Genomic DNA, 72,089 nt, shown 5'->3' with positions numbered 1-72,089 from the left:
ATGTTTTTTTTTTTCGTCAATGTCAAAACAAACCCATGTACAACTCATTTGCTTTTTGCAGGTCTACAAAAAAGTGTGAAGTCATTAGAGAACTCATTTATTAGTACTGAAATTCATAGCATTAAAAGCAAACAACAAAAACTTGTGTTATGTGGCAAATGCATTCACCTGAGTCTGTGTTCAGTTCTTAAATATGTTAAAAAGGTCTTTTAAATCTGTGACAATGACTCTTTCCCACAGTGGTGATGCTGATAGGAGACAAGTGGCCTCAAGACTGCCATATCTGCTCTGGGTGCTTCAAGGATTTCACCAACTTCCCTAAAGATTCCCCTAATGACCCATAACTGAGTTCTGCCCAAATCCTACCTTTTGGTTTCCCTCCTCTTTGGCTGTTACTAAAACTTTTTCAGTGGAGAAACATGTCAGAATTTCAAGATCCTGGGTCATATAAATATGAGAATTCAGTGAAACACAACAATAAAACCCGACATTTAAAATGTCTGTTATGTTTTCTCTTCTGTAATCAGACACTGACAATGAATTAGCAAAGTAATTTTAAAGTTTCTGATAATGAAGGGAACATAGGCTACACTGCAGGCTGCAAGTAGGAATCATAAATTGCTTTTAAAAAGAATATTTGAAATAAATACAAAGATCAAAGCAGAATGGGGTAGCTGTGATGAACCAGATGCACACAGATGGAAAATATGAAAGGGAGCAGAAAATTGAGACAAAAGGAAAATAAAACACAAGCAAAAAAAACTCCTCATAATGCAAATATAAGTACAAGGAACCTATATTTTGCCTTTTATAGTTCTTCTAAAGTGCAGTTTTATGAAAGTCAAAATACAACAAGTTGATATTGCATTAATTTTAAACATCCTCTGAATAAAAGTCACAATTACCTATCGGACCAATTCATCCACTCATACTAAGAAACACAGGTAACACACTGTTGTTGCACTTAACATTTTAGTTCAATGTTCTCAAAAACATGTGACTGTGTTTGTTACCTGTTTTTAAAAACTTTTTCCTTAGGAAGGCTTCTGGTGAAAGGTGTCCATGTTCCAAGTCACTTCAATGTTTATTTCAATGTGAATTGGGTTGACCTTTATGCCAGGTTTATTAGCAAACTGTAACAGTAAATTTGGCTTGCATTTAATGGAAATGTTGATCGAAATTGACCCCTAAATGAGTTACCAGAAACACATCCATACGGAATATTGGTCCTGTTTGCTTGTTTGGTCAAGAAACATAAATGCTACATAACTACATAAACTATTAGGCTAGTCAGTCCCATGAAAGTTAAGTTTGGAGTGCAGTGCCCATAAATCAAAAGCCACAGTCTACAGACCTTTACACATCCTTCATAAAATATTGATATATAACAGATTATGAGACATTCCACAATCTGTAAGGCAGGCTAAAAAATGTTAAATGCATAATTTCCTACAAATTGCTTGTCAGACTTTAGTTGAGACTATTTGAAATATCTACAATCAGTTGTGTTTCATTTTGTGTGCTTGGTGTAATCCCTTTAAAATTATGTACATGGTAGTTCTATGGAATAAATTTATGTCCTGGGTTGTTTTGGTTTTTTTACTTTTTTTTTTTATTATTTCTGTATTAATAGAGAATGATTTTAGTTAAGACTCTGTGAAATGTAAAAGCAAAAGAGCAAACTTCTACCACAGGTTTCTGATCTGCATTCCAATTAGCAGATATACACAAGTAAGTCAGATACATGACAAAATTGTGTTGTTTTAATCTTGGAGAGAGATGGAGAGTCTAATTTCTGCTCTAGAGAAATGCATTTTAAGGGCCTTTCTTTCATGATTATTCATTATATATGTGACTGAAGAGACAATATAAGTATTTTCACAAGTAGAAAAGCTCAGGAATAAATAAAAAGCACTAATAAATACCCCTGGAAAAAAAGAACAAAGCTTCAGTTCTTCTAGATTGTTGCCAAAACCAGTTATGCTGAAAACCTTTATTTGCTGGTAACTCACTTTCTCTGAGAAGAAACATACGCAAGTAGGAATAATTTTTGTGTCTTTGCAACTTTAAGACCCCAAGGTAACAATCATTTCCGTGGCATTAAATACATGTTTGAAACAGAGCTTCTCACCAAACACTGCAAGACACATTTCCTGCACAAGATGATGTGGTAGTGTAACTCTTTGTACAAAGCAAAGACTTTGACTTTCAACCTGGTACACATTCAGAACATAGTCCTCAAAATTATACTCTTTTACGAAAACTTCTTTAAAATTTGGTGAAAACACATTTGACACAGTTTTAAGTAATATTATAGAATAAGGTGGTTATGCTGCTTACCTTGTTTTGTACCAAAGCAATCATATGCATACGTAAAACTGAAGGTGTTTGTTTCCGGTAAACTTTCAGTTTTCTGTCATGACAGTGCGTCATCAAATGTCTGACTGAACCTTCTTCCTTTTGGGAAAGAACAAATACAAAGGCTAATCGCTGTTACAGGAAAAATTATCTGTTGGGTTCCCTGCATAGGATATCATCCTGACCTTTTGGTTTTTTTACAAAAAACAGGAATTGAAGTGTCTCATAGGAATGACAGCCAAAGGTAAAAAAAAGAAAAAGAAGAAGTATTTGTTTGCCCATCAGAAATGAATCCTATGATTCTCAGAAGTACATTTACAGTGCTGCAGAACATCTACCACCTGAAACAACTGGAAGTTTAAGTTGAGATATTCAATAATCCTAAAATTCATTCCACGTTTTCAAAGTCAGCTTCTAAAACTAAAGCTTGAGTTGAAAGCACAATGACCACTACCAACTTTGCTGATCTGTTTATTTAAAACCATAAAATTATATTAAAATAGGACTCCTTTACCAGAGCAGAGGTTCGTCTAGCAAAGTAGCCTGTTTCCAACAGTAGCTGATGACAAGTATTTTTAAAAAAAAGTTAAGCAATCATACATCAGCACCAGGTGGACTAGTTCACCATCTCCTAATGATATGCAGCTTATGTCACTGCTGATATACTCTTCTTTACCAGCTTCTGTTAACATAATCTGTTGATTTCTGAACTCATGTTCCTGCATCTATGACACACTGTGACAAGCAGTCCTGCAGCATGACTGCTTCTAGTAAGAATACCTTTCTCTTGGGTTTGGAGTTTCCATTTCCTTCTTTCACGTTACCCCATAGTTTTTCTGTTGAAAGACAGTCATTCCGTATTTAACCTCTTCATTCCACTGCATCACATTCTTCCATACTCATCTTTTTTCCAGTCTAAACATATCAACAAAATATATTTCCTTTTTGCCTACATGGAAGCTGTTTTGTATCTCACCGTCCTTTTTGCTCTTGTGCCAATTTTGCTGCACCTTTTTTTAAAGATGACAGAAAGAGACTTGCACCGGGATACAGAATATTGGCACCTTGGATTAAAATATCTGGGTTTTTTTTTTTTCTCTTCTGTCTCCAAAACATCTCTAAAGCCTTCTTGCTTTGTTGGTCACTACACAATATTGAACTGATGTTTGATTAGTCATATTCACTGTACTGCCAACACCTCTGAACACTAACTGTTCAGAGCCTGTAAGTGTGTACATAAACTTTACTTAAGATTTCTCAACAAGTTTTAAGTACCATATGCTGCCACAAGCAGATCAGTAAGTTTTTAAAAAGGAACTGCACTTCAGATGAATTGCACGTTCCTGTTCTGTCAGTTACAAAATAGGAACAATGCAGAAATGATAACCTTTGCAACATACCATCTTCTTTAAGAAAACAGAACATCACTTCCCTGTTGTCTCCTCAAACACTGTCATTTAGACAAACAACAACAAAAAGAAAAAAACCCAGAAAAAATAGCTAATAAAGTATATAACATGCTTAAGTCAGGACAATATTCTCAGTACAAGCTTGCCATTCTTTATACACTTAAGACTAGATGCCACAAGATCAGAAAAGTTCTTTTCTGTTGACCCTTTCATTTTCCTTCAAGTTCTTTTGCTACCAAGCTATTGTTTCTCTCTTGCTTTTTGGTACCACTCCCTTCCCCTATTGCCTATTTTATTGTAGTAGAAGCACATTTACTGAGCAAGCCAGATGTACATGTTGGACTGACACCAACATTTTATAGTTAAGTCCTACTTCCACAAAATTCCATGGAGCAAGCTGCATGGAGCAAGAGGATAAAAAACAGAAATCGTCCCTACTCCAGCATCCCCACCTGCTCCCCCCCAAAAAAGACAAAAAAATTCAAAAGACTACAACTGGGAACATACTTCATGGTTGTATGTAATGCATCCAAAACTCAGACAGACAAAAAACTTCTTAGACAATGATTTCTCAGCTGAAACTTCAAGCTGAGGGTACAGATAGCATAGCATCTGTCAAAGCAATTTTCTCCAAGTCTGAATTAGAAAGAGTGCAAACTTTATGGACATGAAAAGCTCAGCTGCAAGTTAAGCCAATCTCTGAGAAAAACAATGCTCCAGTCAGAGGTCTGCAAAAAAAACCAAAACAAAACAAAAAACCAAACAAACCAGTCAAGGCTTTAGATAGAGTTACTGGCTGTAGAGGAACAGACATTGAACAGAATAGGTCCTGCTGGCCTTATGTATCACAGTCTGTCTACAATAGTCATTTGGCCAATGTTTTCCACAAAGCATAGTGTTTCCTGCCATACACTTATGTTGTTGATGACCATAAGGAATTGCCCATAGCGTTGAGCTGATATAATGATTAGATCTTTCCATGGATTCAAACTAAAACTCAAGTAAGGCCCAAATAATGCAGCAGCTTCTTATTGACCTCTGCTGCAGGGCTGAACTTTATGTAGGTGTCCTGGTTTGAGCCAGGATAGAGTGAATTCCCGTGAGGAACCAGGAAAGGGCACAGCCTGAAGAGCTGACCCAGGCTGGCCAGCAGGTATTCGATGCCATCCTAACGTCATGCCCAGGGTACAGGTGGAGGCTGGCCGCTCTCTTCCGGGGGCGCGGGCTCTCGGTCGCCGGTCCGGAGCGGTCGCTCAGGTCGGGTCCCGGGTGGTGGGCAGCTGCGTCACTCACCAGTTTTCTTTGTAATATCCCCTCGTCTTTGTTATGGTTGTTCCTCTTCAATTTTTGAACAGTTTTTAAACTGTTCTTATTTCACCTTACGCGGGCTCTTTTACTTTTTTTCCTCCCTCTCCGATCCCCTCCGCATTCCGTTGGGAGGGGGATGGGGAGGAGTCGCGGGTTTTTTCCCCCTTTGCTCCGGCTGGGCAAAACCACTACAGTAGGCATTAGACTAAACCTACACCTGTACACAAGTCAGATTCATGCTCTAGTCCTAAGAAATTAAGAACAAAGGAGTCACATTTGTGTTCTTTCCGTGAAGCACTTAGCAATTGAAACATAAACCCTCAGACATTCACAACTCAGCTAACCAAAATGGCAAAAAAGTGGGATAATATTGTTTTGCAAACCTATAGAGGCTTCTAGGTCAAACCTCTTGCTATGTACAAAGGATTGTTTATTAGTTACAGAGATTATCAGGTTGTTATATCAGTCTAACACTTCTGACATTACTGTTTCAACTCATACAGCTTTCAGGAGGTAAAACCCAAACCCTACATTTGTATTGAGCTGTATGGCAAGGTTTGAGTAGGGAGTGTGCTACAGGGGAGGCTCCTATTAGAAAATGCCAGAAGTTTCCCTCATATCCAGTAGAGACAGGCCAGCTCTAAGATGGGCCCACCATCAGCCAAGGCTGAGCCCATCAGTGATGGTTGCAGCACCTCTGTGATAACATGTACAAGAAGGGGAAAAAACTGTTGTGTCACAGCAACTAGAAGACAGGAGTGAAAATATGCAAGAGCAACAACTCTGCAGACCCCAAGGTCAGAGCAGGAGGAAGAGGAGGTTCTGCAGACGCCAGAGCAGCCTGTGGTGCAGCCCATGGTAAGGAAAGCCCTGTCCCTGCAGCCATAGAGTCCATGGGGGAGCAGAGACCCACCTGCAGCCCAGTGTCATGGTTTTGCCCAGCCAGCAATGAAGCATAATGACAGTCTCTTGTTCACTGCTCCCGATACCTCTACCTCCTTCCATCTCAGCAGCTCAGGGGCGCAGGGAATGGGGGATGTGGTCAGTCTCTCACAGATGGGCTCTGCTGCTTCTCTCTTCTCAGAGAAGGACGACTCCTTACATTCTTCCCCTGTTCCAAAGCATGGTCCCTTCCATGGGGCATAGTCCTTAATGAACTTCTTAGGTGTGAGTTCTTCCCAACACCTATGGCTTCTGCAAATACAGGGTGTCTCACACAGGACACAGCCTCCCCTGGGCATAGTCACTGCCCCTGGCATGGAGTCTTTTATGAAGTGCAAACAGATCTGTGCTTCACCACTCCTCTCCACAGGATTCAGGGGAGTCTCTGCTCCAACACACTTCCTCTTCTCTTCCCTCACTGACCTTGGGGTCTATATGGTTGCGGCCAACTCCTTGCACCAGCACCAGCCGGAAAAGAAGGACAGAACAAGAGACAGGAAGAACCCTCCTCTTCTGGCTTCTTCTTCATAAAAACTCACTGTGGAGGTGCATAATTGGATCAGCCCCAGAAGTGGGTCTGACTCAGAGCTGGGGAGAGTTTTGAGCAACTTCTTTCAGAAGCCATCTTTACAGCCCTTTCCCCCTTACCAGAAATGGCTCCACACAAAACCATGACACCCAGGAAGGACCCCACACCAGAGCAAGTGGATGCCCAAAGGAGGCTGTGACCCCATGAAGAGCCGTCACTGGAGTAGGTTTGCTGACCACATGGAAAGGACCCATGGTGAAGCAATTTTTGAGGAACTAGAGCCCATGGGAAGAACCTATGTTGGAAACTTTATAGAGGACCTGTGTGAGGAACCTCAAGCTGGGGCAGAGAAGAGTATGAAGAGGAAGAAGTGACAAAGAAAACATGTTATGAGCTGATTGCAAACCCCATTCCCTGTCCCCTTGTGCTGCTCAGAGGAATAAGGTATTCTCTACCTTGTGAGTAGGAGTGAAGTTGAGGGAGGAGTGATGTTGAGCCTGGAAAAAAGGGAGAGGTGAAGGGAACATTGTTCACTGTTGGTTAGTGCCACATTCCAATCTAGAGCTGGAGTGGAGCTGAAGCTTGGTGTCTAGAATTGCTTGCCTGGAATATGAAGTTTCTTCCTCTTTTAAAATAATTTCATTTCTGTCTTGGTATACACAGTGTCACTTTAACTAGCCAAATTTTTCATATGTTTCCCCAACGAGGAAGGCAGACTGATAGAAGCTTTCTCCTTCTTACTTCATCAATAAAATGCTGTCTCTTTGATATGCAGTTGACAACGTCTGAAAAGTCACAGGACTCTTGTTCCTTTCTTTGGACTACTCTTGAACTAGAACTTAAGTTAGAGAAGGATTTAAGATCTGGACACAACTGTGAAGTGAAAGCCATTTTTATATCCCTCGAAAATGATGAAAGAATAAGAGAGTCCTGGAAAAGATGATGACTCTTAGACTTTGCACAGGAACTGGAAGGAACAGAAGCTTAGGATGAAGTTCCTCCTGGCTTAAAGCTCTTCTAATCTTTCAGATAATGCTAGCAATAGAAAAACTGCATATTATTATGCACTAGGTAGATCTAAAGCATGAGATGACTACATTTGATGTCTGGCTGATGGCAACCACTTAATCTTCCAGTTGCAGCACTGAAATCTCTGGATTACAAATGGCTTAAATTTAGAGAAGTTGTGGATTTATAGAGGCCAAAGCTGTGATCTCCTCGGTCACACACTCCAAGGTACCCATCAGTTACAGCCTCAGGCACTTGTCCTTAACTCCTCAAGCCTAAGAATCTCAGAATTGGTCATGCAGGTACCAGCACATATGGAACAGTACAAAAGCAGGCATATTTGGTGTTGTCAGCTCCCATACCTCTTTGATTATTTTGAAGTTTAATTAAATATTTGCCTTACAGTCTCTAGACTCTGTATTTTCTGTAGAATGCTACAGTTACACCAGAATCTAGACTTTCTTTTAAAAATGAAGTAATTTTAGCTTCTGTTTTGAAGCTGGAGCTTGGCAAAATAAGTTGTGTGTCCTTTGCAGGTTCAAAATGCAGGAGGTAAATCAAAAGGCCCAGGCTTGGGTTAGCTTATCTTTACAGAGAGGGATAAACTCAGTACTTTTTGTGGTCAACATATGTTTTTAATACACTAGATTTGTCTGGGCTTGAGTTCACTGGTTCTTCCTTGTTGAAAAGACTCATAAACATCCTCAGGGAAACAGATCTCTTATAAAACTTCATAGAATGCATTCTATTTGGAACAAGATTCTAGACACACTGTCTACAAACAGCTCTATAGGAAACTCTTTTATTTAAATTATCTCATTGATAATATAATTCAATTTCACAATGCAGTATTGTCTTCTTATTATTCTGCCAGTATTATCTCACAAGCAGTACAGTCATAAAATACTACTTAAAGGGTAGCAGAGAGCTAACAGGATAGGGGCCCTTTTATCTTTGAGTCAACTTCAACCAGTACTTCAGCAGATGAAAATAATGATGGATTTGTGTTTATAGAGTGAGTCAAAAGCAAAGCACAGAGGAATTGCCTGATGTCACTGTGGGGAAGTATACTGAATACAAGAAATCTTCTCAGTGCAATTCTATGCAAATCAGTGTTGGTTTTGTAACCATTACTATGTTATTTGATAGTCTCAGCAGAAATGTCAAGCGCAGGAGACTTAGGCATCTGTTTAGGGTCTACCTGTTCTAGCCCTTAAGTTATTAACAGTCAACACCATTGATGGAATCTTTCAAGAAAATATGTAAAATGACAAGGAAGTCAGAAGAGAATCACACTAAATGGCAACTGTATATTTGAAATATAAGTATAAATTAATCTAAATAAGGTAGTATCATTTGCCAATTTTCATGCTGGCATAAACTCCTACATTCCTACAGCACTCAAATCCAGAATCTTCCCATTGAACTGAAGACTATGTCAGCTAATCTACCTGTAACAGAGATTCTTCAGAATAGCATGTTAAACATATTAAAGTCTGGTAAAGTCAGGTATATGTCAGCAGAGGGCATAAAGAAAGTTAGAAAGTATTTAGTTGTAACCTAATTTAAAATACCTTCAAATAATCCATTGTTTAGGTATACTTTTATTTCACTATAACATTTGCCTTTTGTTATCACTTGAAATGGCTACTTATAGGCTTAAGAAAACTAATTTTATAAATATTAAATATAAATGTTGTTAAGTGGAAGAAATACTCTTTAAATAGAGGTCTATGGTTACTTTCTTTTAGCTGTCACCTTCCCATAACCTTTGTTATATGGATTTTCACAGAAAAGCATATGGGAAGGTGATAAAATAAAGGCAAGTATTTGCAGACTTGCCATTCTCAAGAAAGCCCAGTATGACCTCTTGGTGCAGTTTTGAACGTTACATTAAAGTGCTAAATTAAATACATTTGAAAATTAAGAGTCAATACATGTAAATTAAGTTATCCCACATGCAGTTAGTCTAACCTTGTCTATGCAACTCAAAGTGTGATTGCAGGTCTAATTCAAAGGACTTACACATCTGACTTTAATTTATTGATCCTACTTTGAGAAGAATCTTAGAAAAATATAAGAGACTTTAAATAGAATAAATCTATTTCTCAATTACTTTAGCAAACAATTCTAGGTCTAATTTGGCTGTAGAGGGACAGAAACTTCTAAAGTCATGGTCACTCCCTTCAGTAAGACGTGCATATCTTTTTTAAAACTGTAATTTTTATCCTTGTAGATGGTAAAGATAAGACAATAAGAACCCATAAAATCCAAGCATGGTAAGACTGCAGGATTGTATCTTTGATTTTGACTGTCCTAACTAGCTATAACTGGGATCTGTTCCCACACAGTAATGGAAACACTTAGATTCCACTGCCACAAAATGCTGAGATATGCCACAAAATGTGTTCACCTTGTGATATCACCGAGGCCATTAGAAATATCAGCATTAGTTTTGTAGAGAGCTCATCATGAACCTTTAGGCATTGGACTAGGGTCTAGCCCAGCAGTCTTCAAAGTGTATGTGTGTGTAGTGAGGCCAGGGGAGGTTACAAGCCAGTGTGTGCACAAGACAATCAACTGAGGTCCAGGAATATATGTCTTTTACTATTATAAATAAAATATTTTAAAACAGTGTTTGTTTCACCTTTATCCTATCTTTCTTTTTAATATATATTTTTGCATATGTTTCATAAGGCACAAAATACACAAGTACAGTAGCACATGTATGCATGTTATAATTAAATATCTATTAGAGGTGCATGCTCAAAAACATTTTTACTGACAGAGATGTATGATAAAAAATGTCTGCAGACCACTGGTGTAGCCCTAGTATAGTAATGGTATCAATGAATGAAAGTAGAGGCTGTGCCATTTGCTATAATTAAATACTTTTATCAGAATAAACTGATTCCCCAAGGACATGTGACAAAACACAGGAACTGGAAAAGAATAAGTAAATTTGTAGAGTGCTACTCTCTTTGTCCCCATCTCTTGCTGCTTCCTTTCATTTTTCCATTTTCCTTCTGCCACCACTGTTTCTGGCACTTATCCACCTATTAATTTCTCAACTCCCATTTTTTCTTTCAAAATGTTTTCTTTTTTAAAGCCAAAAGCTCATAACTCCTTTGTCTTTCTCATTTTTCCTTGTTCTCATTTTGCTTAGTCCTGTTATAATCTCTCCGTACTCCCAGCATCTCCCTCTTTCCCGTCTCATGCTGTTTTTTTCCCCCTTCCTCTATCTAACCACAAGACTCTTTTATCTGATTTGCAAACCCACATTTGGGCTTTCCCATTGCCTATTTCCTCCCTCCTTGCCCCTGCTAACCTTACCTTTTTTTTATTTTTTCCCCAGTGGGACTTTGTATTTTCCACATCCTCTTTCCTGTTATTTTCTTTTACCATAACAAGATGGAAGAGAAATACTTGGAAGTGAGTAGAAACATGCCTTTGTAGTGTTCTGTTTCATTTCGCCTTCCGGCTGCCCTTTCCCTTGGCAACACATCTCCCCTTATGAAAGCAGGAATAGCTGACCGTTCATTTGCTGTCAAGTCCCTTCCTGTCTGAGGTCCTCTACACCACTGAAATGCTGAATACAGCATGCAGCTGGTGCAACCTCATCCACTTCTGGCAGCAGGTTGGGAGATTTCTGAGAGGACATACTGGCTTGTGAAGCACTGAGACTAGAGTAGTGATAACTAGAAAGACACAAGGGTGAGAAAAGGGAGCAGGTAAGTACTTTCAAGGAGAAAAGTGCCCATGTGCATCTGAGAGCTGCAGCTAAAGACTGGGACCATCTAAACTCAAAGACAAGTGCCAGAGTGCTACACTCCCAGGGGCCAGAGCACATAAATTCCAGTACTGTTAGAGCAGCCATGATTACAATAAGCAGTCTGGCACCAAGTGACTTAGTGGCCAAAAGCCTTTGAAGTCAGAGAGTATTTGTTTAGTTTCCCTGCTGATGCAGTTTTCAATAAGTCATTACCCTAGGTGTTTCAACAGACACAATGGCATAAAAAACTATCAGTTACAGTGAAGTATGAGCCAAAAAAAGAGATAATGTAGATACCAAGGCACTTTGGTTTTTGGTGGTTTTTTTTTGTTTGTTTGTTTGTTTTTAAAAAATCTTAGAGAAAGCCCCACAGTTAAAAAAAATTGTGTCTACGGGAATTATCAATATATTGCACATCTAGGTCAAAAAACATCGCATCAAGGTATTATAGTATATTTCAGATTACTGACAAGCTAAAGATGAATCTTTAAAATAGTCCTCAAAATACATGCTGATATGTGGTTTCAATGCTTTAAATGTGTTGAAAAAAAAAAAGCAAAGTGTTTTGGTGAGAATGTCTTCCTATTCTGACATTTTTCCTACTAAAAACATTTCTTTTCCCTGAGTGATTCTATTGCAGAAACAATATCAGCATTTGCACTCCATAAATGTAATCTCCTTTTCTAAGCTAATGGTCTCAAATTCAATAAAAGTCTACATAAGTATTGATCCATAATGTATAAAAAGTCCTGAATTCTGTATTTATACACTTTGTGTCTTCTCTCGATTAGATTATTTGAAATCATGTCCATGTATTTTCAGTAACGCAGTTTCTTTGTGCACTCTTATTTACTGCTTCTCTAACTGGACACAGCAGAGGAGAACTAAAATGATTAAGAAGAGGGAGCACTTGCTTTACAAAGAAAAGCAGAGTGAAATCTAATAGGGTTAAGATAGGTAAGACAATGACACAGCTGTGCACCAAATCCCTCAAACAGGAAATGGAGGACTCTCATTTAGCAGTGAAATTATTCAGAGGTAGACTTAGAGAAAAGAGTGTACATCTTTTAGAGTGGGTAATGAAAATCTTGGCTTTATAGTCATGGAACAGCAGTATCAAGAAGTTAAAAAACTTTGTCAAGTTTCATACAAAAGATAAATAGATATTAAGGGGCATAGGTTTGGATGTATCCTTTAACATTTCTAGTTCTGCAATTTAGGATGCTAGTGGAGTATGAGAAGATCTGACGTCTGAGAGGACACAGGTCTGCAAGCTCTTCTTAAATAGCATTTCCAACTATTACTGTTGCAGGCAGAGTAGTGGGACAGATGGGAAAACTTATCTGACACACTAGGGCACTTTTTAAGAGACTTTACTGCAAGGAAAGTGTTTATGGTGCATTAGTTGTTAATCTGTTGGCATGTTCTGACCCATGTGTAAGTGTGATACAACTAAAGGAAAGAAGCATAAGTAATTCTGCATTTATTGTGGGTAACATCACAGGATTATTAAAGAAAAATTCTTTTAGGAAGTTTCATGGAAGCCTAATGGAGTGGTTATCATCATAACCAAATAGCTTAATTAGACCCATGTAACAGAAAAAAACCCCAATGAACCCTAAAAAGTAAACACAGAAAAGCACTGCAGCCAATTAAATAATTCACTATGAGTAATAATAAAATCCTTGGTTATCACAAATGATCAGAAGACTGACTGCCATGAAACTATACAACTACACAAGACCTATATATCTAAGTCTTCTGTGCACTGACAGTGATATATGGAAATGTGGATATTTGAAAATATTGATCAAATACTTAAACTGACACCTACACGTTAGTGATTCCTGGTTACTTATAAACAAAAGAACAACAAAACTACTATTAGACATATGTTCTCATGAGTAGTCAAGTTGTCACGTAACATACACAGAAAAAGAGAGATGACTCAGCCCAGAAAAGATGCTGAACATTGACAAAGCAATAATCAGAAATGAGTGACAATACTTTGTTCACACGTAACCATTCTTGCTCATTTGATTGCTTTTTGGAGCAGCTGTTTCCCAAATGTGTATGTAAAGATGCCTGTTTGTGCAAATTTCTGTAGAAAGAAAGCATAAATGTCACAAAATCAGTGTCACAGGCAAATACAATGTGATTTTGATATTCATGAACGCCTTACATAAAATGCATCTCCTTACCGTTACCAAGTGAATAATGTATTAGCCCAGTCTGAAATGATCATGGCTTAGATTTAACATTTATCTTCTCAGCATTATTTTGGAGGTGCCTCCAGAACTGCATATTCAGATTTACCAGTCCTCATGGTTTTATCATGCCTTATAATATCTTACATCTCTAAAGAGCTCTAGCTACTGACAAGTGAGTCTTAATTTCCTTGGAACAGAAACCTTTAGCCTTGGTGACAACAGAGAAGTACATAAACCACAGCCTACCTATCACCTCAACTTTTAGAATTACACTGGTACTTTTTGTTTAGGAATCATAAACAATGGAATGACAGGTTATCTATTACACACCTACTATGATGGGCAAACTGAGAGAATGCTGGGTTCCTTGACTATAGCAGAGCAGGACCTCATAGGTTTTTTTCCAAACTCTATTCTTTGCCTGTTCTCCTGGTCTGGCTCCAAGTATATGGTCTGTATTATACACTTGAGTGTCCACAAAACCTCTGAGGGGAGATGGTGGCTTTTATTCAACCTTGTTGCTAACTATGATACTGTAACACAATTCCGGTAAGTAAACCATGTAATACTTTGCCCTTCTCTGTACAGCATGCTACAAACGAGTTGGCCAAATCCTGAAGAAAGAAGCAAACTGTATTTAGCACCACCACTTGCCAACTTGTACAGCAGAAAGGCCTGAAAACTACAAGGACTTTTATCAGCACTTAGATTTCATTATCCAAATCTTTTGTGAATGGGATTCAAATGAAGAGAACACCACCATTAACACAACAAAACTGCACCATCCTGGAAGGCCATTTCAAATCAGGGAGCAGAACAGTTGTATCCCTGTTACCAGCATTGCACTCCATGTACAAAATGGACTCAGCAAACATTTTATTCAAGATTCATGGCAAAATCACAACCTAGTTTGTGTGCCTTCAAATCAGCATTGCTCTGACAAAGTTGGTGATTTTGAGTCCACACTCTCCTTAGGATGGTTTACAATCATTTTACATTTAAAGTGTACTTAGACTATGATCTTTAAAAGCAGATGACTAGCCTCAACCAAGGACCTTTGGAATGCCCAAGATGCTTGAGAAAAAATCTTTGTGTCTTTAACGTATTAGATGAGTTACTGGCCCAATGACTCAAAATGCTGTTCTAGCTTAAGATATATTTGGATCTTTGGCATAATTCTTCTTTTAGAACAATACAGTAAATCCACTGTTTACCTGACACCAGAAGAAAATTTTAGGCAAAAATAAGAAAAGGGCTTTCTGATTTTGGAACAAAAAAATACTGTCCCAGTACAAGAGCTAAATTCTATTAATCACATGGACAGACACTATGCTCCAAGAGGAGACAGGGCATAGTTACCTACTTATGATGGATGATAGTGTTTAGCATGATAGGAAGGCAGATTGACTATCTCATCTTCAATTATCTCTCTTCCATGTCTTCTGAATGTTAGAAAATGCTGAATGTTAGAAAACTATTTGCCTCTGCAAGCAAAAAAAAAAAAAAAACCAAACAAACCTAAAATGAAGCATTAAAACTATAACCATTTGTATGATGCCTAACCAACCACAGAAAATCCTGTAGGAAAAAAAACCCCAATTTTGAGGTTCTCTAATTTTTTTAAATACATTACTAGATTAAGATATCTTACTAAAATTTCTAGGGAAGAGCTGATGCTAAGATACTTTTTTTAGGGTTGGGTCCTTCCTCACTGGCAGAGGAACCAGTTTTTAAGAACATTTCCTTTACACTATCCTCTTGCCTAGGGCACTTTTTTTTCCATTTTAACAGAACTATGGTAAAATTTTACTTCTTTACCTAGAAAGAATAAATAGGTCCTACCTGAGAATACAGAAAAAAATTATTTTTTTTTAAAAGGAGAAAAACCTCATAAAATGTAGAATTTATCATCATATCATACAATGGAACATCTTCACAGGGAAGCATTACTTCTTCCTATGACTGTTTTACAACTAAGATTTGCTCAATGCAACTTGGTTGAGAAGTTCAATATGTTAAAGAGTTCTAATTCTGTAATGTCAATCTGGTGCTACTTAAGCTTAACTGGTTTTCAGGTTAACTTTTAACAACTGGAAAGAGTCAAAAGTTATATAAATTGTTTCAGTGAAGGGTAGCAAGTCTAAGCAGTTAGTAGGTCATGAAAAACTTTTGTTTTCCCCAGTAAGAATATAATCAACTTTTTTGTTTTGTTTTACAAACACTGTTCGCATGAAGTAGAAAAACCTCTCAACTAATTTTACTAAAACAACCCAATCTCAACTCTACTGCCTGTCAAGCGTATATTATAAAAATAGTGAATGGCAGTTACCACCTTTGAGAACATTTAAGACATTTTTCATGCACTTTTTTTCTTTCCAGGGCAGTATGCTACACTTAACATCTAGGTTTTTCTTCCTTTTGAAGCAGGATAGCAATGTGGTCTCTGATGACACTGTCTGCGGTATAAATGTCACTTACTAGAGTCAAGTCTCAGCAAGGGCACATCAAATGGTGATCATTTCAGGATTAAGAGATAAAAAGCTTTTTCTTTAAGTGACTCTTTGCTGCCTTCTAATGCTGAAAAATCAGCTACCAAAAGTAGAGAGCTCTAAATGAAGACAGTTGTTGTAACAACAGCATCCACTTCTGAGCTGGCATGTGGAAAAAAAAAAACAAACCCATGCTGTAAGGATTTGCATGCTATTCATCACAAAATCACAAAATGGCCATTCCCCAAGGCTGTGCTGAGTTCTGAGGATCTGCAACAATAGCACATCAACAGTTCATTCCAGTGTTTGACCAGTTTTCACAGGAAGGAAAAAAAAGGTTGTTTTCTGTTATTCAAATCACATTTCCCATGTTTCAAGGCATGGTCACAGTCTCTTGCCCTCCCAACAGGCAGTGCTAGGGAAACTCTGCCTTTTCCCATTCTCTCCCTCCCTCAGATATTCAGACACATGGCTGATATCCTCACAGATCTTTTCTTCTCCAGGCTGAAGTCACAGCTCTCTTGGCCTCCCTTCCTATGACAGATGCTCCAGTTCTTCAGCCACAGCTGTGACCCTGCCCTGAACTTTGTTAACCAGTACATCCATATCTTCCTTACCCTAGCATGCCCAAAACTGAACCCAGCACACCAGATGTGCCTCCCCTCACAGTGCTGAGGGGAAGGATCACCTTGACCTGCTAGCAAGTCTCTGTCTAATGCAGCCCAGGATGCTGGTGGTCTTTGCTGTAAGGGTGCATTGCTGGCTGATAGTCAGCTTGTCTTCCAGGGTTCCCAATTTCTTTTCTGTAAAGCTGCTTTGAAGTGATTAGCCCCTTACTTACAGAGGATGCTTTCTCCTCTAGTTCTCAAGCGTCATTTTTCTTATTTTTGTTTAAAAGATATTTAAAATGCCTATTGTATAGTGAGAAAAAAAAGTAACTATAGGACCTGGAACATTGCCCAGTGAGAGGTACTCTGCTGAAAAGCATCATTTAATTAAAAGACCCCAAAAGTAAACAGGCGTTTTTTTTTTCTCCCCCCACTAAAGTAAGCTTACAAAGGAAAGCAAGTTTGAAATCAGTCAATAGGAGTAACCTAACATAGAGTAGAATTTGTCGCTGCCACAAGACAGTAAAGAGAAGGGAGTTTTTTTGGGTTTTTTTTAAAATATCTTTAATGTGTAGCTTGGAATATGAGACAGCAAAATATGTCTGAAAAGACTCCATCTTTAGAATGTAATGTCATATTTTACATAAAGTTGTTTTTGAAATTGATTTGCCAGTGTTTCCAGAACTGAAAAAGACACTTTACTGACAAATGTCTGTCTCAAAGGGAAAAAAAATGGAATGAGATCACAGGGTTCGCAAAATACTTTTATTTTTCCCTGAAATACTAGCATTATCTTGTTAATGAATGATGAATCAACTGTTGTTTATCATGAGACAATTGCATTTATAACACAAAACAACAGCCCATTATCAATTGCACCAAAATTATGGTTTAAGGACAAGACAATCACCATGTCACATGTCCTTCTCCTAGCTGCAATAGCTCAGAGATGCTTTATGTCCATAACATGTCTGTTGCCATCACACAATTCTCAAAGCAACCTAGGTTGTGCCGAAACCGATTTTAAGTCCTTCAGTAAGCAACTCATCTAAAAAAAAAAAAAAAAATCTAGGTGTGAAATACAAATCAGAAAAAACTGGCAATAATTAACCACAAGTAGTCGGAAAGAGACCAGAACTCTTACTCATCAGTGTAACTGAGCACAGCTGCATCTACTGCAGATAAACAGTCAGTCATGCCTCTTGTTCTGCTTCAACACAATACAGCAAAAAAAGGAGCAAAACTGCTATGCCACTTTTGCAGTCTTGTCCACTTCAGAGTGCCATAACATTGCTTAACATGATCAGATAGTTGCCTGCAGTCTGCAGTATTATCAGCCAATCTATATCACTTATTAGTTACAGTTCTACGTTCTCTATTTAAGAATTTCTGATGAGGGACTTTCAAAACAGAACTCATTTATCACAAAGAAAGCACGGAAACAATGGTAACGATTTCCACGTAGATCAGAGAGACTGTCTGGAAGGTAGTAAGAACGTTAAATCAAAGTGTGTATATAGTATGATGCAAACAAGCTGAGTTACATATCTATTTAAGCACACTTAATCTTGGATTAGTGTGAAAATCTTTAATCTTACTGTGCCTGAATAATAATCTGAACACACTGAAGTTCTGAACACACTGAAACATACTTGATCAAAAAGGGAAACAAACCTAGTTGCTCAAGAACAAATTTAAATTTCTTTCTGTTCAATTAATAAACAAAAGAACACAAGACAGGAAGTCATTGGTGATTTTAAAGAAAGACAAATTTGAACTCACAACAGAAGAATGTTTACAAGAAGCTCTGCAGTAGAAAAACTGTATGCTGAATGGCAGAATGAAGTAAGATGAGGCTTGGGGATAAGAGGGTGGTCATAACAATAGTCGCTGATAAAGTGCTGACAATTGTTATAAGGGGTTACTGCTTTAGTTCTCAGATTTCCTAAAGTAGATGGGGCGTTGCTTATTTTTTTGATATTGCGATCAAATATTGCTCTTTAAAAAAAAAAATGAAAGGAAAAACAGCAAGGAAGTGGAATATTGTTTACTTTTAATCAACACATCTTAACCAAAGTTTTCACAACACTTGAAGCTACATTTAAGTATACAATAGTCTCAAATCACAAAAAACCCAAGCAGAACAATTAAACTACATAAGGCCTTGAAATTAGAAGCACAGTGTGTATTCCTGGAATATTAACCTTGTTAACAAAGAGTCTACATATAACTAAGTTTACTTTTCATAGTTTTATTTACTCAAAATGCATTCAAGGGAAAGGCAACTTACAAAGTTTATTTTACTGAGTTAGTAGAAAAATGTCAACATTCTCTTCTTGCCCCTATCCCCATCTTATCCAGGTGCAATTAGTAAAATTTCCATACAATACTCAAAATACAATAAGCTTTTACACCAAACATTCAAAAGTAAGCTGGATCAGACAACTGCTAACTTGTAAATTGCTTATTACAAAGTTGGATAAATTTCCCAATTATTTCTAATGAAATATTGCATCTCTACACATGTTTAAAACTATACTGTCCACAAAGCCTTCTGGGATTTAAAAAGTTTTACTGCTTTCAAAGTACTTTAATGGCCTCAGTAGCAATTATGTGTATGATATTAATGTTACAATAATGTTAACTTCTGGCATTTCTCTTCCATTGTGTCCACCAGAAGAAAAGGGGAAGTCACTAATGCAAAAATTGCACAATTAGTCCTGGCTAAGAGGCTGGTGCTGACAAGGTTTTGGTTTTTATGACAATGGAACCTTCTTTGGGGACTGTAATCGGATAGGGCAGAATGGAATATACCTCTCTCACAAGGGCACTGGAATATTTGGGAATAGGCTGGACAACTTCATTAAGAGGGCTTTAAACTGAAGGACATGGGGGGGTGGGTTGTGAAATGTCAAAGAACAAGCCATACCATCTAACTGGGAAACAGGGCAGAGCAGGGAATGCATGATGAGGGCTCCTCAGCTGCACACCAAGATGAGATGCATAAGGCTTACCAATCCAAGGGAGTGTATAATCAGGGAGGATCCTCTTGCACCCATGCAGGGAAAGCTGTGTGTTTGAGTCAGCCCCTGCACTAGTACTGAAAAAGAGGGAGGCTCTGGGTTGGGGATGTGAAAGCTGGAGACAACCTTGGCTGCAGCGACCATGAGATGGTAGAGCTCAAGATCCTGTGTGGAAGAAGCAGGGCACCAAGCAGGACTGTGACTCTAGAGTTCAGATGAACTGACTTTGGCCTCTTCAAAGACCTGCTTGGAGGGATGTCATAGGCTAGGATCCTAGATGGTAGAAAGTGTGAAGAGAGCTGGTCAATCTTCAAGTGCCACTTCCTCCAAGTCCAGGATCAGTGTGTCCCCACAAGTAGAAAAGTGGGAAAAGGAGGGAGGAGGTCTCCACAGATGAACAAAGAACTGCTGGGATAACTCAGGCACAAAGCAGCCATCTGTGAGAGGCGGAAACAGGGGCTGGCTTTTTGGGAAGAGTATAGGAACATTGCCAGGGCATGCAGGGGTGTAACCAGGAAGGTTAAAGCCATTTTAGAATTTAACCTGACTAGGAAAGTTAAGAAAAGAAGAAGGGGTGTTTCAGGTACATCAGGAGCAAAAGGAAGATTAGGGGGAATGTGGGCCCACTACTGAACACAGAGGGTACCTTGGTGACTGAGGATGCAGAGAAAGCTAAACTACTGAATGCCTTCTTTGCTTCAGTCTTTATGGCCAAGGCTGGCCCTCAGGAAGACCAGTTTGGCAAGGATAGTAGGACTGACTGGACAACAAAAGATTTGCCCTGGGTGGATGAGGAAGAGGTTAAAGACTTGTTGGGCAAGCTTAACACTCCTAAGTCAATGGAACCTAATGGGATGCATCCAAAAGTGTTGAGGGAGCTGGCTGATGTGGTTGCTAAGCCTCTCTCCATCATTTCTGTACCTTTATGGAGGACAGGCGAGATGCCTGAGGACTGGAGAAAGGCCAATGTCACTCCAATCTTCAAAAAGGGCAGGAAGGACGACCCAGGAAACTACAGGCCGGTCAGCCTCACCTCCATCCCTGGAAAGGTGATGGAACAACTCATCCCGAATGTCGTCACTGAACATATGAAGGAAAAGATGATTATCAGGATGAGTAAACAAGGGGAAATCCTGTTTGACCAACCTGATAGTCTTCTATGAGAGCACAATCAGCTGGCTAGATGAGGGGAGAGCAGCAGATGTCACCTACCTTGACTTCATCAAGGCTTTTAACACTGTGTCCCATGACATCGTGATCAGAAAGCTCAGGCAGCGTGGCTTAGATGAATGGACAGTGAGGTGGATTGAGAGCTGGCTCAACAACAGAACCCAGAGTTGGAGGCCTGTGGCCAGTGGAGTTCCACAGGGATCGGTTCTGGGGCCAGTCTTGTTCAACATCTTCATCAACAACCTCGATAAGGGAATAGAGTGTACCCTCAGCAAGCTGTCTGATGACACCAAACTGGGAGGACTGGCTGATTCCCCAGAAGGCTGTGCTGCCATTCAGCGGGATCTTGACCAGCTTGAGAGTTGGGCAGACAGGAACCTCATGAGGTTCAGCAAGGACAAGTGCAGAGTCCTGCACCTGGGAAGGAACAACCCCATGCACCAGTACAGGCTGGGGGTTGACCTGCTTGAGAGCAGCTTTGCAGAGAGAGACCTGGGAGTCCTGGTTAACAATAAACTAACCATGAGCCAGCAATGTGCCCTCGTGGCCAAGTAGGCCTATGGCATCCTGGGACGCATCAAGAAGAGTGTGGCCATCAGGTTGAGGGAAATTCTGTTTCCCTGTCTCTACTCTGCCCTGGTTAAGTCTCATCTGGAGTCCTGTGCCCAGTTCTGGGCTCCCCAGCTCAAAAGGGACAGGTAACTTCTGGAGAGAGTCCAGCACAGGGCCACCAAGATGATCAGGGGACTGGAGCATCTTCCTTATGAGGAAAAGCTGAAGTAACTGGGGCTGTTTAGCCTAAAAAAGAGGAGACTGAGGGAGGATCTCATTAATACTTACAAATATCTAAATGGTGGATGTCAGGAGGTTGAGGTTGGGGCACCACTTTTTTTTCCTATTGTATTTAGGTGACAGGACAAGGGGTAATGGGATGAAGCTGGAACACAAAATGTTCTATTTAAACATAAGAAAAAGCTATTTAACTGTGAGTGTGAGGGAGCCCTGGCACAGGCTGCCCAAGGAGGTTGTGGAGCCTCCTTCTCTGGAGGTCTTCAGAATCTATCTGGACACATTTCTGAGTGTCTTGATTTAGGTGGACCTGCTTCTGCAAGGGTGTTGGACTAGATTTCTAAAGGTCCCTTGCAACCGCTACCATTTTATGACTCTATGATTGTTGTGGCAAGATTAGGACTGCTGAGAAGATGAGTGGGTAAATTTGTTAAATCTGAAAGTGAAGGAATAACACAAGAACAAAACAACTAAAACTAAACACAAAAAATATGAAAAACATGAAAAAAAGAGACTTAGTTTGACCTGTTCCCCCTATAACAGGGCATGGGTCATTTCCAGTGACTATTAGATACATTAGTATTTGCTCAAATTTCACGGCTATTACATTTACAGAACAACTGCTTAGAAGTCTGTTTTTTAATTTACATTTGTGCAAGAGAGTAAGTCACAGTACGTTTTGAGATGTTTAAAAATATTTATAAACTTGGTTTTGATATGGTAAAGCATTTGGCAACACTTTTACAGCATTTGATTTCAAATAGTTAAAATTTCATACAGTACTCCTTGTGATTTTTTTGTACATCTAAGAAAAAAACCTTACACAAAGTAACATGAACTACCAAGCTTGACTGCACGATCATGTAATTCCAATTTACAATACTGGCATTAAAACCTTCATTAATTATGTTGACAAATCATTACCTGTACATTTAATGAAGGCAACCAAGATGATTTGAAAACACAATCTTCAGGTTTTATGTTATGTATTTATCAAGGTGTGCAGTTCTGCAGTGAAATGAAAACACATGTAAATATACAAAGATAATTACAAGTTCACCAGCTCATGTGACACAAACTGTTTTAATCTTTCAAGGTACTGTCCATAGAGTTCCACATCATTATGGCCTGCTCCTTCTACCCACAGTGGTTCTACAGGTCTCTGGCAACGCTCAAATAATGCTAGACCATGTGAAAAGTCAATTACTTCATCTTCAGTCCCATGGATTATTAACACAGGAGATGTTATTTTAGAAATTTTGTCAATGCTGCAAGAAAAAGATACATCTGTGAACACAGTGAGCTTTATTAAATCTTTTTGAAGGATCACACTCAGTTTCACTTCTTAATTACATTTTATAGCTTTAAGGAATAAATTCTGGAGTTCTTTAAATCATTAGAAAATTAGATCTTATCAATACCCTGGAAGCCATTACAGTAAGCACATGTAAAGCCTCACAGAAAAGATGGACACTACTGGAAAGTATTAGGATCAAATAACAAAGCAATCCATCTAAAAGTGGTATTCACTACCATATTCACTTCAAAAGAAAAAATGTCTGAAGAAAATACTACTTTACATTTTTTTACTGAAACGCTCTAAGGAAAAGTTAGAGAATTTTAGCACTTTTTGTCTGAGTGGAAAAAAAGGTCTTTGAAGTTAGATGCTCAAAATACAAGTAATTCTTTGAGACAAGTGCATTACTTTGTAATGGCCAACTAGTTCTGAAATACATGACAGGATTTCTCTTCTGTTAAGCTCTACTTATTTTTCCATTCTTTGCTACTTGCACAAATCTATGCAAGAAATTTCATTCACAGTTACCCAGACTAATTTACTGGATTAGAACTTCTTGTTAGAACTAGGTGGTATTACGCATTACATATAGAAAAACAAATAACTTTTTTTAACTGATACCCACTTAATTGATTAGAGATACAAAAAACCTGGAAGATTTACAAAGTTCTGTAAAATCCTTCAATTCAAATGTTCTTCATTGTTATTACTCACTCTGATTTTTCTCCAACTGTTCTTTTTAACCTTAAGAAATTTCAGACAAGTTGCTGTAATGTTTGTTTCCTAGTCAAAAACTTTTGTAACAGAGAAAAATGCCTGCAGAACAAAAACTACTACAACTTACTTTGGGAATGCATCAAAGCAGTAGGTCTTCTTTGTATCAGGAAAAGCTACTCGCATTCCTGAGGTCAGTGGAGAGTGAAGAATTACAGCAGCACTTTCATACCTAGCAGCAAGGTCCACAGATGGCACTGTTCCTATACTCTGGCCATATATAATCACATTTTCAGGGCGGATTCCGTACCTAGAAAATTAAAAATGTTAACAAAAGTGGCTTATAAACTGAAACAGACAGAACTGCAACTACATAGCAAGGCAAAAGCATTTCAGAAGATGAAAATGTCCTGAAGAGGATAAACTATGAAACAGGAGCTGGGAGAACAAGCAAGGATATTGTGTAACATTTTTAACTTAAAGGGATAATTATTCACTTTGTATTGCAGTAATTTTGTTTTGCCTTATGCCTGAATGACACTGACATATGGCTTTATTATTTTAAATACGGATTTGTGACTGCAGTTATGACTTTTATACTAGTTGAAAGCCTTTACTGGTAACTCCAGTGGCCCTACAACAGAACACTGACTACAGCCTTACTAGCTCTGTGGTTATCAAGAAGTGAAGCATAGTCAGATCTGCAAAAACTCATTTTATTCTTCTGATTCCTGATAACAGCTGCAAGTCGCTAACATTGCTCAGCAATTTAGTGGGACCTAAACCTAAATCATGCCCACACTGATAGCAATCAAAATACTATGCATTCTATGCAGTAGCTGAGATATTTCTTTCTTATCACAGTTGAATTGATTTGAGAGCTAGCAAGAGGAATAACCAACTGAACACATGATTCTAACAGACCAACAAGCACTACAAATTTAAAGTCAAATCCTCTCTCCTAGAATGATGAAAAGACTTTTTTTTTTTCGGTAATTACCTGAGGTAAATAAGGGAGTCATGAAGCATCTAGTTAATACTAGTACAATTCAGGTCTAATACATTTTTCTGCATTACTGTGGACATAGAGCAGCTGGTTCCCAAGTAACAGTAGAAAAGCCTCTAAGCAGCAGGCTAGCAGGAACAGTGCCCATAGCAGAAATGAGCTGCTGATATATTGATCTATTTATTAACAAAGTACTCTCAGTCCATGCTCAGACTGCAAAACTATCTATCTGGGTACCTCTGTTTCACTTCTTCAGGAAGGGAAGCATCATAAATAGGAACAGATTGTGCCCTGCACTATAGGAATTCACAAAAGTTTTTTCAGCTTTTTCAGAGTACACCAGTCTAAAATCACTGTGGAACAGCTTAAGATAAGATTAATGTTTGACATCTAACTACAATTTTAAAAACCTGTTTTCAGTTTAAGTGTAGTGCAATAATTACCTCTTCTACAACAAACACATGCATCTTTTCTGTCAAAACAAGGTAACACCTGTACTCAAAAAGGAGTTCTCAAATTAGTACATTTTGCAAACTTCCAGTAAAGCCAAGGGAACAGAGGTAATGAAAAATTGTCTAGTATCTTATAAATAGTAAGTATAAGCTAAATAACTGTATGGTAACAATACAGGCCACCAAACAAGTCTGAAAGTCTCAAAACCAAGAACATTGGGAGAAAAAAGATGTTTCACATGTCCTAAAACTTTCAAATCACCAACAAAAAAAAAATCCAAAAATTCACGAGGAGTTTTCAATAAGCCACCAAAAACATCTTGTGTTACATCAATAGGTAATAGAAAGTTAATAAGTATCACTAGCAGAAATCGTTAGGCACCCCAATAACCTTTCTTCCAATAAGCTTTCTAAATTTAGGCTAAAATCTACTGTTCATAGTTAATACTGTCTATTTAACTATTTATTTATACCAATTGTGTTCTACTACAGTGAAACATAGAAGCTGTAAAAGTATTACTGCAAATACATTAACATAATCTATCTGTATCAAGACTATTTAATTAATCACCAGCGTTTCCTAGAAAGAGTTTGTAGGATCCTAATGAAATTAAGCGCTCTAAAACACTAAAACTCAATCGCGAGCCTAGAACAGGCAAGTCCTACACCACACAACAGTTATCAGAGAATAAAAATAATTAAAGATTTTATCAAAATTGCAACATACAAAAATACAACAAAGCAAAGTTGTGAAACAAAAATGAATCTAAGGTCTTCACTACTTCTGTGTCTATTCTGAAACACCTGAGAATAGCCTAGCACTTTTCCCTTTACAATTAATTTCTCAAATTAAAATAATTAAAACTGTATTTGTTCATTCTGAAAGTACAAGATGGTCTTCTATCCCTTTCATATAGTATGAACTAAACTCACATAAATACCTAACACTTTGCATCATTAGTATGGCACAGAGTTTGCACAGCATGTTATCGTAGAATCACAGAATGGTAGGGGTTGGAAGGGACCTTTAGAGATCATATAGTCCAATCCCCCTGCAGAAGCAGGGTCACCTAGATCAGGTCGCACAGGAATGTGTCCAGGCAGGTTTTGAAGACCTCCAAGGAAGGAGACTCCACAACCTCCCTGGGCAGCCTGTGCCAGGGCTCCCTCACACTCACAGTTAAATAGGGTTTTTTTAGGTTTAAATGGGGCTTTTTGTGTTCCAGCTTCATCCCATTACTCCTTGTCCTGTTGCTAGATACTATAGAAAAAAGGGATGCCTCAACCTCCTGACATCCTCTATTTGTGAATATTAATGAGATCCCCCTTCAGTCTCCTCTTTTTTACACTAAACAGCCCCAGTTCCTGCAGCCTTTCCTCATAAGGAAGATGCTCCAGTCCCCTCTCTCCAAACAGAGACATAACAGTTCTCAAAAACCTTGTAAACTATCATACACTTCCTCAAATGCAGGCCATTGGACAGAAGTAAAAACTGACACTTAGAACACATACTCCAAGATATACTTTTCTTTCTCATTATTTTCCCTCTATTTTTGGATCAAAACCCTTCAGCCTAGAGATAGCTAAATATTAGCTACAAAATGTAATCTAAGAAAAGTATTTACTACATTTAGATTAAAGCAGTTCTTTCACCATCACAGCCAAACAGATTGCCTTCACAACACCAACCAGAAACTATTTGTTCTGCAGTTTGGAAACATTTACTTTAGTGAGGCCAATGACCGTAAGTGGTGGTTGAAGCTGCTTTTTTTTTTTTTTTAATATTCTGGCTCAATAACAAAACAAAACCAATCAGCCCAAAAACCAAAACCCAAACAAGAAAAGCTTGGAAACCAGTGAAAAACATCTGCCTTGTCTGTCTCCAGTATTCCCTCTTCTCCTGAACAGACTTCTGAAAAGTTGGAGAAAAACTCAACTGCTCCTTAGTCCCTCTCTCCCAAAAGTATCAGTTCCCAATGTAAAAAAGAAGAATTCTTGGAAAGATAACTGCTGGTAAGTTCCCTAGTTGTAAAATTCATCTATTCCTCCTTTTGACAGTTCCACAAACCCCAAGAAGTTTGGCAGAAAATTATTAGTTGACTAACATCTGGTCTCTTAAACGAGGAAGTGTCAAACGAAGAGAAAAAGTGGTGGTAATATTGTTCTCTTAATCAGTGCCTTAGAATTACATACAATCCCGAGAAAGGGGAACTTGACAGTTACAGAGCCATATGCTGTAATTAGCTGTTCTGGTGACAAGTGCTCAAAGACATCCTGTAAAACCTGTTAGTTGCTTTGAAAGTTCATTATGTTGATGATAGGAGTAATGTAAACACTATTGTCTACTCAAGTAACCTTAGATAACTCGTGTTAGAATAAACAGACCTTCAGTTTGGTGGGGATTTGGTTTTGGTGGAGTTTTTCTTGGCTTGTTTTTTGGGGTTTTGTTTTGGGTGTTTTTTTGTTTATTTGTTGGTTGTTGATTTTTTTGTTTGGTTTGGGTTTCTTTTGGTGTTTTTTTGTTTTTGTTTTTGTTTTTTTTTTAATCACCAGAAAGGACATTGGAACAAAATCTTAAAAGTAGCTGTGCACAGATGTACTTTCTCAGGGAAAGCACACTTACTCAGGGTCAAGTTATTACAGACTGAATCTGCCATAAAATTGAGACAGGTATTTTCCACAGTTTAATGGCTACCCACACCATTTTTCTCTTTCCCTAGTAACTAACATTTAAATTGCTTTCAACAGCCGATTCATCCTTTATGTTCACGCATCTAAGAGCTACCTGCCTGGAGGCACATGGAACTCAAAGAGCAGTTTTTATAGAACTAAATGTACCTCTACTGACGTGAGCTCGCTAGAAACCACACAGTGTCTGAGCACTCACAAACTTCTGCCTTATTATTGCACTAAAGGTACAGGTTAACGTCACCACGAAGCTAAGCTATAGCCAAACAGAAAAGGACCCCTTTCCTGTTTGCATATTCAGCCCCACGGTGGGTGCCCCTCACTGGGCTTCACCAACTAGTTCAGTAAACAAATCTCTTCTGGGAAAAGGGGAGCAACTGCTTTTCTGCTCCTTTGTGCTATCCGTCTTCAGTGCAAGGCAAGAAATGACATGTCATTGTTGGGTTAAAGGAAGAAGGAAGCCAATACCTTATACCTGTACCATCAGATCACTCCCTAGAATCAAGGCCTAAGCTAACACAGGGTGACTAATAAGGTAAATACCCTCTTCTGTGAGCCCACATATGCTGATGGGATACACGAAGTCTCTTGCAAGAAAAATCAGTCCTGAGCACTCTTGCCTGATCTTTTCAGATTCTGTCAGGAAAAGATGATCTGCTCAACAGCAATGCAGTACCTTGCCTTTGTGACAAACTTAAAAATGTGCCATAGCAGAAACTCTTTCACTGTTTTCTTTCTATTTCTGTCTCTGTGACAAGACCTTTTCTGCATTTTAGTAAACACATATCTTAGTGGCAGCTCATCTCTTTTCTGTTTCTCCCTCCTTCTTTTATCGTTTTCATAGATTCATAGAACAGTTTGGGTTGGAAGCTGATCTACTCCTGTCCATCACCACAGGTAAGGACAGAGGTTACTCAAAGCCCCATCTGACTTGAGCACTTTAATTACAAATACATTTTACATAATTTATGTTGGATATTCATCATATTATATACTTTCATTGGATGCAAATTGCAATATGCAAACTATAAAATGCATGCCTGGCTGTAATGAGTGGGTTTTTTGGTTTGGGTTTTGGTTTTTTTGAAGCTTCAGTTACGTTTCACAACAAAATACCAGCTGGAAGTACTATACTATACTTGCAGGCTCTTAAGGGAACCTGCAACTTTGCCCATGATATACCTAAGGGAGATGGAAAGCAATTTCTGTTTTTACTTCTGAACTGCTGCAATTAATGCAGAAGACTTGTTTACATTACAAAGTATCACTAAAATCAACCTTAGAAATATTCATAAAGATATGCAATACATGCTCTAGAAAGGGTGCTGTTCCTGAAGTTATTGTGACACATGCATTTAACCAACTGACAGCAATGCCTGGGGCACATGGAACAAAGGGGAACATCCTGAGGGAACTTTCAATGCATGTTTCAGAACCTTTTGTCATGACAAACAAAACACATAGAATTACAGCTGCAAACTGCAGAACATGAAGGGCATGAATAACCTTCACACCTTTCAACATTCCAGGCCAGGAGTAAAATTCATGACCATATTGCTTTTCCTCAACTCAAATGTATATTCTTCTTCTTTATATACATGTAATATTGCTAGAAGAAAAAGGGAACTATGTTGTGTAAGAGACAAGCCCATTGAACAAGCATGTAGTAATCAACAAACCGCATCTTCTCTGCCTCTCTCATGACGGTTTGGCCTTTTCTAAACCTTACAATGCTACTAGTACTTTGTTTTGTTGGCAAGATTTCTCTTCATTACACCTTGAGTGACTTTATCAATTTCAATAAAAGCTCAGTTTTTCTCCAAACAGTCAAATTAAAGTAATTTCATCTTCTAGCAGAAAAAAACCAGACACCATCCCTGCTTTTGAATGAGAAGAATATGACATTTCTAACTTCTCAAAGGAACACTTTCAGTCAACATCCAAATAGATTTCATATTATTCCTGTATTTCACTGTTCAAACTACAGACACCGTACACTTGGACATATCAGTCCGATGGTGAAATTTAGCATCCAATTTTTCAATTACTATACAGCCCATGATAAGCAACAATGAAAAAGCTGTTTTGATTCCTAAAGGTAAATCAGGTCATGAGGCAACTCTGGCAAGTCTTCAGGTTTCTGAACCAGTGCCACTTGCCGTGCATTTGCCTGAGGCTGGTTAAACCCTTATATCCTTGCTAAGGTGTCATCAAAGGCTTCAGAGACCAGGACAGAGGAAAACAGGCGTATCCCAAAATGAGTCCTGGCATTTCAACACTTTTGTAGCTATGACAGTCAGAAAAAAGAATGTCTTCACATGCAGCTTTTATATGGTCCTATGCACATGAATATGCAATAATGTGCAGCTTTCCCAAACATGACATCAATGAATCACCTTGCCTTCTTCCACAGTCAGCATACACATGGATAGCTACCGCTTTGTAATAAAACACTTAAAAAGCAAGTAAAGAATAGGGACACAATTCAGAATCTGTGTTTGCTCTTTACCTCTTCCAATCTGCTGACAAATTATCTTTCTGTGTTTATTTACATGAATGATAATATTCACATACCCTTAACGGCAATCTCAAGAAAGTGGGATTGGATCAACCTCACCATCACCCTCAATACCAGTCCAACACTATTTCACCCTAGGTGTCCAGTCATTCTAACATTCTAACAGTCATTCTGGACATTCTAACAATTTACAGACTGAACTATCTGGATTGTCTTTCAGAGATACAAAACTTAACATACTAACACATCTCCAACACAAGTAGTTGTGTCAAATGTAGAACGAAGTCCACATCACCGTAACAATCACTTCAGAAATACCTTTTAATGCTGAGTCCTATGATCTCATTTTTGAGAACAAGGAATGCAGGGAGCTGTGTGCGGCTGCGATCAGCCTTCAAAAAAAAAAATTTCTCCATTCTTTGTCACTGTTGAAGTCTAGGATCCTTTTCTTCAATTAATTAATTTGAAGTCTAAGATCCCTTTCTTATCTCATGCCATCAGTATGAATTTCAAAAGGAGTTATGGCTATACTTACATATATCCTGCAAATGATCCGCTGAATTAAATTGTTTTTGCAAAACTCTTACATTATAAAATGGTAAAGATGGTGCCAGTGTTAACACTGACAGAACACGCTACGCTAGAAAAGTGAATCAATGCTGCCACAAATGCTCAAAGGCTCTGGTCTACATACTCGCTGAGCATTTAAACACAGCTGAACACTGTCGCAGGGCTCAAGAGAATACCACGGATGGGTAACCAAACAATGTGAGCAACTATATCCAGAGCCCTGTGCTGGACTTCCCTCTACTACATTCTGCATTCAGAGACAAGGACAAGTCAAGGTCTGCCAAATGGAAAGCTGCTGAAAGTACCACAGTGGAAATTAGTAATACCAAACACTTTTTAAGAAACAGAAAAAAATTAATTTGTGTTTGTGAAATCCAAAGGACTGACCAATCCAAGCTCTATACATGCCACAGAATTCTGTATTTCTAAAGAAAACTTTGACACGAAAGATAAATGCAGACAGCAAATGGGATTGTGGTGAGGTCATTCCTGAATAGAAGAGGGAAGAGTGGATACATGGAGTACCTATTTAGATTTCCCTCTGACAATGTCTGTTCAGCAAAGAGCACGTTCAGATGGGAATGAACAATCCCATGAACAATCTTACTTGATTGGGGAAGGTACACTACATGTTGTTCAAGAATGCAGGTGAGGATTCAAGTTGCACTCATATTTCTTTTCACATTTTCAACCAAAAATTTGTCAGGGAAGGAAGAGACAATAACTACAAATTAGTTCATAAATAAAGAGCCTGTAAACTAACATAAACAATGAAGTTAGACCATCTAGTTTTCTTCCGTTTTCTGGAATAACAATTCAGACTGTCTTCCATGTTGTTCAAAAATCAATTCATGTTTTTAGTCAACATTACTGGGCATCTCATGAAGTGGCTATCTTGTACCAACTACAAACCACAGTCACCAGTGCATTTGTTACAGCTCTTGGCTTACAGAACAGACATCTAGTAATAATCTCACTTTCTACTGTAATCAAAAGCCAAAACCCAATCTAACAAAACACGTACGGTTTTGAACATGAGGCCAAATACCTATCCCTTGTGTTTGTATAATGCTTATGGTAATAAGACATTCCCTCTACTTTATTATATGAATAAAATATGCTTCTGCTTCTCTCAAAAGAATTATCACACCTTTTTTATAATGTAAAAGAAATGCATGACAATTTGTGTATTTAATGGACTGGAAAAGGAAAATATGCTCTGAAGTAACTGGAAAATAGTTAATATTACATTGATCAAATTCTAAAGTCATTGGAACAACTACCAGGCTCCTGGATATAAAGAGCCTTTACAAATGCCCTTACACTAAGTCACATCCTTAATATTATATTATTAAACTCAAGTCACAATGACTAAATGTTACTACTCTGCATTAAAGTCAGTTTTTCACAGCTTTTTGGTGCAAAAAAACCGCAATATGATGGCAGGATATTTGGATCCTTATGATTGCATGGTATTAAAAAAACACCTTGGTTTGGGCGGTTTTTGGGTTTGGTTTTTTTTATGGGTTTTTTTTTTTTTTTTTAGTTTGGGTACTTAAACACAAGAGGTGTATTGCTCTAAATGCAACAAACCATGGTTAAAAATGCTCTCAAAATAGCTGTTATTCAGTGCTGCGTTTATATGTCTGGGATTCTTACCTGTATTAGAGAACTCAAGAGTCTTTCATCTTACTATCTTATCTCCCTAAGTGCAGTAGCTTGTAATTGCTTAAACAACGTCTTTTCAATTTGCATTTTTATCCTTGTCCTGTTTTAGTCTATTTGAGCTAACATCAACTAAAATCCCTAGTTTTTATTCCCATGGTAATGTGCTTAAACAGATCAATTACAATCTCTCCCACACATCAGACTTAGCTAAGATAAAACAATCTTTTTGTTTTACATACAAAGCTATCTTTGGCAATACTGTAGCTGCCAGTCTGAATCACACACACACAAAAAAGGTGGTCTAACACCATACAGAGATACAGAGTGTCACCAGCTTTTCCACAGCCTCTTTTTACCTACACAAAAAGCAGGTTATGAAATTATCTGAAAAAACAACCCATCTTTTTCTCCCACTCACATCACACTAGTGGCTCCGTTACTGGGGCATCATTTATTATAGGTTTTTCCTAGCTTCTGATATTTCCAAATGAGATCCCAAACTGTGACAGTAAAGATTGTCTTCTAATTGTTCAAGACTGAAACACACCTTATTAAATTTCATTCCATTTCCATTTTTCTAGTGTATCAGTACTAGATGCTGATTCTGAACAACACTGAAAATGCCTTCACAGGCACCACAGATCAGCTTGGATATGAATCTATTAATCATAAAATACAGCACTTCAGTTTAAACTACCAAGGCAGATTAAGTACAACCATTTGAAAAGGATGCTGTAAAAGAAATATGGCAACTAATATCTTACCTTGTCCTAAGAGCCACCCAAGCAGCATCAATGTCAGCATACAGATTCTTCTCTGTTGGTTTCCCAGAACTTGCACCATATCCAGAATAATCATATGAGAATATGTTGCAATTAATCCGTGAACCCAGTCCTATGTAAAAGCTGCTCATTTGACCTAGGTCAACAGCATTCCCATGTGAGAACAGTAAAGTATACTTGGCGTTAGGCGAGCAACGCACAAACATACAGGCAATCCTGTTACCTTTACTTGTTCTAGTCATGAAGCACTCAATGGCATCTTTTTCCCTAGAAGAATATTGCCAGTCTGCTCGCTCTGAGAGATGTAAAGTCCAACGACTGCCACTCTCATCACACATCAGTGTGTATGTGGGATCAGGAGGTAAGAAAGCCAGTTTGGAGGCAATTTTCCCTGGGCATGGTGGACAACAGAACAGGCAACACAGTTCACTGAAGGAAAGATTATTCATCTTCTACGCTGTAACAGGAAAAGAAAATAGTATCAGTTTCTAGTTACAGTCCTTTATGAAAAAAAAAAGAAAAGAAAAAATTCACAGAAAAAAACCCCCACACAATTGTAGTGGAAATGTGCAACAAAACCTAGACTTAAATATATAAATTTCCATATATAATGTTATTTGATATTATTAGCTACTTTAGAAAGAGTCATATTAGAGTAATAACTCTAAAGCCTTGCCAGATACTGAAACTAAAATAAGATTACTCAGGAAAAGAACAAGACAAGCATGAATTTTTGGAGGTTTTTTTGAGGAAATGAAACCCCTCATCTTAAATAATCAAGAGAAGAATATTTATGCCATTGGCAAATACATATGTTATAAAGAACAATTAAAATATGTTGCAATATCTGCAGGATATTAAGGATATCCAGATCTCTGCAGTCAAAAATCACCACACCATTTTCTAAATACAGAGAATATGTGTTGCAATCATGAGTTTGCAGTATGAAAATCCACCAAGCAGTATCAGCAGGATGAAAGGTGCATGAAGGTCAAAACTTAGAAGGCAAAATAAGACGCCTCAACTGGTTCGGCAAATGCTGGAGACCTTCAGTTATGCTAAAATCCTGCAATAAACTATTCCTTGCTTCACATACTGGCTGACATAAATGTTTCCAAACCCTTCAAAGAAACTAGTAGCTAAGGTTTCCTGTATTGCATATACCACTGGGATTATATTAATAATATGACTATTCTTATTCCTTAACAAAACCATCCCAAAACAGATGCTCCATTACAGATATTTGGCAAATCTGTTCTACCAATTCAAGACATTGGTTAACAGACTGCAAAGAGAAAAAAAGCAAGCTAGGTAAAGATACAGTTGCCTTCAAAATAGATATCGTGTCCTCTTAATTTATAGTAGGGAGAAGGAAATCCTGTGTTCTGACAATACTTTTTTTCTCAGAGCTAGGAAGAGCAATGAAATTTGCCAAGAATCATTCTGGAAACCAGCACACCTAAGATACACTACATTCCTTGTGTTAAGGCATCAGACATGCTGTCTCAGCTTAAACAACTTTTCCATCTCAAATCTATCCAGAGGTCTTAAGCTGAGTTCCTGCCAGCACACTGCAAACAGAAACACAGTTTCATATACCAGCTATGACTGCCAGATGCAAGTTTACAAATGGGAACAAAACAGCTGATTGCTAATGTCCACATTCCCAAGTAATTTCAGATATACCTCGGTAACAAAACAATAAAATTTTACTGCTAACTATAACACTTGGTCATATTTAGATCATATTTCAAAGTTTGTCCTCTAACTTGCATAGAAACATAGTTCTCGTCTGTATAAATTTCTATTTAAAACAGCTTCAAGGACATGCTGCAAGAACTTTTGAACATAGATCACAGAACTATCCATATTCGGGGTATGTGACTGTGGTAGAGTATGAATGCATACTGAATACAATGTTACACAGTATACTTGTAGGGTAGTAAACACAGAGGGACAGCACAACCATTGTTGGAATACTACTCCTCTTTACAGGGCACAAATCTCCAGTTTTTTGCCAAGGCTGCCACAGCCAAGTGCTTTCACACCAAGTGTCTAGTTTGCTTCAAAATAGAGGGAAATGACAAATTCTTACATATGGATGACCAACACTACCAATTTAGAGGAGGTGGCAGGAAGGGTGTACTGGTTACCCTTCATACAGAGGTAAATTGTCTCTTAAACAAAGATCCTGAAAGTAAATGGCCATATTTCTGCCAGCTAAAAAACCAATCACCTGATGTATTTATGCAACCAGCGCAAACACTCAAATTTGGAATAGCTCGTCTGTTCCCTGTCAGGTGAGATTATCTAGACATTAAGCTTAATTTTAACATGCAAGTTAGATGAACCTGGAGAGGTCTATGGGTGGGCAAAAGACTGGGGATCTCATATTTAGAAAAAAAAAAACAACTTTTTTTTTTTCAATTTTTACTTCTCTTACAGTTGTGAGCACTAAAGGAGTCACTTCTTTCACATTTATTACAAAATTCTAATTCGTAGCCCAGTGAAACTGCTGTGATGCCTCAAGAGGCTTTTTTTTTTTCTTTTTGCAAGAAGTACTTATGATCAGATATTAAATCACACTTTATTTCTATCAGAAATTATAAAATCAATTTGTGTAAGTCTTTCCACCTTTTCAACAAAGGCTAGATACTGAAATCTATTCTATGGGGCAGAAAAAAAATACTACTACTGTATGTGAAAAAAATTAGAATATATACATCTAAAAGTGAGGTATAAACAGCCTCATCCAACCAGAAACAGCAGATTGTGCTCTGTTCCAGCAAACAATAGCTACAAAATATCATACTTGCTTCCCAATTCACTTGTTGTAAAGAATTAAAACAGGACTTTACATTACTTATAACTATAAACAGCCCAGCAACACTGCAAATATGATCTCACTCAGAAAATATTTGTTATTTGTCAAAGTTATTTCAGAAGACTAAAAGCTGGTCTGTGGAATTCACACATATAGTATAGTGACCACAGTTACCAAAAATGGGCTGTTGCCACACATGGCAAATCACTTATGCTGAAGACCATGGCTACAGTTTACTTCCCCTTCATACTAGACTGTGGACTTCACAAAATATCCATTTAATCCAGTAGAAATTGCCTACTGAAACTAAAGGTTCTGATTCAAAGTTGTTCTCCATCTAAAAAATGGCTAGCAAAAATTCTGTCCTTTAGAACAAATACTTGCCATTTTCTTCACTCAGAAGATCAGAGAAAAACAGCAGATCCCTAGCATAACTAATTGAACAAATCTGAAACACAACACCTATTGAACTTCCTCGGGTGCACACCTTCAACTAACTGCAAACAATGTTTCCATTGTACTGGAACTGGTTTGTCATTCATTGTGTTAACATAAGTATGTTCTTGATCTCTGGATTTGGAGTGGAACCAGGATGTGAGAGAGTCCCCAGGGTGTATAGAGTAATTCTGATACCAATGTTTAAAAGTTCAACTGAATCAGCATTTCAGCCTAGTAGTTATCCACCAGATGTCGTAACTTCAACTAAAAAGGCATGATCTTTCCTCAACAGATGTACTGCCCAGATACTTTGCTCAGGAATTAAACTTAATACTACTCCACAGAAGTAGGGCTTTTTAATGTTCTTAATGCCAGAACATATGCAACGTGACTTCTTAACGATTCATCCATCCAGACTCGGTAAAAGCATCAACCAGCCTTGATAAAAGCTTTGGAAACCAATAGTCTTAAGAGAATTATTTTCTTAAGTAAAAAATATAATTTACGCAAAGTGAACAAGGTATCACAAGTGAAGTAGCATTTAAAAAACCCTCTCTGATAGCATATGGGTTTGATGTATGCTTTACCTGGACTCTTACTGAAACCAGGGCAAAAACAACACTGATCATATAGTTCCTTAACCATATAGTTCCACTAGTACAGGTGAAAAATTTTAATGGGACTTGTTTGCCTAATATGTTGTGAATACAGAAGTTACAGACTGATACCTTCTGAGTACATATTATGTAAATCTCTGTGCTCATCATAGTATCATCCTCAGACACAGAGATCAACACATCCCAACGATATCAATATTTCACCTTCTATTTGTCACTTCAGTACAGATAAGGAAGTCAGGGTTGTTCTGCAAATACAAATCCCAATGTTGATAAAATTACTAACAGCAAAATGATAAAAGAAATATATATCTCTACATTAAATTTATACTGTGTTCTTCATACAAATTAAGCAGAAAAAAATCTCTGGACAAAACTGTGGAAAACTATTGATAAACTTCTACTACTGCATCAAGAAAGACTAAGAAACAGAACAGACCTAAGTGGCATCACCCACTCCTTCTGGGATAGCTTTTAAAAGGAAGGCGTGATCACTTTTATCAAATTCATCTCTTTCTTATGAATAAAACAGTAACAGAGGAAAAACATGAATGTAGAACTGCCCACAGGCAGTAATTTCAATCCATTCTTGGGCAATTAACCTTTACATTAACAGTGATGGAAGGTGGGAGGGGTGGGGGCTGTGGAAATCTATCTAATCTGAAAAACACCTCAAATATTTATGTCATGACTCCTAGGATAACACTAATACAGTTCTTTCATATAAGCAACTATTCATGTCCTCCCCACTCCACAAATCATAACAAGAGAGTGGCTTGAATCATTCATATCTTTGAGTACTTTACTACACGCTAGTCTTAAAAGCCCAACCTTTTCAAACACTCATCTAGAAATCTTATATTTACATAAAATACAAGTTATTCTAATGGTACATTTAAATTAAATTACTTCATAGTTACTATTTAAGTTACCTAGTACTTAATAGTTACTATTTCATAGTAAGTATTCACAAGAACAAAGTCAAATTTGTACACACAGGTGCTGGTTTGTAAATTTTAGCAGCGCTTTAACCCTATCAGGCAAGATGTTAAAATTCTTGGGCTTTTTGTTTGTTGTTTAGGTGTTGCGTTTTGGTTTTAAATCACAATTTTTCATTACATATTGTTGAAATATGAAGCTAAAGTAGTTTCCCTCACCCTTTCATTGAATACAATGCAACGAAAGCTTGAGTTTAAGCCACTACTGAAGGACTAATATTTATTTCAATATCTGCAAAAATGGAACAGGAGGGTATGAACATCCTCATAGAATGGCAGAGGTTTGAAGAGACCTCTAGAGATCACGTAGTCCAACCCACCCTTGCTCAAGCAGGTCCACCTAGATCAGGTCACTCAGGAACATGTCCAGGCAGGTTTTAAAGATCCCCAGAGAAGAAGACTCCACAATCTCTCTGAACCGTTACAGCAATAAAATACTTAGTGAAAAAAAGTGATCAGTGTTCAATTATTATATAAAAATAATTAAACTAATATAATTTTTAAAATAATAGAAAAGAATTTTTAATAATTAAACTAATAGAAATAATACACAGTAGGTCTGGAAAAGAACACTGAGGAAGTTTATTCAATGATGAAAAACTCATACCCAGAGATCCCATGTAGTAACTCTTTTAAGGGAGTTTTCAAAGAGCAAGGCAACTACACAGAAACAGAGGACCAAAACTTAATTTTGTTCACTTTGATTTTAAACAAATAAGCAGCTTTACTACTCTCACAAAGCCTAGAAATATTATGAAACTTAACATACATAGAGACGTCAGTCTGTTACTGATGGTTTTAACTCAAAACCTAACAGCACAGCTGAAAAAGGAAAGGGAATTAAAAAAACAGTAAGTGAAAAAAACAGATATTACTCTCGCCTAAAGAACAATTCAACCATCTGAAGACATCAGAGACACAATAGGGAGATTAAACCGGATAACATAATGTTTCATATATTCGAAGCAAGACAGCACCACGGAACCGCTCTGCTAAAACCATCCACAGGCCGACGGGCGCTGAAGCCCCCGACTGTATTTCAGTCACATCAGTCCGGGGCTTCACTGCACTAATCCGTCAATCACCTACAAGAAACTGCACTTCTAAAATGGTCGACGTTCTGATAGTTCTACTTTTATTTCTGTACATAAGTTTTTCTAGCCACCTTCTGCCAAATACTTTAATTTAACCTGACAAATCTTAGGGCCAGTGTTACTCCCACTACAGACAGTAGAAGAAATACATCAGGCTCGCGAGAAAGAAGTGAACTCTTTAGGTGTCTGTCTCTAAAAAAGAGTTCCTGCAAACCAACAACGCTGGTACGGAGAAGACACTACCGCCAAAGAGCCGCTGAAAGTCAGAATTTAACATGCATTGAAAGCCAGCGCACCAGTTTACTACACAAAGGCGTCCAGGGCATCATCCTGGAGATGGGTGGCCAGGTTAAGACCGCCCGCAGCACGCGGGGCTGCTGCTGGCACCGAGAGTGGCAGGGCATAGGCTCCCACAGCCCGCACGCGGAAAGCGGGGTCGCCAGTGCCACCAGACCTTTGCCTGGGTCTAGTAGGAGCCGAGCCGCCGCTTCCGTCGCTGAGGAAAAACAGATGCCCGCCGCAGCCCCGAGACGGGGGCCGCCACACGCCCATCCCAGCCCGAGAACAAGGGCGGCAAATATCCGACCACGGCCGGACACGCCGTGTGGCCATCTCGCCGCCACACTTCGGAAGCGGGTCCTGGAACCGCCAACCCCCAGCCCGGACCGCACCGGCCGCTCCTCGCAGTTCCCTCGCGGCAGCTCGCTCCTTAACCCCCTCGTCCCGGCCCCGTCGCCGCCGGTAAGAAGGTGAGCCCGTACCTGCGCCTGACGCTCCGCTCGGCGGCGGCGGCGGCGCGCGCCTTCCCAACCGCCGCCGCTCGAACGCCGGGCCGGCGGGGGGAGGGGTGCCGGTTGTGCTGAGTAACGGCGCGGCGGCGGGCGGCTGTCAACGCCCCGGCCCCTGCCGGCGCCCGCAGTACCACGGCCGCGCTCTGCGGCAAAGAACTCCCGGCCCCTGGAAGGCGGCTCTCCCCGCGGCCTAACCAAGCGGCGTCCCCCTCACCTCGCCGAGCGACTACATCGGCTCGAGCGGGTGCCGGAGCGAACAGGGGGGCGGCGGGGCGGGACTGGCCGCCGGCTGCAGCCCGCCAATGGAGGCGCAGACCGCAGCGCTGCTCCGGCCACTGAGCCTCCGCTGGAACGCGAGTGGGCGGGAAGCGCCGAGGAGGCGGTGAACCCTCGTGCGTGGAGGAGCTGTGCTGACGCCGCCCCGAGCCAATGGTGAGCCAGCGGGTACGGAGCGGTTCCGGGGCAGGTGTCGCCGGCAGCGGCTGTTGCCCGGGGGATGAGCTCGGAGAAGGGGAACGTGTCGCGCACGCGGCCCCAGCGCTACCAGAACGCGCACGCCTTCAGGAACGATAAGTACGACACCAGCGCCCGGCGCAAGGTAGGGGGCAAGGTCGCTTCGGGTCGGGACGGGGACCGCTTCGCTCCTTTCCCCTCACATCGCTTCCTCTCGTCTTCTCTTCTGGCAGAGCACCGTGTCGGTGCGTCACGGGCGGAGAGGGGCGGCCACTCGTCTTGTGGTGACGGAGAGGTTGTGGGGCGGAGCGGCGGAAAGTGTCTGTCGCCGAAGGAGTTAGCGGGGGCCTGTGCGGCGTGCTGGGTTCACAGGTCCCTTTAAAGCGGTGACCTGTTCATGTGCGGCCTTCTGCCGCGGGGCTGGGGGAGCTTCAGGAGGGCAAACGAAGGCCTACACTAGAGCAAACCTTATCACGGCAGCGGTGGAGAAACCTTTGGCCCGGGCCTGCCCCAAAGTTTCGCTGCAGTGTTAAGGCGGTAATCTGTAAATAAGTCATTTTAGTCGGCAGTTGCTCAGGCACGTCTCTCCGGCTGTTGCTTAAGCAAATAAGTTATGTGATCCTGAAGTTGTATTCATGACGTGAGAGGCCCTCACTAAGCCAAATAATTACTAAGGGGAAGCTTGAAATAAAGCATTTACTTTTGTGCAGTCTGCAGGTTCTGCTTGACTTCTCGAAAGGTGTTTGGTCCTTTCAAAGCTTGTGGCTAGTTTCAAACATCTTAGCATTTTCAGAATCTGTGCTGGACAACTCCTTGTCGTCCATATAATCAGTTTGCATACCTCTGAGACAGCTTTTAAAAGTTCACTTTAAGGCTTTGAAAAAAAATCTTGAAGGGTTTTAATGGAGAGGTGTATTTAGCAGTCTTATCAGTGCATTTGTCCACCCGCGTTATCAGGGTTTGATATTTTTGCTCTATTGTTGCAGAAGACCATTGTTGTCTTTATTTGTTTCCAAGCAAGGGAAAGGAAATGGCTTACAATATATTTTTGGAACACGCTCTGTGCTTATAGTTGTGGTAACATAGCAGTGTGGGAGAGGAAGAAGACCAAGCAGTATGCCTGAGCAGTAGCAACGTGAAAGTGGGAAGTTTTGTCTTGCAAACTTAAACTAAGTGAGGTAAATAAAATAGAGCACAAGGTGAGCATTCTAGAAGAGGTTTATCTGGTGCTATTATGGTTATGCCAGTATCCCTTTAATTGAACCTGAGTCATTGAAAAGAACCGAGAAGATGGAAAGCAGAAAGTTAAAGCAATGGCAAAAAAAAAAAAAAATTTTATGTATGTTTGTTATTTTGGTTTTTTTTAAGACACTGTGGGACTGTCTGCGCCAGTTGAACAGGCTGCTTTCCTGGGGCTTTTGGCAGTGCCAGTGTTACTTATTGTGTGAATCACTGCATGATCCCTGATAGGAGAAGTATTTTCTTGTCTGGCCTCTACACACATACACACACACACACAAATATCCTAGAGAGCTGGTCTATCAGAAAAGTCTTCAAAGAGGAACTGAATTCTGACATCAATTTTGTAGCTGAAGTAATCACTTTAATACCTACATGTCTGTTTTTCTTCCCTTTTAAAATGTTTTACACCATATAGAACTGTCTGCACAGTCCCATGCACTCAGTTGAAGAACATGTTTTTTTAAGTTTTTGAATGTAGCCAAGATTCCCTGCAAGCATTTGCTGTGATATGGGACTATGTCTTTTTTGTTTCTCTTTGAAGCAAATGATTTCTCTGTTTTGGCCAGTTCCAGGAGATGGCTGAACACAGGGAAGAAGCTTCTTGGAGAAGGTGCTATTTATTTATTTGAGGGTCAAATAGTGTGTGGTGAAGGGAAAAGATACGTTTTTCTTTTTGGTATTCCATCTATCATGTACAAATGCTAGCTCTGAGGGATACACAGGGGTCTTTGTCAAGCTGACTAGGCCCGATTCCACTGTTTGAGAAATTTGAAAATAATGTGCTTGAATGGTGACAGTTTTACATGTCTTTCTTGTTTAGTCCTCAGTGATCTAATGTGTCACAGCCATTTAAGGTGTGGTGAGGGAAAGGAAGAAATGACAGCATTTTGATCACAGGGATGGATACAAGAGTAGGACATTCTTCCACCTCTCTCTAGGTCAGCAGACTTCTCAGAGCTCTCAAAGAAGGGATCTCCTTTAAATCACTGTTAAGATTTAATTTGTTTGTTTATTAGCTATTTGGCCGATCTTTGACTACTCTTATGCATTGTCCAATACAGTGCTGTCTTCAAAGCATGCCAAATATGTTTTAGTTTTAATTTTTATTGGTTTTGGGTTTTTTATCCCGCTGTATTTGTGAACTGCTTTAGCAGTGTTGAATATTACAGTTGAATAGATTCAGGTTGTATTAGTGGTGGAGTTGAGGTACTATTTGCAGTGCTATTGCTTCTTCTCTCAGCAAAGCAGTGTCTGCAGAGGAAACTGATTTAATAGTCTTTTGACTTTTCCCAGATGGCAGTCATTATCCAGTTGTTTTGTGTTTTTTTGAAAGGTTTTGTGCTCTCTGTGTGACACTGACCTTGGCATCCATTTTCCAATCTTAAGGAACATAGATTACTTGTAGGAGATGCCAAAAGAGCCATCTGTTTTTCCTCAGTCTGTGGCATTACTCTGGGATAGGCCAGTTGCAGTGGAATACCTGTGTAACAAAGAACACCGTCTCTCTTCTGTAACTACATGTGACAGTGCTGGGAAGCCTCACATCCTAGGATAAACTGAAGAAGGGAGACCCAGGACAGGGTAAGACTCATTATCTAACAACACAGTGTGTTTTGGCATTTGGTTATGAGTACTTGCTGCACATGGTATATTCCAGAGAGCCATTTGTGGCACTGAGTTGAGGAATGTACATTATCTTATATGAATATACATTTTATGTAAAGCATACTACATAAGTCAACATGGAAGCTGGAGTAGTTCTAGAGATGAAAGCAAATAGCATTGTATGAGAACATTTAGAACTCCATTGTAATAAGATGGTAAACCACAAAGCGATTCACATTTAAACCCAAATGACTGAAGTGTTTGTCCATTTCTTTCCTCTCATTAAGTATGCCTCAGATGATAATCCGTGTTTCCCTAAATTTCAGAGGTTATTAACTCTGAACTTCAGCTTCAGCACAGTGTTCATGTTAACTACTTCTTCAGCTGCCTGTATGGATAAATAACTTGTTTTGGTGGACACATTGGTCAAGACTGTGGGAAGGCAGTTGTAATAGAACAGATGAATACAGAGTTTAAATTCTGAGCCAGTGATCATGACCTGAAGCTTGGAGGGGACATGCAGATAAACCAATAGCTGACTGGACTTGTCAGATAATAGTATTGGAGTTTTGTTAGTTTCTGTTCTTGCTGCAGCATAGAGTGGCTGGGTAAGCTGAAGCCAACTCTCTAGCTACCCCTCTCATTTTGGGTTCAGAGTGCATTCCAGCCTGGGTTATAGCCTTTGGTTTAATGAAAAGAGGAGCAAGCGTGACTTCTATTCTGGACTCTAATCTAACTTGGCTGGGGCGGAGGTGGAGGAGAATGAGTGAGCGTATGTGTGTTTAGGTCTTTGTGGGGAAGAGGATGATAGTTGACTATTGGTCCTTCCAAGTGTGTATGTTTCTTTGCTGGTTACTTGCATATTTTCAGATCCATGGTCACTGATCTGAAGAAAGCTAAACATCTTGATCTACAAGATGGCCACTTGGAATTTGGCTTAGAGAAAGCTTTTGATTTAATGTATTTTAAAGTCCATATCAACAACATTTGAAAAGGCGTTAAATACTAGCTACATAGCCATCCATATGTAACTGTTATGGATATAAGAAATACTTTAAGACTTTAGTTAAAATGTTAACTACACTTTTCTTTAGAAAGAGATGAGAAAATACCTGTGTATAAAATGGATTTAAAGTAATACTGATATAATATGTGAGCAAGTAAAGGTCTTTGGGGACTTGATTTCAAACCATGAAATGGCTAGTAGAACCTTGAAAAGCTGGTATCTCATATCAGTTTCATGTTTATTAGCCTGCACTGGTCTACTCTCAGTGCGTTGTAGTCATGTGCTGGAGATCTTGTGTTTTGGAGTTTTTTTCTGACATAACTAGTTATTCAGAAATGCTGCATTTAGCCTTATTGATTGAAGCAATATTGCTAGTGCTTCTGACAAGGAAGTTTATGGATGCCATTCACATTTCATTCACAGCAGAATAGACCACTGGCGTAGGCCTCAGTAGTCTGCTTTCAATACAATAAATCGAAATAGCCATGGATTCATAAATAATTAGAAACTTCCAGACAGACAGTGAGGCTTCTTTGAAACACCATCATTACATATTGCTTGTGAGTGCTTTAGTGTTAGCTTAATCTAGGGATTATTTTGTGTGCCAACTTAGTAGGTGTAGGTGCGTGTATTTACTTTAATACATTCTGAATTGCTTTTGGCGGGTTGTTAAATGATTTAATATTGGGTTACGTGAGCATACAGAGGGTGCTGTTTCCTTAATGTAGTTGACCTGACAGTGTGTATATAATATGCACATAGAATATTTTCTGACTGTATGCTTTAAAACTGTTTATGTATGTCTGTATTGCGTAAGTGTAATTTCTCTCGAAGATATATAGACATTATGTAAGCACTGAATGAGTTCCATTTGTCCTTGGACGAAAGTATAGTAAAAGAGAAAAGAGCTATTGACAGGGAAATGTGCATTAAAAAACCCCAATTCAACAAAACCAGAAACCTGCTGTGACAGAAACAGAATCTAACTTCTCAGAGTAGTTCTCACACCAAGAAATCCATTTTAGGCTAAGCTTACCCCTAAGGTGGTAAGCACTACCACCTCTTTGTGTATGAGATCTGACTATGTACATAAAAGCTAGGCAGAAAGGTTGAAAGGGAATAATGAAGTTGACAGGCATTATTCAGGTGTTTGTGTGGGTTGTTGTTTTTTTGTACCCTTAAAGGAAAACAAGTTATTAAATGGCTGAAAGGAAGAAAATACGAATATATGAAAATCTAAACAATGCGCAAAATATATTAAAAGTGAATATTAATATGAAAAGTAAGCAGGATACTTTGATATTACTAATGATTTCCCCAATTTGGCTGGGAACTGAGATACCAGGAACATCTCTTCCAATTTTTTAGGAGAACTTATTCTCACATGTTTCTTTGGTGATTTAAAAATCTGAAGAAACGGCAGCTTATCCATATCTTCCATTAGGGATGGCTTTCTTTGCTTCTTTGCTTGCTTTACATCAGTCCATTGTTCTTACTGACTTTCTAAATCAGCAGCCTAGTAGGAGGATTGTAGAGTCACAGTCTGTCATTCAGATGTGTTGAGGCAATGATTAACTGCACCACCCCATACTTCAAGTGCCAACATTGAGTAAAAAATACCGGAAATTGCTGAAGGGAAGGACGAGGCACTGCTGTTAATATGTGCCTCCTGCCTCTTAGAAGTAGGAAATTAAATCTTAAAAGCTACTAGCTTTCTGCCAGTTTTTATCTTCTGAGCAGATACCATGTGGTTTCTCTGAGTTGCTGTGTAAGGTTTGTGGTCCTCCAGGTGACTATGCTGAAAAGTTCAACCATTTTTATTGCCTGGATTAGGATCTTAAGTTTAACACATAAATGTCATCTTCATAATGGCAGAAGACCCTTAGTCAGCATTTTGGTCCATGTTCTTAATCCCTATCTTTGCACTGGATGTTTGAAATGTTGCTGGTCATACCAAGAAAATGAAATAGTTCAAATGTGACTGTGTGTAGAAGTAATCTAGATACCCCTGACAGATCTGATAGAGACTCATTGCTTTTATGTCATTAATGTGATTGTTGCTGTGCAATTGAGTTACATTAACTTTATTTTACTTTAGAGATTTTTGCGTGTCGCTTATCTTCTGAAAACATTTTCCAATAGTGGAACAATGTGTTAATACAGAGGGACGACTAATGTTTGGGGTGAGGGCATCAGAGGCAGGGCTTTGTTGTTCAAAGCAAAGGTAAAGAAGTCTCAATAATATAGTCTTATGCCACGTGACTAGTTTCTTGGCCTTGCATGAAAAGGCATCTTTAGAATTTGGGATGGCCTGTGTTTCAGTTGATAAAACAAAAGAAATTAGTCATCGTATGACTGTTATGTATTCTGGAGGCAAATGATAAGCATATTGGGAGGGGAGAGAGCTTCATAAAGCTCCATTAATAATAATTGTGCATATTTCCTTGTTCTGTAGCAGATGTTTAGCAGAATTTGTAATAGGCTGCCAACTGGACAAACTTTGAATTTCCTTCAGATGAGAGGTGAATGTAATTTCTGTTTTGTTCTTCTGCACTGTTTATGCCACATGTGAGCATGGCCTCTTGCATTCCAAGTGCATTATGCATTGCTGAGCCTGTCTCTGCATCACTTAGTAACAGGGCTGCCATCCCCAGCTGTGGTGTCAGAAGTTATTACTGGAAACAATATAATTTTCATCAAGGAAGCAAACTCCTTTTGGAAAGACAAACAGCTGTCTTCAGCTTAAACTATTGCAGCCTTTTGACGTTTATTTGATTCTGTATTAGCAAATAATTGATCACAGTAAAGGAACACCTGGGAATACAAATCACAAGTGTATACTAATTAATGGAAGTCATGAGAGTGAAAGGAAGAATGGGGAAGTTCAGACTAATTTTGCAGGTTATTAGAAGCTTATTCAGGCTATACTACTTGAAGCCTTACTTTGTGCTAGTCAAATACTGAAAAGAAGGCTTATCATCAAATTTAATGAATTTTGAACAAATGAACACAGCCAGTGCTGTGAGCAGTTTGATTTGCTAGCCCTTTAACAGATATCTGCTGAGAGCTTACTGATGATTTTCTTCTCTCTAAAGGTTTCTCCATTAGCCAAATGTTTCTGTTTCTTGGAAAATTTAATTCAAAGGCATGGCTGTCATCAGAACCAGAACTTTCTGTATTCAATAGTCAAGCATTCTGCAAAACCATGTGTTTTTTTTTTTTTAACATCAAAAGTATTTCTTCTATAATTTGAAAAAAATGCTTGCTGTCTTTTCACTGAACCAGCCAAAACCAAAAATTGCCACATCTTCAGTTCAGTGCAACACTGAAATTTAGTAAAAATGAAAAGAAAACACATCTTATAGCATAGTCTCACTGTAAGTAGCATTTCCTCTACCACACATAGAGCAAGATACTGTATTTGTAAAGCTAGGCTTGTTCTTCTGTCTTGCATGTTGATGTAGAACTTGTGTTTTGTGATTAGTAAGAAGTTCTTATGGGTCATGAAAACAGAAAGTTATTTCAGTTAATGTATGCATAGAATATCTTTTCAATTTATTTATAAAAGTATAATAATCTCTAATCCAAATTAATGCAGAATCTGTTCCAATGAGCTTTTAGATATTCTAAGAAATAAATGTGTTTCAGACTTTGTTAGTTATGTAATTTTGGTACCATAGCCATTTTTAAGCTCTCTTAAAAAAGACACTATTGAAAGGTTTTTTGCTATATGCATTTTTATAGTTGTGAAAATTCTTTTTTCTAAGTTCTGAATGAAAATGTGCAACTATATGATAGATAAAGTTACTGCCTGCTTTTTTAGAGATGAAATAAAAGTAGTTTGAATGTACAAGTAAATGTTGATTGCTACTTAAGGTAACAGTATGGTTTGGTACTACCGCTCATCTCAGAATAACTTCTCTTGAGCAAATAGTACTGACTGATTGATGTTATGTACTCCTGAGCAGATAAAATAAAATCTTAAGGTAAGCTTTGCATTGTTTTTAGGATATAAAGTAGTATAAATGATCATTTGATCTTAGATACTTTTTCATAAAGTTTATGGTGAAAGAGACATTGAATGATTTGGCTACAAAGAATGTATGGATTCTACTTTATTGTGATCCAAGGAAAAATCCTGAGACTACTTACTTAAAGTATGTAGTGTAGTGGTAGCTTGAGCAGTAATGAGTAGTTTCCTTTGGATAAAACTGTGTTTCAAGGCTTATTCCTACTTATTTTTTTTTGTAAAATCTCTAGAGATTAAAAAAAAACTATAGTAACCCATTATTATTCATATAATAGCATAAATAAGTACTAGTACTAACAATATTAAAGTGATAGTGATGATAATAATAATAATGAATATTGATAAAAGACTCGTCAATCTTTCCACTGAAGAATATTGCTATCAGTAACTTTATATGAAATGCTTATGTTAGTATCAAGCAATCATCTTTTAAAATACTGTATTAATCACACGATGAGTGGAAATGCTTTCTAAACATGACTGTAGTTTTTAGAGTAAGAAATCTTCAATCTATTCTCATTTTTATTATTCAGAAAATAAATGCAAAACTTCACGATGGAGTGTGTCAGCATTGCAAAGGTATCTTGGAGTGGCGAGTAAAATTCAGCAAGTACAAACTACTATCAAAACCTAAAAAATGGTGAGTCAAGGCACCTTAATCATTGATGGTATGGTTTGTGAACTTTTTGGAAAACATTTGGAAACTCACAGGTAGTGGCGTCTTCCAGGTGACATTTTTCAAATTTGGAGTCTGCAATGACAGTATACATGCAGTGTTTATTTTCTAATTAATTAATCTTTTATATTAAAAATAGTGGAAAAGCAACTGCTTCTGTTTTCACTGTTAAAATGCTTGAACTATGGACCTGTAAGTTTCCAAAACCATCAGTATGTCCTCCTGAACAAAAAGTCAAACCTGAACCAGTTGTAACATGATTTTCTAAGGTCTTATTGCAAGTCAAGAGTAGTGCATTAAATCTGCACAGCTCTTAACTTTTATTGTTCAAAAAGTCTTTCTAGTAGAGAAATGAGAGGAAGGCTGTAATTTGTGTCATATGAAAATTCATTAGCAACACTGTTCTCAACATTACTGAGGCCTCAATTCTTACAAAATGTTTGCAATACCTGCTTTTCATTGCCTCTTAGCACATTCTCTCTTTTTGTATATGAAACCTTAGTCTTAAATATTAGCTATTTAGCATTGTTTGCATATAGTTCTGTATTAGGTGTTTGGGGATAAGTACATAACTGAAGTGGTAAAATAATAGATAAGTTTGCAGGTTAATTTTCTCTGCTTCCTTCTTACTTGCTCAGCTGCAGACCTATTACCTCTTGGCTGCAGACACTGCCAGTATTTCAACAGTGAAACATTGAACTCGAAGTGATGACTGGGCTGTGGTGTATCATATAGCTAGTTTGTCACAGTAGCTCCCTTTGCAATTGTGTGTTGTTCTCACATACTTCTAGATACTTACGAACTGCTTGAAAAAGTTCTGTGAATATATCTGTGCAGTTCCCTGAAGGATTTGCAGTAGGTTAAAAGAGAAGGAATAATTGTTCATAATATGTTGCCACCTGTAGGAAATTTGACTTTTTAAAATGAAATCATACATAACGAGTATTTTGGTTTTAGTAAACATTTTTACCCTTCTTTTCATATTAGAAAAAAACCAGGCAAAACAGCATGTAAGAGAAGCATTGGGAATAGAAAAAGTGGCATTGTGGGACAGCCACTTATGACAGAATATATGATGTTTTCCATCATATACCATTTTTTAACAAGTGGATTGGGCAGTGGACCATTCTAGCTCTACAGGTGGTAGTTTCCAGCCCACCTATGGCAGTACAATGGCTGAGTGGGCCATTATCTAATGAAGATATGTATGAGATTTCTAAGTGAAGTAAACACATGGACATTAAAAAGGTGATTATATGGTGACTCACATTGTCTGAGCTTTCTGATCAGGATGTTGTGGGACATAGTGTTAAAAGTCTTGTTGAAGTCAAGGTAGATGACATCCACTGCTCTCCCCTCATCTAGCCAGTCGGTTATGCCCTCATTGAAGGCTCTCAGGTTGGTCAAACAGGATTTCCCCTTGGTGAATCCATGTTGACTCCCCCTGATAACCATCTTATCCTTCATGTATTTAGTGATGAATTTCAGGATGAGTTGTTCCATCATCTTTCTAGAGATGGAGGTGAGGCTGACTGGCCTGTAGTTTCCTGGGTCATCCTTCCTGCCCTTTTTGAAGACTGGCGTGACATTGGCCTTTCTCCAGTCCTCAGGCACCTTGGCTGTCCTCTATAGTTGTTCAGAAATGGTGGAGAGAGGCTTAGCAATCACATCAGCCAGCTCTCTCAGCAGTCTAGGATGCATCCCATCAGGCCCCATTGACTTATGAGCCTTAAGCTTGCCCAACAGTTCTTTAAGCTCTTTCTCTTCCACCCAGGGCAAGTCCTTTGCTGTCCTGGCCATCCTACTGTCCTTGCCAGACTGGACTTCCTGAGGGCTGGCCTTGGCCATAAAGACTGAAGTAAAGAAGGCATTCAGTAGTTTGGCCTCCTCTGCATCCTTGGTCACCAGGGCACTCTCAGTGTTTAGCAGCAGACCCACATTCCTTCTGCTACTGATGTACACGAAAAATGCCATAATACTGTCTTTAACTTTCCTGGCTAGATTTCATTCTAGAATGGCTTTAGCCTTCCTAGTTGCACCTCTGCATGCCCTGGCAATATTCCTATACTCTTCCCAAGAAGCCAGCCCCTTTTTCCACCTCTAATAGATGGCTGCTTTTTGCCTGAGTTGTTTCAGCAGATCCTTACTCATCCATGGAGGCCTCCTACCTCCTTTTCGTCCTTTCTTGCATGTTGGAACACACTGGTCCTGGGCTTGGAGGAACTGGTGCTCTCTTGGACAGTTCTACCTTCTATAATCTTAACGTGTTTAATAAGTGTCCACAAATATTTTCTTTAATCATATTTTCTTTCTCTTCATAGCGTGAAGTGCCTTCAGAAGACTGTAAAAGATCCTTACCACATTATTTGTCGACCATGTGCTGGTAAACTAGAAGTTTGTGCTAAATGTGGAAAAGAAGAAGAAATAGTAATCCCGTAAGTAGCTCACAGGCTATGTACTTTCAGTACTGTACTGTTTGTTCCTCTTTTAATAAAGCTTGTTTGAAAACTGCCAGGAAGCTGTTGTACTTCATGCCATATCCTGAATAATCCTGACAGGAATCAGTAGGAGTCATTACTGTCACTTTCTTCGTATGAAACTAGGGGCGAATGGCTATTTATGTTAGTGGGGCTGGACTAAAATAAGTCTTTCTTGCGTAAAACACTTTTAATACTGAAGGGTAAATTGCATGTCTTCCTTAGGAAGTAAGCACTTCAAAATTGATTTTTATATAAAGCACCATAAAATATGCATAAGCCAATTTACTGTTGCATTTTGTCAGTCATTTGATGATTCATTACTAGTGAACAGAAAAAAAAAGTAAACAAGGGTTGATATTGAGCATGGTTACTGCAATATATTTAGCAGAGTTTTTTTTTTTATTTATTCCTTTACTAGAGTTTTGTCTTATTGAGTATCATGTATTAATTTACTAATTTGTGATAACTGGCCAGTGATTGCTTAGTTGTTTAAGCTATTTATATTTTTCTTTTTCTTCTTTTATCTTCTACTGTCTTTTATATCTTTCCTGTTTGACATAACTTCAGATTATTGTCCCTCTCCTTTTCCTCCCACTTCTGCCTCCTTCCATCCCTGGTAGAGTATTCTACCTTCCATTCCATTCTCGTTCAAAAGAAAAATAAATTCCGGAAGTGGATGGTGATTAACATGCTCTTGCTTTCTGCAGGATTGATAATGGACAAGATAGAACCGAGAGTGTGACTACTAAAAATGACAAAGAGAGCAGTGGATTGGAGGATGAGCTGGATTTTGATACAAACAACAATAGTACAGACAATGACAAAGATTCTGATGAGCTTGAAGAACAATTCAAAAGTATGAGTTTTGAAAGGCCAGATCTAAAAGGTTGAGTTGGTGTGGGAGACTACATACAATCAAAATGTTTACCTTAAACTACTCAGAAAACCTGATTCTACATGTGAGGTCGTTGCATATAAATGTTGGCACTGAGTATTATGATGCTTGTTGAAGGGTTTGTATAAATAACTATGGTTTTGTATCTAGAGCAGAATTTCTCATGAAGAGATCATAAATTTAATTTTTCTTGCATACATGTAACAACTTAGTGTTTCTCTGGAATAAAGCCTCTTTGTGTAGTTGTTCTAAATTGAGTATTACTTGACTGTTATATTGCCTCTTGGAAAGCTACATGAAAGTCTAGAATACATACAGAGTTTTGTCACAAAAAGGAAGAGCTAAACCAGCTCTAATAGTTTGCTGAAGCAAGAACTTGTAAGTTTGCGTAAATGTGTTTCCAAACAAGGTTAAAAAAAAACAAGTGGTCATTACCTTTATGCCTGTTTCTTTTCTGTGCCAAAAAACAAGAGAGCCTAAATGCCTTCACCAGAACAATTCATGAGATGTTAATGCTTATTTGCCATATATGAATATATGTTACAAAATTGTAGAACATAAAAGATTTTTTAGAGTTTCATGTAACAGGTCTCACACTTCCTTTTTCTTTGACTGCAGATCTAATGTAGTTTACTCTGATACAAGAAGACTTGCGTGTTGATGCTTATGTAGTTACTCTCTTCCTGATTTTCAGTTCTTTCTAGGGGTACTTCAATGTAGATTGAACTATAGGAAGATTTTAACTGAATTTGCAGTATACCTTTTATGGGATTCAGGATGGTTTGATTTCATCTGTATTGTCTGCTACCTCTACAAATAAAGCTGAAGAAGTACTTCCTAGTAATTAAATGGTTTAACCTATGACACATTTGCCTCGTTTTTCTGCCTGATTTTCAGTAGTCGGCGTAGAAAAATTTCATTCTCAAACTACCATCTTCAAATTGAATTGTGAAGGACCTCTGCTCTGTGATAATTGTTCCCCTCCCCCTCAATGGGGGAGATATGGGAACTTTGTGCTTGGGCTAGAGATAGCCACCCTGTGGCTGCTGCAATTGACATTAACTTTAGAAAAAATCTAGTTACCAGTATGTGAAGTACTAAGACATGCAACAGTCAACAGTCTAGAAACTCAAAAGGACAATGATTTAGTATTTTAATTATTTTAATTTTTTAGTATTGACAAATACAGGTATCAGCAAAATACAAAAGAATTCTAAAGTCATGGACTAGTTTTTTTAACTGTGTAGGTGCTTGTCACTATACATAAAACTGTAAAAATTATCAAAACACTTTCACCTTTTCTAAACTATTTGTATCTTAATATGTAATACACACTAGTAATCAGCTTGTTTTTTCTTTTTTTTCTGTTGTTCCTTTTTTGTGTTGCCCTTGTGCTTTTGAAAAACATGATTCCCTAAGACCCTTGATTTTTCTGTCCCATGTAGATCTTCTGCATAGGTAGGTTTTTGCTGAGTGTTTTGTGATGCCCACTAGCAGTAAACTATTGAAAAATATTCTACTTGTCTTCTCTGTTCACGTGATGCAATGTGACTTTTGTGACTTTTCACTGAGACAAAGTCTAAAGTTTACTAAGTGTTGGGGTGATGCTCTGTGTCCTTTTGTTGTTGCTTATTACGTAGTTGTTTGCGGTCATAAAGGACTAGGCCTGATGACCCAGACGACCCATTGCCTTTCCCCACTCATTCTATAAATATGTTATTTGTAAGCGAAGCCACTAGTTTTGTGGTAAAACAATACTCATTCTTTCACACTTAAGTGCAACTAATAAAAACCAAGAAAACCAGAAGTTTAAAATGTATACAAAGACAATGGTTTGTCTTGGAACAGAGTCAGTGAAGCTGCAAAGTGCCAAAAGGTGCTTAGCAGCAGAAAAAGAGGTTGTCTGGTGTGTTTATAAGTGACTGGAAATTGGCCTGAAGGTCATACTGCATTGACAGATAGGTCCTCCCAACAGGACAGCAGTGACGTCTGATGTGCTGCGACATTGCCTATTGTCCTGCCAGTTGATGTCAATAATAATGTCGACAGAGTGCACAAGGACGATCCTCCCTCACGCACTGCGGCCATGGGGGTAGAGAGGAGTTAATAAGTAATCCAGAATTGGCTTCAGAAAGGGTCTCTCTCAAGAGGCAACTGTGGCTGTCATTAGAAGTGAGCTTGCCTTTTGAAAGTGACACATGTATGGGAAGTGTTCTTCCACTTGGAAAAATGGGGTAATGGCCTAGCCCTTTGCCCAAAGGTGAGAGGAAATCCTGAAATGACAGGAAAATGTGTCATGGAACTGACAGGAGTGGTATAATAAGAAAATAAGGAGACGTACTCTCTTCTCAAAGTGTTGACACAACCTGTCAGTACTGGGGAAGAGCGGTGTAACACAGATGTGTGGCAGCAAAACACAGTCATTGGGGAAAGTCCTCTGAAGTTGGCCTCTATGCAACATAACTAATGCTCTGCTTGGAGTTTAGGTGGGCAGCTGATGCTGCAGTTGCTGAGACTTGGCCGTGAGTGAGCACAGCTGCAGGGGTGGCTGGCTGGTGCTAGTCCAACCACTGAAGACACCCTTTGATTCTGGCAAGTGCTCTGCCTTTGGTCATCACTGCGTTTAAAAGATACGCTGCTGGAAAGGATTGCTGCAACTGAAACCATGTGTGATGCTGGTTTTGAATCAGCTTGCAAAAATACTAACTTGGAGTTTGAACATATTTACTATTATAGGAAAAAGGATGTATTATACTGATGGCAGGTCTAACAAGCATTAAAGGAACAATTTTAGTATTGTTTAATTTTGTCTGAAGTTAGAACATATTTTTAATTACAGCAAGATAGCTGTTTTCTAAGGCTTTAGTAATAGTTTTGAATTTTAAGATTTTTTGGGGATTTTTGGTTTGGGTTTTTTTGTGAAGAACTTCTGAAATGGGATTATGCAAGGGTGGGACCCCTTTAAACCCCAATCTTCAGTGAAGTCATGCATAGATGAGGAAATTAAAAAAAAAAAGGGAGATAAAAGTCAGATTTTTGAGAAAATCTTGAAGGTAGTTGCATAGTAAGAACAATCTTTAGAGCTTTTCATTGAGAGATTGAAAAGTTTCTACTTCTTCTTTCACAAATAATACTGACATTGTGTTTGTAAACTTTAAAGAGGGAATGTAACCATACCTGTGGGATACTGAGGTGAAGGTTAAACTAGCTACCTGGGATAACGTTTTGTGAGTTTCCAGAATTTAACAGAACTTGTGGCTCCTTACTGAATACCTTACTGAATACATTTCTGAAGAAGTGAATAATAGGTGTTAATTAGTCATCTGAAGAAAAAAAAAGTGATGTGGTAATGCTGCTGACACAGTTGAATTCCTGTTAACTGATTGTCCTTAGGAGTGTTACCGACCCTCATGAAGCATGACTCAATACTGACAGAATTAATTAGCTAATGGACTGTTGGCATGTGGTAGGCAGGCACTCAAGATGATCCTTACTTCACAAGAGGAAGTGCTTACCATAAGCTCGAGCTGTCAGAACTTGTGTTTGTTACTTGTACAAAGTTTCAGGAAAACCAAATTCCCTTATACAAGGATTTCTCAGGACAACCTGGATTCATTCAGTTATGAGGAGAGTCCAGTATGGACATGATGCTGCCTCCCATTGTAAGTCTGTAACAATCTTTGTGTTGAAGTTCACAGGTATCTGAGATATCTGACCATTGAATGTTTTGAAGTATCAGAACTGGCTGATGTGGTTGCTAAGCCGCTCTCCATCATTTTCTAACAATCGTGGAGGACAGGCGAGGTGCCTGAGGACTGGAGAAAGGCCAATGTCACTCCAATCTTCAAAAAGGGCAGGAAGGATGACCCAGGAAACTACAGGCTGGTCACCCTCACCTCCATCCCTGGAAAGGTGATGGAACAACTCATCCTGAATGTTGTCACTGAACATATGAAGGAAAAGGTGATTATCAGGATGAGTCAACATGGATTCACCAAGGGGAAATCCTGTTTGACCCAGCTGGGAGCCTTCTACAAGGGCATAAGCAGCTGGCTAGATGAGGGGAGAGCAGCAGATGTCACCTACCTTGACTTCATCAAGGCTTTTGACACTGTCTCCCACAACATCCTGATCAGAAAGCTCAGACAGTGTGGCTTGGATGAGTGGACAGTGAGGTGGATCGAGAGCTGGCTGAATGAGAGAGCCCAGAGGGTGGTGATCAATGGCATAGAATAGAGTTGGAGGCCTGTGGCCAGTGGAGTTCCACAGAGATGGAACTAAATTGGGCATGTCAGGGAGTTGGGACATCCCTTTTTTTCTATTGTACCTTGCAAAGGTACAAGGGGTAATGGGATGAAGCTGGAACAAAAAAAGTTCCATTTAAACATAAGAAAAAACTGTTTCACCGTGAGGGTGATGGAGCACTGAGACAGGCTGCCCAGCGAGGCTTTGGAGTCTCCTTCCTTGGAGGTCTTCAAGAACCGCCTGGACATGTTCCTGTGTGACCTGATCTAGGTGGACCTCCTGTAGTAAGGGGGGTTGGACTAGGTGATCTCTAAAGGTCCTTCCAATGCCTACCAATGATGATCAGACAATACAAAAAACAATGCCCAATGATTTATTTCTAGATTTGGATGGACTGAACTCTTCCTATCTTGGATACTGATTAAACTGTATTCCTCTAAAGTACTAAAATAATACCGCCCTCTGAAGGTTTATAACACTGCTGGCTAATGTTAGGGAAAGGGTGGCTAGTTTTCTCCCCATAGTGGGCGTGTTCTTAGATACCGAGATGCAAATCATAGCATTAGCAAGGAAAATAGAGGAAAATATAGCAGGTAATCAAATGTACGCCACCTTATAACCTAGCCCTACAATTATATACGTTTTCTTTGGATGTTCTCACAAGTAAATAGATGCTGGTAGAAAATGCAAAGCTACCTCTGCTTAGAGGAAGCATCAGGCTGATTTACAGAGTTAGTGAGGAAAGGTTTGTAACTAGCATGGAGACACATTCTTAATAGTCATCTGCCTAGGCAGCTGGTCATGCACACTGTCAGCATCTATTTTGCTTCATTCTTCTGGCTGCCTTTTATCTGCAAGCTATTAAAATACAAAACTACATATGAAAAAGAAAGTATGTGCTCTGCATACATGCTGTCATCACATGCAGTGAGGGTGAAAAGTAGGGTATTTAAACCTCAAAACAGTTGAAAATACACTAGTATTTGCAGTGAGGTAACTCTATCTAGGGACACATTTGTGGACAAGTCACCTCTAACAGACTATTTGTAATAATAGGGATAGGACTCATAATTCAGTCAGCAGTTATTAAGCTTGAATGCGAGCGTCTGAAAACAAAGACGAAAGACTGCATTCAACCCATTAAAACCTGACCTGAGCTTCGGGTACGTGTAGCATCTGTACTTGCACTTGCTTTTGATACAGCTTTAAAAACCCAAGTCAAGAGAGTCTAATGTAGTCTCATTACTGAAAGTGCTTTGAAAGCAATATCAAATAATTTAATATTTTTCTTAAAAATGAAACACAGAACAACATGTTTTTGTACAAAAAAAAAAAAAAAAGATTATGCATGTTCCTGAATATCAGCACTTGCTTAAAATCTCTCTTTTTATCATTGCTTGCATTTCTGAACCTAATGTTTTTCTCAGCTATGTTCCTTGCCCTTGGCTTGCTCTTTCTGAAATCCTATGTGGGAAGTGTGACATAATGTGTAAAAAAAAATCTGTAAAGGATATCCATAGTTTACGTATAGTACATGCAATTAAACTTGTAGCATATATTAAATCAGTAATTGCATGCCACATGTGTAACGACTTGATTATATTTTCCTCATAGACCTTATTCTTTCTCCTGTTTTGTTCCTTTTCTGTCTTTGTCCCATCGTGTGGTTCTGCACTGTAAAATCACTAGCTTGAATGAGAGCTGATATAGCCTCTGACTGACAGCAAGAATTGATTACACTGGGTTATTCGCAGTACCAGCAAAAAAGTTAATTCCAGAACAAAAACCAAACTGCTTGCATCAAAGTGGTGATGTTTGTGAGATGTATGCAAAGCAAAATGAACCACAAGCCTTTGCCAAATGGATAAAAAGACACTACAATATTTTTTTGCTAGAGAAATGCAGGAATACCCCTAACCTTCCATTTTGAAGGAAAAGTAAACCCTGTAAATCACAGAATCACAGAATCTTAATGGTTGGAAGGGACCTCAAAAGATCACCTAGTCCAACCCCCCTGCCAGAGCAGGACACAGGAACTCATCCAGGCAGGTTCTGAATGTCTCCAGAGGAGACTCCACAACCTGTCTGGGCAGCCCGTTCCAATACTCTGTCACCCTCACAGGGAAAAAGTTTTTCCTTCTCTTTCTTTGGAACCTCTCATGTTCCAGCGTGTACCTGTTGCCCCTTGTCCTATCATTGGACCTCACTGAGAACTGCCTGGCTCCATCCTCCTGACATCCACCCTTTATGTATTTGTAAACATTAATGAAGTCACCCCTCAGTCTCCTCCAAGCTAAAGAGCCCCGGCTCCTTTTGCCTTTTGTCTTAAAGGAGATGCTCACTTCATCATCTTTGTGGCCCTGTGCTGAACTCTCTCCAGGAGCTCCCTGTCCTGAGGAGCCCAGAACTGCACACAATATTCCAGATGCAGTCTCACGAGGGCAGAATAGAGGGGGAGGGGAACCTTTCTCAACCTGCTGCTCACAACCCTTCTAATACAGCCCAGGATGCCATTGGCATTCTTGGTCACGAAGGCACATTGCTAACACATACTCATCCTGCTGTCTACCAGGACCTCCAGGTCCCTTTCCCCTACACTACTCTCTAACAATTTATTTCCCAGCCTGTACTGGTACTTAGGGTTATTCTTTCCAAGATACAAGACTCTATACTTGCCTTTGTTGAATTTCATTAGATTTCTCTCTGCCCAGCCATCCAGCCTGTCCAGGTCTCATTGGATGGCAGCACAGCCTTCTAGTGTGTCTGTCACTCTCCCCAGTTCAGTATCCTCAGCAAACTTGTTGACAGTGCCTTCTGTTCCCTCATCAAGGTCATTAATGAATATATTGAGCAGTACTGGTCCTAACGCTGACTTCTGAGGGACTGCACTAGATACAGGCCTCCAACTAGATCTTGCCCATTCATCACAGCTCTCTACCTTCTTCCCTTCAACCAGTTCATAGTCCACCTCACTGTCTGATCATCCAGCCCACACTTTCTCAGTTTTGCTGCGAGGATACTGTGGGAGATGGTGTCAAATGCTTTACTGAAATCCAGAGAAAGCACATTTACTGCACTACCACCATCTATTTTGCAACAGCAGATCTGCAATTGTGTCAAATCTGACACAAGTTTGAAAGTCTTTCTCTGGGAATTGCTAAACTCTTGTGCCTCAAGGATAATAACTCTTCGGTAGTGAGTGGTTCAATCTTTCTTATGGTGTTAGTGATGGAACCTCCCAGAATGTAACAAGCTTGTATGTGCATTATTTTGAGAAAAGACATAATATATTCTTTATGTTATAAATTTGTAATCCTGTGTTCTGAAAAGACCAGAAGGAATCTGGCATAAATATCTAGAAAGATTGATCCTGTTATGCCAAAATCTTCCTATTTTAGGGAAGCGTTACATGAGGGATTAAGCCATCTCAAGACCATGCAGTGACTAGAACTTCAGAGCCATTATCTCTACTGTTTCAGCAGAAAGTTTTCTACTATTTCCAGTTTTTATATTAGTTTGGCTTGCATTTGTTTATAAGTGTACTGACATTATGACCTCTCCATATCAAGAAGTAATTACATTTTGGATAACCACATTCAGCTAGTTTCTCCTTTTATATCCTCATGACTAAACTTCTCTGTAAGGTCTGTGGAAGCCATTTTCCCTGCAGTTAATGAGAACACAGTGTGTGGCTCAGAAGGAAGGGCAATGCAAGTGTCTGTAGTCTTTAAATGGAGAGTAGAGCCTGCCAAATATCTGAGGATGTCAGGCAGAGTGCCCAAGACAGATCTGTCCAAAATGCCATTTGGAGGAGAGGCAGGGGGGAAAGAAAAAGCTAATCAACATAAACAGAACACCAAGCTTGTTATTATGGAAATGCAGAGATTTACACAGTCTGCAACTGCCACTCTTCATCATCTTCACGGTCTTCAGCTGTCACTGTGATGTGCATGGAAATTAATCCACATAATAAACCCGCAACTTTACGATAATTTGCCCAACAAGTTAGTGTTTATTGCCCCCTAGCACGTTAAGTGAGATTTGCAAGCAGGCTCCAAGGGATGAAATAACCTTGCTGTTGGAGTTCCCTTAATTTTAGGTGAAAATGAAAGTAACTTAAATGAAACTTTGTAATGAACAGTAACTGTTCTGTAATATACTTCTTGTCCGGGGATTTAAATGGAAATTATATAAAAAGAGTAATTCAGATTAAGAATTCCATTTCTGGAATTGAAGCTATATTTTCACAGTGACAAAGTACAGACTTACAATTACTTTACCTCTAATTTGGTAGGTTTTTTATTGAAGATTTTTTTTTTTTTCACATTAAAACTATATTTACCATTAATTGCACTATTGAGCATAGCTCTGCTCTGCACAAAGCTGCTGCTTTAACAACAGGACCTCTGAATCACATTGTTTTGCAACTGTGAATCACAGAATCACAGAAAGTGATTCTTGAAAGTGAGCTTGAAATAACTTGTAGTCCAATCCCCTGCCAGAGCAGGACCACCTAGAGTAGGTCACATAGGAACTCGTTCTGGTGCGTTTTGAGTGCCTCCAGAGAAGGAGACTCAACAACCCATCTGGGCAGCCTGTTCCAGTACTCCGTCACCCTCACAGTGAAGAAGTTTTTCCTTATATTTGTTTAGAACCTCTTATGTTCCAGTTTGTACGTGTTGCCCCTTGTAGTATCATTGTCCATCACTAAGAAGAGCCTGGCTCCATCCTCCTGACGCCACCCTTTACATTTTTGTAAATATTAACAGGTCACCCCTCAGTCTCCTCAACTCCAAGATAAAGCACCCCAGCTCCCTCAGTCTTTCATAAGGGAGATGCTCCATTCCCTTAATCAGGTGCTGTGCTCCTTCCTAAAGGTAAGTAGTGTTATAAGGGAGCTTGTTTTGCTAATCTTGAGTAAACTGTGTTAATAGTTAATATATTCTTCCATAACTGATTGAACATCAAGTTTTACTTTGATTGAACATTGGTAGAGTTTTGTGGTTTTGTTTACAGATGTGCTTTACTTTGTTACTGCATTATAGGGAAGGGCCCCAAAGCTGTGTGGCAGTTGCTACTCCAGAATATACTGCATAAATCAGTTATAGCTGCATGAGGTCACATGAGTGTAGTGGGATTGTATGGCCAGGTTTTGGTAGCAGAGGGGCTACAGGGGTGGCTTCTGTGAAAAGACTAGAAGCTTCCCTTGCATCTGGCAGAGTTAGTGCCTGGTGGCTCCAAGACAGATCCACCACTGACCAAGATCGAGTCAATTAGCGATGGAGGTAACATCTCTCTGATTAACATATTTGAGAAGGGGAAGAAAATTACAGTGCAGATGCAAAAACTGCAGCAGAAGAGGTGAGTGAGAATGTGAGAGTAACATCTTTGCAGACACCAAAGTCAGTGCAGAAGGAGAGCAGGAGGTGCTTCAGGCTGGAGCATAGGTTTGCCTGTAGCCTATGGTGCAGCCCATGGTGAGGCAGCTGTGCTCCTGCTGCTATGGAGGCCACAGCGGAACAGAGACCCTCCTGCAGCCCAGGGAAGACCCGCACACCAGAGTAGGTGGGTGCCCAAAGGAGGCTGTGACTCTGTGGGAAGCCCACACTGAGGCAGGGTCCTGACAGGATTGTGGACACATGGAGAGAGAGGTGTTCACACTGGAGCAGGTTTTTTGTCATGACTTGTGACACTGTGGGGGACCACAAAGATGATGGAGTGGAGCATCTCCCTTATGATGAAAGGCTGAGGAAACTGAGTTTGGACAAGAAGAAACTGAGGGGTGATCTCATTAATGTTTACAAATACATAAAGGGTGGGTGTCAGGAGGATGAAACCAGGCAGTTCTCAATGATGTGCAATGATAGGACAAGGGACAAGGAGTACAAGCTAGAGCATAAGAGGTTCCAAAGAAATATAAGGAAAAACTTCTTCATTATGAGGGTGATGGAGCACTGGAACGGGCTACCCAGGTGGGTTGTTGAGTCTCCTTCTCTGGAGACATTCAAAACCCACCTGGATGAGTTCCTGTGTGACCTACTCTGGGTGGTCCTGCTCTGGCAGGGAAGCTGGACTAGATGATCTTTTGAGGTTTCTTCCAACCCTTAGGATTCTATGATTCTATGATTCTGTGATTCTGTGACCCACACTGGAGAAGTCTGTTCTTGAAGGACTGATTCCTCCATCGATGAGACCCATGCTGGAGCAGTGCATGAAGAACTGCACCCTGTGGAAAGGACCTGCATTGGTGAAGTTCATGGAGGACTGTATCCCGTGGGAAGAACTCCATGCTGGAGCAGTGGGAAGTGTAAGGAGTCCTCCGTCTGAGAAGAAGCAGCAGCAAAGACCATTGGTAATGAGCTGATCATAACCTCTATTCCCTGTCCCCCTGGACTGCTAAGGGAGATGAGATAGAGACATGCAAAGAAGAGAGCAGGGGAAGGAAGATTCCTTTAGATTCAATTTTTATTTTCTCATTACCCCCCTCCACTCTGATTAATAATTAATTAACAAATTCTTCCCGAGTTGAGTCTGTGTTGCCTGTGATGGTAATTGCTGATTGATCCTTCCCTGTCCTTATCTTTACCCATGAGCCTATCATTATATTTTGTTTCCCCTGTTCAGCTTAGGATGGGAAGGGAATAAAAGAGGGCTATGATGGGCACCTGACACCCAGCCAGGGTTGAACCAACCAACAAGGGCTACAAGTTCAACAAGAGACTAGCAACAGAACCTAAAATTCTTACATCCTACACTATTGCCTTATCCATTTGATTTGATTCCTGTTGTGTGACTTCTATATATATTGTAGGAATGAGAGGTAAGACTGCATATAGACAATCTAAAAAAAAAAATCACCTAACAAACCTGGAACAAAGAAAATAACGTTGAAAAAACACTTTTGTTCAAAAATCAGCACATTTTCTTGCCAGTGGTGATAACGAAAGGCTGAGCAAAGACGCAAGGCTTTCTGGTGCTGCTTTTACTGACGTCCTGATGTTTCTCTCTTGAAACATCTCCCTTACAGCACCAGGTGTCACTGTAGCACAGAGAAAAACTGGACTTAGAGGTTGACTTCACTCTCCTACTGATAAGGACCAAAAATCACCAGCCATCTCAGTTCTCCAGGCTGAGTATCTAAAAAGTGCTTTGCTTTCCAATACAGAGCTGGCCAGCCAGTATCTATCTTAGAGGGACACAACTCTCCCTGATCTGTGAAGCAAGCTGCGGCATGAATCATAGAATCACAGAACGGTAGGGGTTGGAAGGGACCTTTAGAGATCATCTAGTCCAACCAACCCCCCTGCAGAAGCAGGTTCACCTAGATCAGATCACAATGATCTACACTTCTCAGCAAGTTTCTCAGGAGAGGAGACTGGGGTCAAGGACAAATACCTGAGCTGTGAATTCCGGTTTTAATTTGAATCTCCTTTTAGGTGAAGCTTAAAAGGCAATGCTTCCTAGTCTGATGTTTGCATTTGCAACTGCAATACCACAACACTAAATTTTCAAAAATCAGTCTTAATGTGGTCATTTAGTACTCTGGGCTCCTCTCATGCAAATTAAAAAAGTCCAATCCAACACTCCACATGCCACATTTCAATGACACCAAATAAATTATTAGACATTGGTATATTAAACATAGCCCATCAGTTTTGCCAGAAATCTTGGAAAACTGGTGTAGATAGATTGAGAAAGAAAGAAGCCTGAAAATGAAAAATGTTACCACCAAATACCACACTTCACCCAGAATACTTTTAGGTTTTTTAGCAGCAGCCTGTCAGCAGCAGCTCTGAGCTGCTGGTTGATAGGTGTATGTCAGGAGCAATACAATTTTTACTCTTCAGTAAGCCAAGAACAAGAGCAGATGAAAAAGAGTTAACCTGGTTTCCTGTGTTGAATTCCATCTCCATAAGCACCCACTCACCATGGAGGGCCAGCCTTGGCTAACAGCCAAATGCCCACACAGCCACTCACTCACTCCCCTCTCCAGTGGCATAAGGTGAAGAGAGTTGTGGATGGAGATATTGACAACTTAATAGAGATAGTAAAAACTACATGTAAGCAAAGCAAAAAGCAGTGCTAACTCACTTCTTCCAGTAGGCAGGCAGATGTTTACCTACTCCTTGGAGAGCAGGGCTTTGTCATGCATAGAAGTTATGTGAGAAGAGAAACATCATCAAACATCTCTCCTCCCTTCTGCTTTCCATGAGCTTTTATTGCTAAGGACAACATTTTATAGTATGGAGTATTGCTTTGGTCAGTTTTCATTGTCTGTCCCAGCTGAGTCACCTCCTAGCCTCTTACCACCCCTGGCCTACTCCTTAGTAGGGAACAAAGTGTGAAAAACAGAAAGTCTTGACTCTGTGCAAGTACTATCCAAGAGGAGCCAAAACACAAGTGTGGTATCCACACTGTTGTGGTCTCAAATCCAAAGCTCGTCACCATATAGGCTGATGTGGAGAAAGTCAACCTCATCCCAGCCAGAGCCAATCCACTTACATATTGAGTTTGCTTTCTGAATTGCCTCAGTGCTACAGCAATCTCAGGTGTGAGTGTCAAAACTATAAATTATTGCAGAATTGTCAATACAGACCTTTTTAGGCACAGATTGAACAAATTTTTAAGAAAAATTTTTAGCATGCACTTGGGGATCCATATGCACTTATGTGACTAAATGTTTGCCTCACTAAAAGTTAGTTACTGTATTCACTAATGAGTAATATGCATGATTAGCAACTATTTTCTAAAAGAAAGATGTGAACCTATATATTTTTTTGTGGTAGTTTGACCCTGGCTGGATGCCAGGTGCCCACCACACCGCGTTACCCCCCACCTCCTCAGCAAGCCAGGAAAGGGGAGAAAATAAGATGGGAATCTCGTGGGTTGAGATAAAAGCAGTTTAATAAATAAGCAGCAAAGCCGCGCGCGCGGGAAGCAAAGCAGAAGCAGATAAGCTGTTACTCTCTACTTCCCATCAGCAGTGATGTCCGGCCACCTCCCGAGAAGCAGGGCTTCAGTACGAGTAGCGGTTGCTTTGGGAAGGCCAGAAATGAATCTCGCCTCCCCTTCCTGCTCCTTTCCCCCAGTTTATATTACTGAGCTGACATCATATGGTATGGAATATCTCCTTGGCCAGCCTGGGTCAGCTGTCCTGGCCATAGTCCCTCCCAAGATTGTGCTCACCAACAGCTATTGGTGAAGGTGGGGGAAGGAATGCTGGAGGGACAGCCCCGATGTTGTGCAAGCGGTAGTCATAATATTGATATCAACAGTAAGCACAGCACTGCAGGAGCTGCTGTGGAAAATCACTACCGTCCCAGACCCACTACATTTTTTAAATCAATATTTTCATAATTAGATGTGCTGAAGTCTTTGGGAAAAGGGAAAAAAGCCCCTATAAGTTACTCAATGTTTAGAATTTGGATATTTGGATCCAGAGAGTGACCTTTGAATTTGTGTAGAGCACACAGTTTGTGTTTTCCTCTCTTGGAGATTCCTAGATCTCTTTGCTTCTCAGTGTGTGTGTGTTCTGAAGAAGCTCAACTACGAGAGTGGTCATGAGCAGGACAAGTTACAATCCTAAGAACTTGGGAAAAGGAATGTAGAAACTACTTGTTGACCACTCCTGAAAAAAATACCATTTTATTCCTTTCACAAGAGACTTCATACTCTTCTTGGTACTCTCTGGGAGTTAGCTAGGTGCATAAAAGCATTCAGATCCATACCAGCATGCTGTTTTAGTTAGTATCAAAAGTCTGTGTAGTACTTCATAGAGCAGCACTGCATAATATTTTTCTTCTTGATGTACTGAAGGGTTTTCTGAGAATTATGGAATCGTTCATTTATCTTCAGTCAAATTCAGACTGTATAAAACTCAATGGGAGTTTCGCTACTAAATCTAAGAGTCTCTGGAGGCTACATTTTTAAGCTGTGATAGTGGTGATGACTATGAAGCCTCATGCAGTTGCAGACATTTAGAACAAAACTTGCTTCTGCTGAGAAGAGCTCATGGGCATATGGAGTCTTACTACAATATGGTCATTCACAATGGTATTTGCTCACAAATGGTAACAAACTTTTTTATCCAAACTGACCACACAGAAACAACTTCGAAAAGGTGCTGGATCAGTATGTATTTCTGACGTGAAGATTTCTTGGTGGAAATGCTGTTGTTCCAGAATAAATCTCAACTCTCAAGTGAGGTAGATTTTGCAGTAAAATTCTTTCCAACACATCAAACTGATGTAACTCCTGTACATTCCTGAAGCGAGTTATCTGACCTGAGTCTTGACAAAGTAGATCTGTCTTCCAAATGATGTAAGACTTGTGGATAAGACTGAGGAAGCCAGGGCTCTTTATCTTGGAGGAGACTGAGGGGCGACCTCATTAATGTTTAGTGATATGTAAAGGGTGGATGTAAGGAGGATGGAGCCAATGGGTATAAGCTGGAACATAAGAGGTTCCAAGGAAACACAAGGAAGAATTTCTTCACTGTGAGGGTGATGAGGCACTGGAATGGGCTGCCCAAGTGGGTTGTTGAGTCTTCTTCTCTGAAGACATTCAAAACCCATCTGGACAAGTTCCCGTGCGGCCTACTCTAGGTAGTCCTGCTCTGGCATGGGGGATTGGACTGGATGGTCTTTCGAGGTCCCTTCCAGCCCTTAAGATTTTGTGATTCTGTGATTCTGTGAAGACAGCTACCAGACATGTTTCTATTTTTCTAGTACTTTCTTGGGAAGTGGCAGTACCGAGTATTTCCAACAGGAAGGTCATATCTCCTACTGCAGACTAGATTTCCCCTCAACCATGTGTGCTATCTGACAGACACAATCTACCTCGTCACAGCAATCTGTCAGGACACTCTCAATGAACAGAGGCATTACTGTTTTCTGCCTGTGAGGGTGTTTTATGCACTGAAAGCAAAATTAGTGAAATTAAACAGCATTGATTAGATCTCCATTAAATTCCCCAATCATTTTCTATTTTAATTTTAGATGATTTTTACAGTAACAGCAGAACAGAGTTTCTATATTTATAATATCACATTAGGGGTGGATATCTGTGCTCTACTCTGTTGAAAGTTATTTGCTATTGAACTATTATAAAGTCTAAGATTTGCTTACAACAAATGATGCAATTTTTTATTGTTTGGCTGTATAGGGGAGATATACCAGGCAAAAGTTAATTTTTATTTACATTTTAGCTCATGAATCACTTGCCTTGATTGCAGTAAATGTGGTGACTGGATTAGCTACACGAGCAATGTTAGGCTGTCAAGGACTCTTCCTCCTTTACATAATGGAAATTGTAGAACTGTCAAAACCAAATGTCTGGTCACAGTCATGACTGAAGGCATCACCACATTTGTACCAGGATTTGAGACACAAGCATTTACAACTAAAGACCAAATAAAAGACATGAAATGAAATGCACATGAAAGCTACAGGTTATGCAATGCAGTTCTGATTTAGTGCTAGTATTAATATTTAAAGTACAAATAGAAGTATTAATATTTAAATTATGTAGTTGTAATATTTGTTGTCACAGAATAAATCTAATGGTGTCATCAGATACCCTAAGTAGGCATACTCCTAGTGCTTTTAAAAATGGATAAGACAGTGGCTAGGTCTCTATTAAATGTTGAAAACAAATTTTTTTTAAAGGAAGATTTCAAATTGATCCACAGTGCTTCTTGTGTTGTAAATGATGCTGCAGTAAAGGACACACATCATCACATAAGTAAGCTGTACTTGGAACAAAGTATTGTTACATTATGTGCATGAAGCAAGTTGTGTTTTGTAAAGACACGGAATATAACTTTTTAGGAACTGGATGTAAAATCAGTTCTACCTGTAAGCTCTTGCTGGTTTACATAAAATAATGTTTATCAGGAAGACTTCTGCTTATCAAATGCCAGACATTTCTATTGGTCAATTGCTGGACTTTTATCTAATAAAAGATGATGTATCTCTCTGCATACCTGGACTCAGTTTTTTAGCCTTGCATCATTTTGTGAAGCCAGACCCTGCCTATTGTCAATATGGTCTGGCATTACATCACTTGCTTAATATAGTTAATCAGATAGGAAACTGCAAAAGAAAGCTCTGTTCTTCTCTCTAGATTGTTTCTTAGAGAAGTAAGAAAATATATTACAAGGTGACAATGTTGTTTAGTAATAAGTGCCCCATTTACAGTGGGAAGGTTCTCAAATGTCATATAAATAGGCTGGTGATACAACTACCATATGGATTTTCGATGTTTGCTCCAGTGAAGACTTAATTTTTATATAGGTATTCCCCGGTTAAATTAATCAGTTATTGAAAAATTGGAGTTGAAAATTTTCCTAAGTTTAAGCAGAATAAAGGTACAAGAAAAATATCCTCTGAGAACTACCAGCTCTTATCTTTTGTAATTAGGAATATGTTGAGAATTTGAGCAAGTGGACAAGAAGAGAAAGAAAAGTCCTTCCTTTGGCTAGTGATAAACAGAAATTCTGTTTTCATTAATATTCTTTTAATCTTAATTTTCAAATACTAACTTTCTTGCTAGCAATTTCTTTTCTGATACGGAAGACAGCTACATAAGCAGACACATCAATGCAGAAGGTGTGGAAAACATTCCAGTCCCACAAATAACTTGGGTTAAAAGCCTAAATAGTCATCTTGGCCTTCTGCAGATAATCAAATGGAGTCTAATTTCATCTTCTAAAAAAAAAAATCTTTTTTTTTTCCACCTTAAAAAAAAATCAAACAAGCCTTGATTTGTCTGATTCATTATCTTTTGCTCTCACTATATCAGTTCCTCTCTTTTACAATTGTTGTTTCCAGAGCGCAGGAACACTTTGATTAACGTCTGTGGTGTTTTACATCTATTGCAGGACCACTCCTTTGAACAGTTTTACTGGAGTGGGGCCAACCTGGAATACAAAATTTCAATGGCCAGGCCAGTTTCAAAAAATAGATTGTACATTCCCTCTCTGTTTCTATTGTATAAGTAACCATGGTGACTGCAAAAGCTTTAACTTCTGCACAGACTCTAAAGATTGCCATCTCTCACAGCTTTACTTCTTCCCTAACTCTTAAAAAAAAATATGTTGCCAAAATAACTCCACTCTTTCATAAAGTGATGCTAATAGCAAAACTTGTTATAATTCATCTTCACTTCAAACTGCAATCATTGTATCATGTCATGGACTGTCTCTGATCTCATATCTCATGGCTCCTACAAAACAATTCTGATGGCTGGAAAGAAGCTGAGCAAATAACTTTAAAGTCTGTGGTGTGGTGGTCCCTCAACCCATATAGCTCACCTGTGTTCTTCACTTTTAAAGCATGGGGTCAGATGATGCTCAGCAAGTTTGTAACCAACTCAGAAACACTCTCAGTAAGTTTGCTGATACTATTTTCTGATGATACTAAACTGGGGGGAGTGCCTGACACACCAGAAAGCGGTGCTACCATTCAAGTAGACCTGGAGAGGCTGGAGAGTTGGGCAGAGAGAAATCTAATGAAATTCAACAAGGGCAAGTGTAGAGTATTACATCTGAAAAAGAAGAACATCATGTATCCATACAGGCTGTGGAATGAACTGTTAGAGAGTAGTGTAGGAGGAAGGGACCTGGGGGTCCTGGTGGACAGCAGGATGAGCGTGTGCCAGCAATGTGTCCTCATGGTCAAGAAGGCTAATGGTATCCTGGGCTGTATTAGAAGTGCTGTGAGCAGCAGGTTGAGAGACATTCTCCTCGCCTGCTACTCTGCCCTTGTGAGACCACATCCGGAATACCGTGTCCAGTTCTGGGCCCCTCAGTTCTAGAAGGACAGGGAGCTGCTGGAGAGAGTTCAGTGCAGGGCCACCAAAATGATGAAGGGACTGGAGCATCTCCCTTATGATGAAAGGCTGAGGAAGCTGGAGCTTTTCAGCTTGGAGAAGAGGAAACTGAGGGGTGATCTCATTAACGTTTACACATATGTAAAGGGCGGGTGTCAGAAGGATGGAGCCAGGCTCTGCCCAGTGATGGCCAATGATAGGACAAGAGGCAATAGGTACAAGATGGAACATAAAAGATTCCGAAGAAACACAAGAAAGAATTTCTTCACTGTGAGTGTGACAAGGCACTGGAACAGGCTGCCCAGATGGGTTGTGGAGTCTCCTTCTCTGGAGACGTTCAAAACCCATCTGGATGAGTTCCTATGTGACCTACTCTAGGTGGTCCTGCTCTGACAGGGCAGTTGGACTAGATGATCTTTTGAGGCCCCTACCAGTTCTTGATATGCTGTGATTCTGTGAAAAGTGGATGCATGATTATCCATGTGCTTGGAAGTCTAGCTTAGGAAGGCTAAGAGAGAGGCAATGCCAAGAGGGAGGCTGGGAAGGAATGTTTGGTAACAGAAGGAGCCCCTTGCCCCAATCCTGGTCAAGCCATAGTGCTGCCATCAGCATCAACCGTCCTCTTCAGCCTCCCACCAGGAAGTAACATCATCTCACTTTGTTTGGGGATAGATACTGGATTTTATTGTCTAGTGATGACTCACATCTAACATTGACAATTAATCTCCTAAAAGTTTTTTTCCGTACTTCTGATGATTACAGTACATGTGCATGTTCACAAAAGATCACAGACTGATCACCACATATTTTGCCCCATTATAAGAGTATGAAGAGTGGTAGATCTCATCTATAGATCATAGAATCACAGAATGGCAGGGGCTGGAAGGGACCTATAAAGATCATCTAGTCCAACCCCTTTGCTAAAGAAGAGTCACCTGAATCAAGGGACACAAGAGCATCCAGGAGGGTTTTCAAAACATCTGGAGAAGGACACTCCACATGCCCCCTGGGTAGCCAGTGCCAGGGCTCCCTCACCTTCATAGGAAAATAGTTTTTCCTTCAGTTTAAGTGGAACTCCCTGTCTTCCAACTTTTTTCCATTACCCCTACTTCTGTCACTGGAGACAACAGAAGAAAGTGCCATCTCATCCTCTTGACACACAACTTTTAAATACTTGCAGATGTTAATGAGATCCCCTCTTAATCTTGTCTAGACTAAACAGCCTCAGTTCCTGCAACCTTTCCTCGTATGAAACATGTTCCAGTCCCCTGATCATCTTGGTGGCCCTGCACTGGACTCTCTCCAGAAGTTTTCTGTCCCTCTTGAGCTGAGGAGCCCAGAACTGCACACAGGACTCCAGATGAGGCCTCAGCAGGGCAGAGTAGAGGGGGAGAAGAACCTTACTTGACCTGCTGGCCACACTCTTCCAGATGCATCCCAGGATGCCATTGGCCTTCTTGGTCACGAGGGCACATTGCTGGCTCATGGTTACTTTATTATCAACCAGGACTCTCAGGTCTCTCTCTGCAGAGCTGCTCTCCAGCAGGTCAACCCC

General features: G+C 39.4%; 2 protein-coding genes across 6 annotated transcripts; one reads left to right on the top strand and one right to left on the bottom strand.

Annotated features, from left to right (window-relative positions):
- Positions 1–17,605: 17,605 nt before the first annotated feature.
- Positions 17,606–40,129, bottom strand: ABHD17B (abhydrolase domain containing 17B, depalmitoylase). Of its 5 annotated transcripts, none has more exons than XR_009820831.1 (5): positions 40,043–40,129; positions 33,293–33,767; positions 23,757–23,936; positions 22,540–22,883; positions 17,606–17,681 (listed from the first exon to the last, which is right to left on the bottom strand). XR_009820831.1 is itself a non-coding variant. In XM_062017884.1 (5 exons), exons 2-5 carry the CDS (start codon positions 33,757–33,759, stop codon positions 22,664–22,666), a joined length of 780 nt encoding a protein of 259 aa, XP_061873868.1. In that variant the 5' UTR covers positions 33,760–33,767; positions 40,043–40,129; the 3' UTR covers positions 18,700–22,663. The 5 variants fall into 5 exon arrangements, 3 of the variants coding, with proteins under 3 accessions (XP_061873868.1, XP_061873866.1, XP_061873867.1); XR_009820830.1 differs by having other exon boundaries at positions 17,609–17,681; positions 20,578–22,883; XM_062017884.1 differs by lacking the exon at positions 17,606–17,681 and having other exon boundaries at positions 18,700–22,883; positions 33,293–33,446; positions 33,534–33,767.
- A 64-nt stretch (positions 40,130–40,193) lies between these two features.
- On the top strand, positions 40,194–54,165 carry CZH9orf85 (chromosome Z C9orf85 homolog). The gene is made up of 4 exons (XM_010201778.2): positions 40,194–40,670; positions 48,942–49,048; positions 51,406–51,519; positions 52,272–54,165. The coding sequence occupies exons 1-4, from the start codon at positions 40,569–40,571 to the stop codon at positions 52,453–52,455; spliced, it is 507 nt and encodes a 168-aa protein (XP_010200080.1). The 5' UTR covers positions 40,194–40,568; the 3' UTR covers positions 52,456–54,165.
- Positions 54,166–72,089: the final 17,924 nt, after the last annotated feature.

This window comes from Colius striatus, chromosome Z, assembly GCF_028858725.1.
Source record: "Colius striatus isolate bColStr4 chromosome Z, bColStr4.1.hap1, whole genome shotgun sequence".
In the NCBI taxonomy this organism is placed as follows: Eukaryota; Metazoa; Chordata; class Aves; order Coliiformes; family Coliidae; genus Colius; species Colius striatus.
This window is presented reverse-complemented; position numbering and strand designations above follow the sequence as displayed.

Coding starts and splice junctions, on each gene's coding strand:
- ABHD17B (XM_062017882.1), bottom strand. CDS start 33,759: ATGAATAATCTTTCCTTCAGTGAACTGTGTTGCCTGTTCTGTTGTCCA. Junction 23,937..33,292: donor TGGGTGGCTCTTAGGACAAG/GTAAGATATTAG, acceptor TTAATTTTCTAG/GTACGGAATCCGCCCTGAAA. Junction 22,884..23,756: donor TGCTTTGATGCATTCCCAAA/GTAAGTTGTAGT, acceptor TTTTTCTTGCAG/CATTGACAAAATTTCTAAAA.
- CZH9orf85 (XM_010201778.2), top strand. CDS start 40,569: ATGAGCTCGGAGAAGGGGAACGTGTCGCGCACGCGGCCCCAGCGCTAC. Junction 49,049..51,405: donor CTATCAAAACCTAAAAAATG/GTGAGTCAAGGC, acceptor TTCTCTTCATAG/CGTGAAGTGCCTTCAGAAGA. Junction 51,520..52,271: donor GAAGAAGAAATAGTAATCCC/GTAAGTAGCTCA, acceptor TGCTTTCTGCAG/GATTGATAATGGACAAGATA.